General features: G+C 40.5%; 1 protein-coding gene across 5 annotated transcripts; it reads right to left on the bottom strand.

The window, feature by feature from the left end:
• Positions 1-44,671: 44,671 nt before the first annotated feature.
• On the bottom strand, positions 44,672-56,155 carry HS3ST1 (heparan sulfate-glucosamine 3-sulfotransferase 1). Of its 5 annotated transcripts, none has more exons than XM_068149469.1 (2): positions 55,945-56,155; positions 44,672-47,426 (listed from the first exon to the last, which is right to left on the bottom strand). In XM_068149469.1, the coding sequence occupies exon 2, from the start codon at positions 47,296-47,298 to the stop codon at positions 46,351-46,353; it is 948 nt and encodes a 315-aa protein (XP_068005570.1). In that variant the 5' UTR covers positions 47,299-47,426; positions 55,945-56,155; the 3' UTR covers positions 44,672-46,350. The 5 variants fall into 5 exon arrangements, with proteins under 5 accessions (XP_068005570.1, XP_068005572.1, XP_068005569.1 ...); XM_068149471.1 differs by having other exon boundaries at positions 55,979-56,155; XM_068149468.1 differs by having other exon boundaries at positions 55,993-56,155.
• Between the last annotated feature and the right edge of the window lie 15,934 nt (positions 56,156-72,089).

Here is a 72,089-nt window from a genome sequence, read left to right as displayed (position 1 = left end):
CAAATGACTGAAACTGAGAGATGAGAAGGAAGGTGGCTGAGTGGGGGTGGTATCATATTGCTTAAGGCACAAGGCATTCTTACATTTCCAGAGAGTTATATATTGCTTTAAATACTATTCCTTTTCCCTCTTTATCTTTTATTACCCTGCCTTTGTTGATAGGAGGTAAAAGCAAATGTTAGTTCAGTGGACCTGTCAGGCATTTAGCACATTAACCTAGAAAAAGAAGACAAACAGCTCCACTAATCTAGGCAGAACAGAATTTCTTGAGCTTGGTTGCATAAACTTTGCTGTGCAGGAGTGCTGGGCGTAAAGCTGATGGAAAACTGTCTTCCTGGAGATACCCTCCAGGACAGTGCAGAGTGAAGTACTTGGTCACAGTGAATGTTTTAGCCCTGGAAAGTAGCTTTTGTCAGGCATATCTGGGTCCGACCCATCAGTGAGAACTGTGCTGATTCTCAAACCTGGAAATTACAGGCTGGCAGTGAGAACCAGGGGAGAGGAAGGAAAGTGAATTGATTTACTTAGAGATAGAAGAAAAAGCCTAGGAAAGTGGCTGAAGTTCAACATGCTTTGCTTTTCCTGAATCCTGTCTGTGTCTATCTTGTCTCTTTCTTCTTTCTTTCTCTGGATCCTAATTCCTCTTTTTTAATTTCCACCCTGCTTCTTCCACCTCATAATCTATCTTCTAGGCTCCCCTTCAGCCTGCTGTATTTTCTTCCATTCCCAAATTTATCATGTGGAAATCTTGTATGCTCTGCCCCAGATGTTGGCAGCAAAGAAGAATTTACTCAAATGTTGCTCACTAGAGCAGCAACTCGACATAGCTATCAGAATTTGAGTAAACTGATGTCATTAACTCCCTCCTAGTCTAGGTGTACTCTTTATTGGGTAGCAGGGAGAACAATGCTGCTTCAGAAGGGAAGACCAGGCAAGAATGAAAGCAGGGCGGTTTGGCCAGAGACAACATCATCACTAATCAAAGTGAAAAGGAAAAGTCTAAAACCTTCATTTTTCTGCTTAGATGAATGTAGGTCTTCTTAGGGCCAGTTTTTATATTTAATCTGCCCTCAAAGCAGTCAGGCATCACTGCACCTGTGCATCTAAAATACCTGTAAAAAATAGAATCATAGAACCAATAAGTTTGGAAAAAGACCTCAAAGATCATCAAGTCCAACCTGTCACTCAAGACCTCATGACTACTAAACCATGGCACCAAGTGCAAGTACAAATAGATGTACTACTACAATGTTCACTAGAAATGAACTGTATGATGAGGGATTTCCCATGGTTACCTCTAATGGAAGAACACACATGGAGTTAACCCAAATAAGAAAATATAACTGGAGCATCCTACCACCCACCAAGTTCTTGCTCTTTCCAGCTGACAGATGCTACTTTAGCCAGGGCAATACCATGTGCTTTCCAAACACCAAGAGCTTCTGAACCTTCACAAGACTTTTGTAAGCTTAGGCCAAGACTAATTTACAATGTGTTACTTGGCTGACTAATGTATTTTACATGAAGCTGTGGTCTGAGACTACTTCGTGTAGTCTCAATCAGTATACTTGTATTAGTATTCTGATTGCAAAAAACTGGTTGTCTTGCATTTGATGAGTGTTCCACTTAAATTTACATCAGAGATCTTTAGCACCGGGCCTGTGTTGTACAAGATGCTGCTGAAAAGTGTTGATTCAAATTAGGATGTGACTTATTCCACTTTAGCACTGGTTTTCAGCGTGACAGCCGATGGAAATGGTGTGCAGATGCTGATGTCAGAAAAATAAAACTGCTAACCGTGAGCTCTGTGGCAAAATGTACCTGGTGTAGAGTAGTTTTGAGCCATTACTTTCTTGTTTGCAAGCTCATTCTGCACCACTGCTTTGGCAGGGAAAGCATGAAGAGGTGGAAGAGAAAAGGAGGTCAGAGTAAATGTAATTATGAATACCTTGGAGCTCAGTTTTATTGCATTTGTGTTGTCTGTTGAGGTTATGGAGGATCTCATGGTTTGCTGAAGAGCAGCCCAAGCATATGTCTAACATCAGGGTGGGGGGTTGGGGGTGTGTGTGTTCTCTTCTCCCAGGCAACCAGCACCAGAACAAGAAGACACTGCTCCAGGGGAAGTTTAGGCTCAAGGTGAGGAGAAAGTTCTTCCCAGAGAGAGTTGTTAGCCATTGGAATGTGCTGCCCAGGGAGGTGGTGGAGTGACCATCCCTGGAGGTGTTCAAGAGGGGGATTGAATGTGGCACTTGGTGCCATGGTCTAGTCATGAGGTCTTGGGTGACAGGTTGGACTTGATGATCTTTGAGGTCTCTTCCAACCTTATTGATTCTATGGTAGCTCTGTTTTCCCAAGTGGGTATTTTTTGGGTTCATCTTAAATTTTGGGTTAAAAAAATCTACTTCCTGATTTTTTTTCATAGCATTGAGAAGGAGGCTTTTATGAAATACAAAGTCTCTTTGAGCTGTATGTCTGGTTTGGGTGATTTTGTTGTTGTAGGTTAGCTTGTTAGTTTTTATTTTTGGGTTTTTTTGTGTGTGTGTTTGGTTTTGTTGTTGGGGCTTGTTGGTTGGTTTGGGGTTTTGTTTTTCTTTTGTTTCATTTGTTGGTATTTTTATTGTTGGGGTTGGTTTTTTTTCATCCTCCAGTGGAATTGGTAGAGGGAAGATCTTGTGGTTTGGATGGAGCTTCAGTTCTTATCTGTTGGACTCAACTGAAGAAACAATTTAGATTTTGTTAATGCAGAGATACTTAACATACTTAAAGAAATAAGGATTTTGAACATAATTAAAATAGTTCTAAGAAGTTTTTTTTTTGGCAAAGAAAGAGGTTTTCTGTTTCCACATAGCTACAGGAAAAACATCTATAGGAAACTAATCAGCTGTATGAATCATAGAATCAATAAGGTTAGAAAAGACCTCAAAGATCATCAAGGCTACCTCATGAGTACTAAACCGTGGCTTCAGGTGCCATCTCCAATCCCTTTTTGAACAACAGGATGTATCAAGACAATACTAGACATTATGCTATGTGAGCTACATGAGCTATGACTATTTATTATTAGGTTTTTAGTTTTGCACTTTTTTTTTCTCAGCCCAGGGTATCACAGTATCACCAAGGTTGGAAGAGACCTCAAAGATCATTGAGTCCAACCTGTCACCACCGACCTCACATACAGGACACACACAGGATCTAATATCAGCTTCTGATTTAAAACTATAGAGCTGGGGACATCCCACTAAATTTAAGCAGTATTTCAAGGGTCCAAACAGTACCATTTTTCAACTTTTAAAATATTCTGCCTGTTTATTAGATGTCTCAGTGACTTAAGCTGGTAGTGTTAGCTCAGTATGAAAGCAGGAAAAGGGCATTTAGCATGTGGCTGTGTGTACATGCATGGAGTTGCTGAGACTGTAAAAGGGCTAGTGTGGGAGAATGTTGAATAAATTAATTTCTTTTTCTTCAGTACAATCTTTATATTCTTACTAATGAGACCAAAAATTAAAAGCACAGTTAACTACAAAACCTGCAAGATGAGACGGCTAATACTGGAGAGAGGGTCCAAATCCCATCATGCATTTATGTGAATAATAAATAAAAGGTAATGACCCATTATCACAAACACACTTTGAGAACAAAGAATGGTTTATTAGGTTTACCTTGTTCTGTCATTACAGCTTTATTTTGTGAGGACCATTCAAGCATGTAACTATTGGTGGCTTTATAAAAGATGATAAAGTTTATTAGTGTAATAATAGGCAATGAATAATTCTTTAGAAATAGCAAATAGGCTGTAAAAAATGGATAAGGTCAAAACTGTGTTGTCAAAAGCTATTGTGGCTCCTTTAAAAAGAATAGTGAGCTCTGTGGTCCAGTTTTTTTACCTAGCACAGTGCTGAATGGGTGAAGGGCAAAAAAAGGTGAAGAATATGACATTTAGATCATTACTATGTATGGGTTTGCTGGTGACTTTGTTTCAATGTTTGTTTCTTGCGTTCCTGAAAGCGGTCCGGAACTTTCTATGCTTTTATGGAGGCCAGAGAAAGAATGCTTTTGACACATTGAAAGTGTGAGCAGCTTTGATATATTTGCATTATTTCCTCTTGAGGGTTTCACATTATTTCACTTAATTCCTTGCTCATTATGAAGCAAGTCCACTGTACTCAACGAACAGCAAACTGTAAGATTTCATTCCATTATTTTTTTTTCTGTGGTGAGGCGACTTTGAAGTTAGTTTTACATCTATCCAGGGGAGAGTTCCATGCTTTTGGAAGAACTGTCAGGTCTCACAAAGACTGGATTATCTCTCTCTCTTTATTTTTTATTTTTTTCATTCTCCTGGCATGTGGCAGCACATCTGTAGAATGAAAAAGAAATCGACGCTGGCCAGAGTTAGCAAACTCTGTATGAAGGGTGCACATCACAGTTCTCCATCAGCTGCAGCGCGGGCAGCCTGAGATATGCTTTATTTTTATCGCTTATGAAAAAGGCTTTGTGTTTGGCTGAGGTAACACTACAGGCAATATCTGTGAAACATACTTGGGAAGTCACATATTTTCATGAAAATAGTTTTGGCTACCACAGCAGCATCCAAGCCAGATGAGTTACCAAATAGGGGCCAATGGTTAGAGATGTGATTGGAATGGTAATCAAAGAGAGAGAGGGAAAGCAAAGAAAGCAGTTTCTAATGTTAATAGCAAGTTCACATTCTAGTTGAAATGGCTTTCAAAGCCACCACCAACCCCCAAGGTTTTCAAGAAATTGTCTCTTGGTTAAAGGAGATGTTCATAGGAAATAGCAAATCTCACCACTACAGGCAGGTAGCACTAAACATCTTTATTTCTCCTGAAACCTTGCTGTTTTCAATAGCTTGTCTTGCCACATTTCACACATGGACTAACTGTACCTAGCACACTTCCTCTCCTCCCCATCTTTTCTTTCTTTATTTAGAATAAACCAAACCAGGTTGGAATAGACCTTCAAGATCATCGCGTCCAACCCATCAACCAATCCAACCCACCCAAACAGCTAACCCATGGCACCAAGTACCCCATCAAGTCTCCTCCTGAACACCTCCAAATGTCATACCTTGGGCACTTGCCTCTGAGTTCCACTGTAAAATAGGAAGATGCTGTAGTGGAGATTCACAGATTGTATCAGGGTAGAAGGGACCCTCAAATGTCATCTTGTCCAAACCCCTTGCAGCCATCAGGGACATCTCCAATTAGATCAGGCTGCCCAGACCACATTGAGTCTGATCTTGAATGTCTCCAGGGATGGGGCCTCAACCACATGTCTGGGCACCCTGTTTAAGTATGTTCTACTACTCTCATTGGAAAGAACTTCCTCTTGATGTCCAGCCTAAACTTACCCTTCTCCAATTTCAAACCACTGTCCCTCGAAGTATCACTATAAGACCTGTTCAGTCCTTCCCCAGGCTTCCTGTAGGTCCCCTTCAGACACTGAAATGTAGCTATAGGTTCCCTTGCCTAGCTGCCAATAGCAAGATCAGCATCCTCTCTTGGCTCAATTCTTCCCACAGCAGGTATATGACAGTTACCTACAGATGCATATGTGTCCTCAGAGTAGAAGCCTCTTTCCTCCTGTTACCATTGTTCCTGGCAGCATGTTGTCAGTTTGAGTCTTGCTCTTCAATGTTTTTCACCCAAGGTAGCAGGAGCAAAGTGAGAATTGTGTGGCATCTAGGATGTGTTACATTCTTTTAGGATGAAGATATTTAAATGTGTTCCATAACGGTTCAGCTAGGATAAAGGTATAGACACCTGATGGATCCTCTGGCATGAGGTACTGTATAAGACATCATTAGCAATGCAGACAGTTTCAGGGGAATGGCAGAATAGATTAGTGGCAAAACTTTTCTTTTTTTGTCTTCTGAGGAGTTCCTCAGCACCAAAAAAAATGAGCCTGTACTTCAGTTCCCAGCCTGGATAGCAGTATCACATTTCCTCCCCCCTTATCAGGCTATTGTACAGATAGAATAGATATGAGGCACTCAAATACTACTGTGTGATAAATAGGTGGTTGTCTAGAGAACTTTTTTGTTTTCCTTGGCAAAATTAGAAGCTTCCTGAAGTACCATTCTGCAGTGCCTTGAGATAGCATAACCAGCAGTAGAATAAGGTAGCGAGAGAGACAAATTGACATTTCTCTCTGAAGCACCTGGAATTTGTGGTGGAACAGAGACTTGACCTCAATAAAGGTATTTATGTCTTAGAAATAATATACTATGCCCTCATTCTATGAGCTTCATTAACACAAGGAGGGGGAAAAAAAATCAACAAACCCAGAAAGTCTGTGGATATACTGAAGCCAAATTAACTTATTTCTCTATTTTAATCTCATTTTGATGAGTACTTCTCTTGAAAAACAAACAAACCAACCAAGCAACCAAGCCAACAAAAACAACCCACCAAAGTATGCTGCATTTACTACTGGTGATGTGCAAACTGTCATAAAAAATGTATGGAAATGTATAATGAAAGGACAACTGGGTTTCAACCTGTTCCAATAGCAGCCCAGCTCTTGGGAGCATTTGACCTAGATCTGCCTCCTAATAGACTGACCTCATAATAATTCAAGACAAATTTTCATAATGGATGATGTTCACTTTTGCACTGAGGCCTGATTATCACCTATAGCTTTTTAAACTCCTGTCTTTCTAGACTCAAACAGTGGATTGAAACTTCTGGGCTCAACTTGGCTCTTTAATAGGGAGCTGAATTTTCTGGAGGTGAAGAAAATTGTGGGGCTTTATATTGGTTTTTTTGTTTGCTTGTTTTGGGGTTTTGTTGGGATTTTTGTTTGTTTGTTTGTTTGTTGCCTTTTTTCCCCCCTTTCCTATTTGCTAAAGATACAGTAAACTTTCCACAGAGTGTACACAGAATTCTAATAGATGGGGTCTGGGAATGAGAAGAACGTGAACAGATGTTTAGAGATTCATGTGAACAAAGCTTTTTCAATCAAACCATGCTCCAAATTGAAGACAAAAACGTCTGTTGTGTGGGTCTGAATGAATAAGGGAGCCATGGAAATGAATGCAAGGTTGTTTATCACCACTGGAGAGACTCTTGTGCTTCATGGAAATTCACTCTTAGGTAGAATATAAGGTAGGTAGATGCACTCCAGCTATCCTCAGTACCACTTTGGGAAGTAGGTTGAGATGGTAAACACTTTCAAAACAGCTCATTTAAAATTCTTCTTCTGACTTTCTTGTCTGTGGGAGCAGCACGTTGTCTACATGCAGGCTGACTGACTGGCAGTCAAGGCTAGATTTGCTAATAAAAATAAATTATAATGAAAAATGTATGGGAAAGTGGCACAAACCAGAGACCTGGGGGAGGTCTTCTGTTGTGTGTACTGGCACCAGAGTGCTGCATAATTACTGCAATATCTGCAAATGGGGAGTAATTTCAGGACTGGCATCGTAAAAATCATTTTAATGAATGCCCATGAACAACACACTGAATCTGGAGCCAGTGTTTATCTGTCTTTGTGGCTCAAAGACTAGAGTCTGATTTGATGTTGATTTCATGGCAGTGGAGCTAAAGAGTTTCCTGAAAGTAATTCATTCCAAATCAGGACTTTTAAGAGGGGGCTGGAGGAGGACTGGATACCGAGGTTCATTCTATAGATTCTTGGTTTGGGGAAAAGCATCTTACTGGTTCTATTTTTTGGGCAATTGAATGAACCACGGAATCCATGCTTTATTTTAGAGTCTGTGGCAGGGAACAAGTGGGCAAACAAACCCCTGAATCCCAAATATTTGTGAGTGCAGGCAGGGAAAGCAATGAAGATTTAAAGAAAGAAAGATCTCTGATTCTAAATGAGGCTTTGAAATAGCTGAAGAGTTGGTGAGATGGAAAGACATCCAGGCTAGCTTAGAAATGGTGGCAGGTTGGACTTGATGATCTTTGAGGTCTCTTACATCCTTAGTGATACTGTGAAATGAGATGTAAAGGGTGGAGCTCTAATCTCAAAAAGGGGCATAAGAGAGCTCTAACACTTAAAACAAGATAGACTAACCTTATATCCACCTAAATGAAATGTTATGGAAGAAGACAACTAAAGAAGCAAGGGAATAAGCTAAAGAAAAAATAATCATGCTTAGGCTGTATCACAGCTAGTGAGTGGGATTATAGTGGTTGCAGTTTGGTTTGCTCTTCTCTTAGTTGTGTTTTCATGGGAGGAAAAAGCCCCTACCAACCCCAGAAAACTATCCTACCAGCCAAGCCATCTGCTCTGATGGCTGACCCCGCTTTGAACAGGAGATTGGAGTGGAGACCTTCTGAGGTCACCTTCTGTGATTATGATAATTATTAGTTGCATCAAAGCTCACACAAATAGCATAACAAAGGGAAATGACAAATCACTCAGGGGCTGATTTTATGAGCTGTCTTCAAGTGCTAAGTGCTCTTAACTCCTACTGATTTTGACAGGAGCTGAGATAACTCTGCAAGTTGTGGGATAAACATCAAAAAGTTCAATCCAATATGCATTTAAATCACTTCCCCTAACTTTAGAGTGAGTCTTAAATTGCATTAAGCGCAATGAAGAAGCATCGAACAAACTCTCCAGCTAAGGATCTGCCTAAAAGCAGTTTCAGCCATGGACATTCTGATAGGATGGACATTTAATTCTCCATGAATCACCAAACTGGGGAGGCAGAGGGTCAGGGGAGGTGATATAGCTATACAAAATGTTTATAAAATCAACAAGGAGACCACTTCATTACCATGGGCAAACATAAGATTTTTCTGTGCTTTCTAGACCTTGAGACAGAGATTAAGGTAACTGAGGATCAGATTCTTTTTGTTTTACTTCTTCCAGCCTCAGTGGCTGGAGGAATGTCACACAAAGTCTTTCTCACAGAGCCTCTAGGTTGACAATACTTCATTCAGTGGTGTCATGGTCTGCTCTCCTTCTGCAGATTGATTACTCTTGTCATTCTTCCTTCTCTTTCCAGTTTTGCTCCTACCACTTTTTGTGCAGCTGCAGAGTGAACCATATCAGAGAACTGATCAGATTAAAACCATTTTCTTTCTGTGGAGTTATTTTTAACCTGGCCAGTTCTCCGATTCACTGCTCAGCTGCACAAATAGATACTGGTACAACTGAGTGGGCAGTGCTGAGATAAGGTATGAGCAAGTCATCAGAGAGGGAAAAAGGTGAAGCCATTAAAGCTGAAGCACCACAGCAGAAAAAAGCCGGTTTAAACAAAACTAAAGCTGAGTTTACATGGTCCTACCTTTTCCTTAACAGCAGAGTTGTGTGACTTAGCTTGTGGATGAGGTTATTCTGGTGGCTCATGGTGTAGTCACACAAGGGAGGAGGAGGAATGCTTTAGATCAGATGTTATCAGGATAAATTCCTGTGGAACCACAGCTTTTGTCATCAAAGTGACTTTTACTTGTCATTGGGAGGAGGAGTTGTTACCAGCTGGTGAAGTACTGGAGAAATCACTTTTCCTCCTCAGAGTGTTGACACAGTGCTTTGATAGGGGGAGATTCAAAATTATCTCCTGTTTAAGTCTGAGGTAGATTCAGGTCAGTATGAGTTACTTAGACTTCTGAACAAACCACTCATCTCCTCAGCGCCTTGGTCCAGTTTGCCCTCGGGAGAAATGGGAATGAGTACAAACTGCATGTGCAGCTTTAAAAGCTGGTGTCACAGATGTTAGAAAAGAATGAAGTTTCTTTCAGTAATCATCAGTAATCAGTACAGTAGAGATGGCAAACCTGATTCTGCAGGTCAGTAAGCCAAGCTACACACTGCAGGAAAACTTCTGGCACGTAAGGCCAGTTGAAGACCAACTAGTCTGAAAAACATAACAGCCCCATTTCCTTCCAGGAAATGAGACAGACTTCCTGCCTCACTGAGCAGGAAGTGCTGACTGAAATGGGAGCTACAATTCATTTTGCCATTAAGAGATTGCAGAGGTTTGAGGTGGAGGTATCAGAACCACCTAGGTTCTGTTATCAGAACCGCCCAGGTTCTGATCGGTTCTAATTCTGCAGCAGGCAGCAAAACAACCTAGTTGAGGACAAAGCAGACAACTTCTGAAAGGTTTGAGACAGCAAATGCATTACTACAGTTGTTCAATTTCAACAAGCTGGCATTCTTCAAAGGAACATCGTTGATCCAGAACACTCCCAGCTACCACTGATTAATGAAACAGTGTCTTCAAAGCTAATATTTGCACCCTTAAAGGGAGGTTGACAAACCTGAAAGGGGTTAGAAAGCAGCAAGACAAATTACTCAAGGTCTGAAAATTTTTGTTTCTCACAGGAGATTAGAATTCAGTCTGACTTGGGAACAAAGAGTTCAAGAGATGTCTTGCTATAAAAGCACCTACATACAGAAAAAGTCATCTGATAGTAGCTGGTTTGGGGTTTTTTTATTTGTTTGGGTTTGTTTTGCTTTTCTCATTTGCCAGAGTAAATTGCTGGACATGGAAGTGACAAATTCAAACCACAAACGTGATGTGACTTTTCTTTTTTAACAACATGAGCGGTAAATCACTGGGCAGCTTATTTTGAGTCAGGGAGGTTTCTTCATCAGGCGTATCCCATAAAGATTGTCCCTGTTATTCATGTCCTGCACATCCACTAATACATTAAAAATCCCTCCAAGTGCAGGAAGAGCTCTCCTTCCCTCATTTCCCCCTCTCAAATCCATCATCCTTGCTAGAACAGGCTACTTGCTATGACATGACTTTTTTGCTGGGCCTGCTCACATCACAGCTGACAGCTCTGGGCTGGGAACTGAACTGAAGTGCTGCTCTTCACTGGCATGAGAGTCTGAGCTTGTCCCTGCAGTGCTGGTCTGGCAGTGCTGTGTAGCATATGCTGTACCAAACTGAAACCCTTTCCATGTGTATTCACTTTCCAGGATAAAAGTCAAAGGAAGAGTGTGGCTTTGGGCTACTGCTCATCTCAAATGGTGTCATTATATCCTACAGCTGACTCCTAAAAGCTGGTACAAAGGGAAGACATGGGAGGAACAGAGAACTAAATCAGTCCTGACTTTAGTAGGAGACTTGATAGGGTGCTTGGTTGCATGGTTTAGTTGATTAGGTGGTGTTGGATGATAGGTTGGACGTGATGATCTTGAAGGTCTTTTCCAACCTGGTCTGGTCTGGTGCCATGGGTTAGTTGTTTAGGTGGGTTGGATTGGTTGATGGGTTGGATGCGATGATCTTGAAGGTCTCTTGCAACCTGGTTTATTCTATGTATGATTCTATGTATGATTCTATTCTATTCTATTCTATTCTATTCTATTCTATTCTATTCTATTCTATTCTATTCTATTCTATTCTATTCTATTCTATTCTATTCTATTCTTACATCACAAATGAGGTTTTCATGTATAGAAATTTGATAGGTGTTAGGAATAGCCTTATCCATCAATTTCAGTAAGTTTTGCTGATTTACTGTAGATGAGGAGCTGTCCTTTTGTGTCTGTGTTTTTGCTTCTGTGGAGTGCAATCTCACTAGGAAAAGAAAAGAAAACAGAGAAAAGCAGCATTCATGAGAAGCACATTTTCAACAGTGTATCAAATTAGGTGAAAAGATTGAATGGCTGAGACATGAGAGATCAATGGAAGGAAACTAGTCTTATTTAAACCTCTATTAATGTTTGGGGAGCTTGCAGCCTCTTAATGAAACATCCAGGGAATAAATTAAAAGTGATAGGAGAAAGAGCACAAAGAAGTAGCCCTCTTTCCAGCGTAAGATTCATCCTGGACACCGATGAAACTTCTGGGGATGTCTGTGGAATATATTTAGTCAGTGAAAGAAAATGGAAAAAATTTAAGAAACATTGATCCTCAACTAACTTGAAAAGGGAATGAGTTGCAAATTAGATCTGACTTTTCAAATAGGTGAGGATGAAAAGGAAACAATTGAACTGTGTTAATCCACCAGCTGAGTAGAAGCCTACCAGCTGAGTGGTGTTTTGTGCTCTCAGCTTGTCAGATTGAGTTTTTTTATGGATTCTTCTAATAGTTCTATTTTTTAATTGTAATTTTTTTTTTTCCTCCTCCAATTTCATTCTGATTTTGATAAAGGTGGGACATTTCTCAGAGGCTCAAATGTCAGACAGATAATTTTTTTTGCTGGCCATTCTCTCTTCCATTTTGTTTCAACTGCGCTTTCAGGAAAGTATATCTAAATTTGTAATGTGGCATGTGGCGTTCCGTTTGCTGAAGGCAATCATTCTCGTGATGAATTTGTATGTGTGGGATGAAAATATGCACATCAGCTTCATCAAGTATTCCATTAAAGTTGGACCAGAGAACTGAACAACACACAGCAAGGTGGGGTGCTGAATTTATGCTGGATTGCACGACTATTTGGGCTTAGATGCATGTTGAGAAGCAATCAATTAATTTTTTAACTCAAAGCCTCTCCGTACCAAAAGAATAGGAAAGGATCTCTTCTCTCACTATACTAGGAGGGAAAATTATGCAGTGAAGGTGATGAAGTGGAAACAGTTTTACAACTAGCCCAAAGAATGGGAGAGGTGGCTAGTGGGGAAAAAAAAAAAAAAGCTGGTTTGTAGCAGCTCATTACAATTCAAAAGTTTGTTTCATTCCATGTTAGAATCAACTAAAACTCTTCAAAGTTCTTGAGAAGGAAAACAATTTAATAAGTTGGGTTTTCTGGTTGGTTGTTTTGGGGTTGGTTTGTTTGTTGTTTGTTCTTTTTGTTCTTGGTGTTTGGGGTTTTTGTTTTGCTGGGTATGAGGGTTTTTTTCTGGTTGTTTGCTTACCTTTTTTTTCTTTAGAATGAGGCAGGTCAGCTTTCACTTTATTCTCTCTTCACAAACCCTCAACCACAGAAACTTGCAGCTGATAACATAGTTGAAACAAATCTGCGTTTTCTTTAAAGTATTCTAGCAGCTCTGCTACGTAGATGGTCCATTATTAAGTGTGCTTTCCTACATGGATACTCAAAGGAGACTTCAAGAATTCTCCTCTGCTGTATCTTCTTCAGAGGTTGTTGACATGAGAAAAGCAACTGCTGCATGTACAGAAAGAGATAGAAAGGAAATAAGATCCAGTGATGACTCAAGATATCAAATTGAAAGTTTGGATTCCTCACTTCTAAAAATAATTATCCCTTCTCTTCTGTGTTTACAAGACAGATCCTCAGCTAGAGTTGATAGACATGTAACTATATTCTAATGTGCAGGACTGTCCTAATTTGCACTGGTTGAAGTTCACTACACTTCCCCTTTCCTGTGTCCTGTCTGTTTCTGCTTTGTCTCTCTCCTTTCTTTCTCTGGGTTTTGATTTTATTCTTTCCTCTTCCTGCTCTATTCCTTCCTCCTCATAACCCAGCTTTTAGGTTGCCTTTGGCCATCTGTATTTTCTTGCATTCCCAAATGTGGCATTCTCCCTGGAAATCCTGTATGTTCTGCTTTGCTTTGAGTGCTGGCAGCAAAGAAGAATTTACTCAAATTCTGCTCACTGAAGCACCAGCTCTGCGCGACCATCAGGATTTGAGTAAATTTCACTTTGCTGCCAGCACTCAGAGCAAAAAGCTGCATCGAGAGAAAACAACAAAAGCTGTAAGCTCTAAAAGGATTTTCTGAACAAGAATTAGTTCATTTATATGATGTACCTTACATAATATCAAAAGAAACAACATAGCTGCTGGGCTATTAAATTTATGATTTTTCTTATTCTTCATCAGTAATGCAGAAGACACTGTCCTGACTCTACCTCATGCCATCTTACTGGCTTGAAACGATTCAGTTTATAAGACTAAGGCTTTAAAACCTTTTCTACTCTGGTCCTTCTGTGATACTAGATAAGTTAATTACTGCTTCATTTTTCCTCATGCAAATGAACATACATAATGTTGATACTTTTGTAAGATTCAAAATACATTTAAAGGTTCTGCTGCACTGGAGAACATGGTTGCAGATGGTATGGATGTGTCAGATGTGGATTAGCCAGCTCTGGTTGCAGCAAAAAAATCTAGGCTGGGAACACAACATGATCCTGTTTGGAGCTTGGGGAAATATTTGGTTGTGGAAAGCACACAAAGAAAGAATTTTATTCCCTGCAAAATGGTATCTGTGTTTTCTAGCCTAAACATCCAAAAATATTATCTTCAGAGTGTTAAATGGAGTGTGAAAACATTGCATTTTCTTACAGAGATGTGATCGATGGAAAGACTTACTAAGCTGTGTCTAATATTCCCTGTCAAATGCTTAATTTTTATCATCCCATCCTTTACTCAATATCATAAGTAGGAGCACCTTCACCTATGTAGCTGATTAATGAACCTTAATGTGAAAGTTTTCCTTGAGATTTAGCCTAAACTTTCTTTTTACTGTTTCTTCTCTCTCTTCTTATCCCCTAAGACCATCACTTTACATATTTCCTGTGTTATTATGCTAAATAATTCCTGATCATCCTCATTACATACTTTTCATGTTGAAATACCTTCCTAAACTAGACTAGAAATTGTTATTGGGATTGTGTGATGAAAAATTGTAATAATGCTATTCTGCTTTCCCTAAAGTCTGCTCAAGACAACACCAAGAGGGATCAAAAGCACAGAGCGAGTAGCCACAGCAGCAGAGCCTTTCCAAAAGGCCAGCTCAGTGTCAGATATGAACAAGGTGTCTGGAGTGAGGTATTTTGGGGCTTCCACTCTCTTCTCAGATCCCTTTTCCAGCCCCATGCCAACTGCAGCTCTGTGCTTTGACTTTCTCCCAATTCTAATGCTAGAGCCATACTGAACCTGAGACCAAAGTTTCTAGTTTGACATATGAAGAAGTTCCCAAGGATTATTTGCTTTTGCAGTCTGTTGCTTCTTCCACTTCTTTTCTTCTACAACTGCAGTTTTATTCCTTTTCTCCTTCCCAATCTCAGCACTACATATTAATACTGCACCCAGGATGCTACCCTGCCTTATTTCGAGCCCATGTTACTAAACTTCTATCTCATTCTAGCTCCTACTTTTGCTTCTGTCTCTATTAAAACTTCTGAGCTGAGTTAAGGCTATTTTTGTCTTTATTGTTAGGAGAATGAAAAACCTTAGAGCTGTTAACTTGCATGGGGCTGGGAAGCGGCTGCCAAAGCAAGTGCTGGGCTTCAGAGCTCTCTCCTGAGAACTTTTTCATCTTGCCATGGAGAGGGTCTTGCACTAAGTCCAAGTCTGGGTTTAGGATTAATGTTGCAGTTAGGGTTCAGATTAGGATGGGCATTTTGAGAGAAGAAAAGCCCAGAACAGCACCTGAAGCTATAGCATGGAGGCTCTTTCAAAGGAGAGGCATATGGAAGGGTTTCAGGAAATACATGAAAAACACAGAGATGGAAATTTCACTAAAAACTTTATAGTTATTTGTACCCCAGGTATTGGGGCCTGCATTTGGGTATAGTATGAAGAGGTTTTGTAGCTGAATAGGCAGAGTATTTTGACTGAAGGGTGTATCTTACATGTAAAAGGCATCTCTGCTTTATTTTGTCTTTGCAAGGCATTCCTGTCTTTCTTGCAGTCTCTTACTGAAACAAACAGAGTGTATATCAGTACATATGGTCCTGACAGAAAAAATAATCAATGTAATGGAAGCAGTTTATATCCCAGAAGAGGCCTTTCTGTCTGAGAGATTCCAGACCACGGTAATGGACATTTATCATCTTTGAGGAAGATTTGAAATATTTCTTGTTGCAGTCTTTTCCTTATTTTCTTTTTCACTCTCTAGTCATGTCTCCTATCAAATGTGCATCTAATCAGGAAGAGATTTTTTGCAATATAATGAGCTGCAGTGCCACCAATAATTAATGCCATTCAACTTTGCAGCCACGATTTTCTATTTCCTTTCATCTTTGGTAGTTATTTACCCCTGTGCAAAGTGAATGTAACACTAACAAATCTGACTGCTTCTCAATTTACATATATACAATGTCATTGCTTAGGAAAACAGTACTTACACGAGTAAATGAACAGCTAAACATCTCACTTATCATTTGCATTTGCAATCATAATAATGGCTTGCATAAGCTAGCTGCGCAATTGTTCACAGGGTTTTGTGTATGCACCTGCCTTTTGGTTCTCTTCACCTCTGCTACACATGTATTTATGAAAATTTAACACCTCATGCCTTTTGCTCCCCATTTCTGTGTTTTCTTTAAAAGATGGCACCTCTATCAACAGCAGGTTCCCTATTATCCTGGGTCATTTTTTCAATTGTGTATAGTGTGAAACACTGATGTTAACTAACACTTTACTACATCTTTTCTGTCTTTTCTCACAAACCAAACCAACCCAAAACACCCACACCCAACAAGTGTGTTTGGATTTCTTTTATCCAGTTACTGAAAAAGAGATCAATATATGACCATACAGTAAGGCATCACTAGCTGGCAAAATCATACAGGAACTGACAAAGAACAGTGTTAATATACATTAACTCTAAGGACTGATTCTCATTGTTCCATTATCTGCCAGCTACATCATTAAACAGGAGTATCCCATGCAGTCTCTGAATTCTATGCATCACAGGAACAACCACGGGATATTCTGCCCAACAACTTAAGCTGCAGTTAATTGTTCAAGTGTGTTATAGAAAGCTACAGGAGAAAGAGCTCATGCTTTTGTAACCAGCGGTAGGCCTTCATCAAGACTGATGAAACCTAAGGAAAAACTCCCAACAAGTTCAGCATATTTAGGATTTGCTCCTAAATTGTGATTTGCTGTAGTTCTAATGCTGGTAGCTGAGGACTGAAAATTAACTGTAGGATGTGATTAAACTGAATTGGAGCCCAGATAGAAGTCTTAAACTAGTAGTGGTCATATAAACCCCATGAGATATTGTTCTGAGTAATGGAGAAAGGGCTACCTGTGTTCCAGTATGGTCAGAAATGGTTTTGCCCAGTGGAATATATAGGGTGGGTTTTGACCATTGTGCTCATTGCATTTCTTCTGCTTCAAGAGGACAAAGAGGGAAGCAGGGAGCTGTTCAGATGAACAGAGCTCTGTGGGTTAAAGGAAAGAGAGCAACAGGCAGCAAGTATCTTGCTAAACCAAACACAATAACTTGGTCACAAATAACATCCTAGAAAATTGTGGAAATGGCTACAAAATCTTCTGTGAGGTTTCTTATGCAGACTGTGGAGAAGCTATTTTACTGGAAAAAGGTATGAATACAGGTTGCTTAGTGGGGAGCAGGTGGTTCACTAATCATAAGTGCTGGATGCAGTGATTTTCTGCATTTCTGGGGAAGGGTCTGCTCTTTCAGAAACTATAAAGAGCCAGTGGGAAGCAATTGGAGTGAATAATCTTTGAACCCTGGACTGCTACACTCTATCTGTAGCCACCAGACTATTTTGATTGTCTGGCAGGGAGAGGATTGTAACACATCCCACACTATTTCTCCTCTTTAAGGAATCTTGTTCTTGGAATTAAAGGAGTGTGTCTCTATTGTCCTGCCTTGTCCTACCACATAACTGTGGGAAGTCCTTTCCTAACACCTGGACCCTGCACACTGCACAAAACCAACAGACTGCCTAACCTGGGTACTGGGTCAGGAGCTGGATCACAAAGCAGCACTAGCTGGATTTTTGTAAGTTAGGATTTCAGTAGTCAACCCCAGTACTGATGACAAAAGCTTACTCACAGTGGTTTTGAGCAGTCATGATCTTAAGCACACATGTTGTTAACTGTGCAAAGCACAGAGAGAGATGACTAAATGCAGTCTGTTTATTTGGGCTTAAGAAATACAATCAGTGGAAGAAATTGACCTTTTAAGGGGTCTTTTATGTCTCATCTGGGTCTGTTATGCATTGCAAAACAATTGTCAGGATGAATGCTGCGTGCTTTCTCTGAATCTAAGCATGCATGCTAAATCAATTCAAAGATATAAATTATTTGTTCCAAAAGCAGTATCCTTATTTTTTTTTTTTCCTTTTTTTTTCCCCTGACTGAAAAGCAACAGAAATAACACAGATTTTTTTGACTTATGATAGGATTATACGGTACATTAACTTTGTTCTTATCCTCTGCAGCAAGGTGAATTTAATCCTTTTAGGGTGTATACAAGGCATGCTTTTAGATCTAATATATGTTGTTTTATTATTCTTGCTGATAATAATGCTATCTCTAGTAGGTAGATGGTCATTTCACATCTTCTGCATCTTGTCTGTATTTCCCTGTAGAAAAAGAAATGTAAAGCTCTATTGCAGATATTTCCATTCCTACAAGAATCCTTCAAACTCAGTATATTCTAATATTATTGCAATTAAAGCCATGCAAGGCACTTTACTAATTAAGTTTACTTTTGGCCTTAAAGCACAGTTCTTCAAAGAGGAGTCAAATGTAGCACCTGGCAGTCTCTGTTTCAGACATTACTGTCAACTCCAGTCAGTGCTGATGTCCTCATTCCCAGTGACAAAACCCTCTCAGCTCGTAATGAAATTTCCATCATGTGACAGTGTCCTTTTAAACAACATCCCAAATTATGTTAGCTATGGCAACAAGTTGTTAAATGTTTCATAAAAAGATATCAAAACAGAATGCTAATGCAAAATATTTTCTTGATGCAGTTGATCTTGAATGTGAACCTCACTCACATGATATCGTGGAGCACACTTCCTGCAGATGCCCTCCCGCTGAGAAATGAGGCATACTGCATCTACTGTTTGCTGAATGTTCTAGTTTCTAATGAATTGTAAAAGGGGACAAAGAAGTCCATCTACAGCAAAAATAACCCATTGTTATAAAGACTTTCTCCAGTGTAGTGGCAGGTCTATTTGAAAGAGTAATCATGGGTTCCCCTGGGAATATAGTAACTCTTGCCAAGATACATAGCAGGCCTCAAGGAAGCTGAGAGGACAAACTGTGAAATGCAGTGACTGCTTATAAAAATAGAAATGTCCTGGGATCCTTAAGAATTATATGAATGTTAGAGGACTTAATAGAGACATGAGCCATTTTGCATACACCTTAGAACACAGAGTGACCATACCTGTTGTTTTTTGGGGGTTTTAGCATTGCCAAGATACAAACAAAAGACCAAAAAGCTTAGTATTTTACCTACGAAATACATGCAGCTAAGCTGGCATGGTCAGAACATCCTGCCAGGCAACTGTAAGCAGTGTTGCTCAGGGGCTTGGGCAATGGGCTGACATTCAGAGAACCTAGGTCTATGTCCAAAATAAGTTGTTGTCCTGTCAAGCTGGATTTCTTGTTTCAAAGAGGGAAATAATATTGTTTATCTTGTAAAGTTCTTTGGATCCTTGGGAGAAAGCAAGATAGTCACGAGCTTAGTATCGTTATTGAGGTTTTGCATGCAGTTTTTAGTATTTTTGTTATTGTTATCAAACACAGCTTGACAAAATTCTCACTCAGTAAGTTGCTTCTTTTAAAGCAAAGGGATTTCATCCTCCTGGAGTCCCCAGCTATATAAATTGGTTATTAGCATTAGGCTGAAGACTGTTCTTATTTGGCGTCTGATTCTCCAGACCTCAATTTGCGCAGCTTATAAGCAAGGAAATTCTTTCCTCCTAGGAGAAGCTTATTGCTTCCAAGCATGGCTTTGGAGCTTCTTTGCTGTTGGAACTTATGCTCTTGTTTGACTTGTTGATACACTTGAAAACTGTTTCTCCTCAACAATCATTAAACACTTGCAACTTCTCCAAATCCCTAATCTCCACATAGGTAGCTGACTGGCATCAAGTGTGAGGTATGAATCTCTCAGTGTGAAAATGAGAATTCTAGAAGAATATAAGAGAATAAACATAGAAAGTTAGTTCATAGCTATGTAGGGGGGTGGGTTGTTTGTTTTTAATGTTAAAAAGTAGTCCAGCATTTTAGAGGCCTTCATTTTGACCCTATTGTGACAGTGTCTCAGAATATAAGATCCACACAGGTAAGAAGGTGTCCTTTGCCTCTTGTCCTGAGGTAAGAAAGTGTCTATTGCCCCTTATCCTTTCACTGTTCACTTTTGCAATGGGGCTGTGCCTCCATCTTCTTTACATCCTTGCATTAGGTAATTGTGCATGGCCATAAGGTCTCCCTTAAGCTTTCTCTTCCTAATGCTGAACAAGCATGGCTCTTTGAGCTTCTCCTCATAAACCATGGGCTCCAACTCCCTTGCTATCTTATTGGCTTATCTCCTGAGCCTGTTGCAGCATGTCAACAACTTTCTTATCTCAGGGAACCCAAAACTCAATCTCAGTACTGCAGAGGCAGTCTCACAGGTGTCAAGTAAATTGGAGTTGTCAGTTGCCATGATCTGTTGTCTACACTCTTGATAACACAATCTGGTACGCAGTTAGACTTCTCCACAAGGGCAAATTTTTTCTTCCATTTTCATGTTGTGTGTTACAGAACTGACACTTTAAGAGCCTAAATACCTTCCACAACCATAAAATAACCCCCAAACTTTCATAAACTCTAGCCTGCATGGTGGCTACTGTATAGGGATTACATGATGCCTTGCTGTTCGCAGACCATTTGAGATGAGTGGGAAGTAGGTGATGTGCTTTAAAAATGCCATGTGAGATTTGATGTAACTAGGAGGCTCTTTCATCTTTCATGTACTGCTGATCTCAAGACAAAATGTCATCTGTTTGTTTATGTCAACTACTTAAGAAGAGGTGAATCAAAAATCTCTGGGTCAATCAGTCCAACATGTTATTCTGTTCCTGACCACAGCACTAACAAGTTCATTTTTGAGGTGCAACCTGAAACAGAAACCCTGAGATGCTACAACACCACACTTGATGCATTTTTAGCCCTGCATTTTATCATACTGCTGTCCTGGATTTGCTGTGATAAAATTGTAGTCCAGCCATGGGCTGCAGGCTGTTAGCAGTTTCCAGCCAGGACAGCTAAACCAAGTTGTCTGACAGGTGTATCCCAGATTGTAAATGTCACTCATTATAAAAGGAGAAGTTTGCTGAAGTCTGAGGCTCTTCCTCTTGCTTCTCCCCATCCCTAGAAGGGTTTGCTGACCATTCTGCCCCTGAGGACTCTTTTCTTGTTTATTATGGCTGCTGTACATTCACTGGCCTGAGTGTAACTTTGTGTTCTTTATATTTGCCTTGGTGTCTAGCTTTGCTGTTTAATTAGATCCCTTTACATTTCAACCCATGGGTGTCCTCTCCTTTTCCTGATCCCCCCTCTTGGTAGGGAAGGGGTCACTGGATAAAAGAGCAACTTGTAGAGCTTAGACCCAGATATGGGCTAAACATAGACGACTGCTCAAGCAGTTACAACTTGGAAATGTCAAGTGTTTAGTCAAGCATGAAGCTGAGAGTTGGTCTTGGCATAACTCATGGAATTTGGCAACCAGCAATAAATTCCATTTATAGGCTACCTATCTGTAACTAATATATTTAGAGTCAGTATTTTCTAAACCTTGGGATTTCCTGTTCAAATTCCGGTACAAATTACATTTAGAATAGTTCACTGCCTTTTTATCATAGATGCCTGATTGGCATGGCCGCTCTGGTCTCCTCACAGTCTCCTGTGACTACCTGCTTGGCTTCTTTTTGTTTATTATTTAAAATTTGTCCAAATTCCCCTTCTACTTCTGTGGTTAATTCCTATTTATTTTTCCTAGTAAACCCCCCCAAGCTATTCTAAGTATTTGGGTAACAAGCTGCACACTTTCCTTGAACATTACTTTATTATATTTGTAGAGTTACCCTAGAATGTATTCACAGTATCACCAAGGTTGGAAGAGACCTCAAAGATCATCGAGTCCAACCTGTCACCACAGACCTCATAACTAGACCATGGCACCAAGTGCCACATCCAGTCCCCTCTTGAACACCTCCGGTGACGGTGACTCCACCACCTCCCTGGGCAGACCATTCCAATGGCAAACAACTCTCTCAGTGAAGAACTTTCTCCTCACCTCAGACCAGGGCTCCATCTTATCAAGTATCTTTTCTCTGTGTGACTGCATAGTACATTGAGAGGTAGAAGATTAATTACATAAGCTATTGTTCCAGGCAAAGTTTTCTTCTAAATCAGGGCAGGAAACTAAAAGAAAGTTTTTAGGGTAGTGAGGATCCTATATTATACCATCAAATTTTGTGGTAGTTTGACTCTGGATCCCTATTTGATCATTTTTTTTAAAGCCATCTACATTTTCTTCATTTTAAACATTTCTGTAATCCAATTAATGCACATTTTTCTCTTTAGCAAGCTTTGTTATTTACTCCCTTTTTAGATTATTTGTAAATAAATACTTACCACTGAATCTTTCCAACACTCTTAGCACCTGCTGTGCTAACCACTAATGCTTTCTGCACATGATCTGTCATTACAGTCCTACGGGAAAGCTGTATCCATCACTCAAGGCAGTTTAATTTCCTGAATATCTTCTCCTAGACTTTTCAAAAATCCAAGCTAGATTTTTTTTCCCCCCATTTTGTCCTTTCAGCTGACAATTTTTCAACATCTCTAAATAATTAAGAGGGGACATTAGTTTCCACTAGCAAAGCCATCTGACTGCAGAAGTTATTTTATTCTACATATTTAATACTTAGAAACGTGATGTCAAATATTTATACAATACTGAAGTAGCAGCCACAGTTCTGCCACTCTAGAAATTTGCCACGTGTTAGATGTCAGCAAAATGTGACTGTACCTATGTTTGGCACTCAGATGTGGTAACAGATTTTCAAACCATAGCTCTGGCATCAGGTTTGCCTGCATCACTTCTAACCCCGTATCATTTCGAGTTTGTGTATTCACAGTAACAGTTGGTAGGTTGATCTCTTGTTGTAGCAAGGCACATTTGTGTTCTGCCCCGTTTTTTCTGCACTGTGTACAAGTGTCAACATGCCTTCAGCATATGTCCAGTAGAAAAGAATTTTTGCTGTTACTAGTAAAGAGAGACAGGCTTTTTATTGACCTAGGAACATGGGGTCTTAGAATTTGTCTGGGCTTGTCTTTGCCTGAGTTGCTTGTAACTTGTTTTAGAAGTGTGTTGATAACACACACCAGCCTTTTCTATTAACTGGTATAAAGGAAAATGGTTAGTTCCAGTTCTTCTGAGCAGGGTCACCTGCCCCCTACTTGTTACAGAACCCTGAAGTTACTGATTTTAGGACCTAGAGGACCATTCAAAGAGTGTGAGTAACATTGGAGAAAAGGGGTAGGTATGGCAAAGATGGTGTATAGCTTCCTGTGGCATTGAGAAGGTTCTTGTGTAGTACTTAGATTACTTAGGATGTGTGCACTGGTATAATTATATCTGTGGGGAAAGAAACAATAGCCCTGAATATTGTGTTTTGATTGCATGTTAAAATGTTAACTGGACTGGCAGTAAATTCCTAACGAGGTATTTGAGGTGTGTTCTTATTTTTTTTTTTAAACTGATAAAAATATCTTAGCATAAAACATGAACAAGCTTGTCAAAAGCTCAACAGTATGTACATGCCAAGCTTTGACACCCTAAGTGGCTGGTTACAAAGGTGCTCAAGTTTTTTTGTTGTTCTGTTGTTGTTGTTCTCTTTTTTAAACTGAGTCTTAGAAGGATGTATCTTCATTGGTGATGCTAACTCTTAATGGAAAACACCCCTCTACTTTTAGCAAGTGGCAAATGTTATTGTTCAGAAAGCTGCAGTATCCCTAATGAGTAGTATCTGAACTTAATCACTCGATAAGTTGCAAGTGCTATTTTACTTCTAATACCGCAGCAACTGAAGAGGACAGACTGAAGGAGTTGGGGCTGTTCAGTCTGCAGAAGAGAAGGCTCCGAGGTGACCTAATTATGGCCTTCCAGTATCTGAAGGGGGCCTACAGGAAGGCTGGGGAAGGACTTCTCAGGATCTCAGGTAGTGATAGGACTAGGGGGAATGGAATGAAGCTGGAGGTGGGGAGATTCAGGCTAGATGTGAGGAGGAGGTTCTTCACCATGAGAGTGGTGAAGCCCTGGAATGTGTTGTCAAGGGAGGTGGTCGAGGCCCCGTCCCTGGAGGTGTTTAAGGCCAGGCTGGATGAGGCTCTGTCCAGCCTGATCTAGTGTGGGGTGTCCCTGCCCATGGCAGGGGGGTTGGAACTAGATGATCCGTGTGGTCCATTCCAACCCTGAATGAAACTATGAAACTATGAAACTCTGTCAGTGTGGTTGCCTCTTTTTATCTTCATTTCTGTATTCTTCTGTCTTTGTTTCAGTTATTATAGTCTCATTTGTACTCATCTGAAATCCTTTGATATACAGTCATCATATATCATAGGCAGTTTTGTAGAGTTCAGAAGGTTTTGGGTTTTTTCCCTCTCTTTATACTACAGTTAATACCTCATTGCAAATGTGATTTCAGATCCTTTGTATTTGCATAGGATGACCTTATCCAATGCTATGGAATTGGTGGGAGTGGAAGGGACATTCCATCATCAGTCAGAAAGATCCCAAATTGCATCATGTAATTCCATCAGTAAGCAAAGGAGCAAAGGTGCCTTACTGTTGTTATGAATGATTTTTAGTTTGCAGTGTTGATGGAACCCTACTTGAGGATCACAGCAGTTACATGAAGTACCACATGAATGTACAGCAGGTGTTCAGGCATCTCATATGATGGATTGTGTCCCAACAGCCAAATGTGTGCTCTGCTTCCTGTGAAGTCATGGGAAAAGAGGAGCTGCAAACACCACTTCAGCTTTTTTCTGTTCCTTTGTAAAAGTGGCACCTTGCTCTGTAAAGAGGAATTTCAGCAGTGAGTGTTTTTCATCTAAGGATGCTAAGAGTTTTACATGTGCCCAGTTTCTTGCTTGCTTGCAAACTGTGATACTATTTGCCAGGCAGATGTAAATACTCACAGACAAGCAGGAAATGTGATGGTGAAATTGAGGTTGAATTACAAAGACACTGAGTATCTGATTTTTGGACTGAGAATTGTTGCCCGGTGAGCATGCTGTAGTTGTTGCGGAGACCTTCTGAGTAAATTGTTGCTGTTGTAAAAGAATGCAATGACGCTGCTGGATACAATGTCCTCTTTTAATCAATACTGCGTGTGCCTTGTGTTTTGTTTACACTGCCTACACAGATCACATTGAATTTAAACAAAGGAAATACAGCAGCAGACAGAGCTTTGGCTCTGGAAGACTTATGAATGCTGTTACCAAATGAGCCAAGAGCAGCTGCTTGTATTAGTGAACTTTTTGATGTCCAGCTCTTTTAACAAACTGCTACAGTACTGATGATGCACAAGTGCACCTCATAGGACTTTTTTCAGTAAATTCTTCTTGTGGCAATACCTGAAGTTATCAAAAGGCAGTGAAAAATTATTGTATATCTTCAATATTCTGCCCAAAATCTCCATGCAACATCATCGCTACAGGCAATCCTGTGCCTGCTCTTCCACATGGGTGTTACAACCAAGTATCTCTGGCCACATCCAGCCAGCATGGCAGTCTTGGCTTCAGTCAAGTCCCATAACCAAGAGAATTCTAGCTCCCTGTCAGGGAACCCCAAAGTCCTACCACTTGTGGCTTTAATTGTTATTCTGCAGTCGCAAAAATCATGGCTATATTTAGCTTGTCTGAAACACTGCTGAGAGGCTGGGTGACCTGCCAGCAAAGTGTGCTATCCTCTGTAGGAAACTTATCTGCTTCTACAGTAGTGTAACAGTCCAGTGGAAAAATTTTCTAGTTAACTCTACCAGGAATGGGAAGATCACTACCATCTGTGTTATGTGAGTGGGATGAGCAGAGGTTCCAACTCAGCTCACTCGTCGAGTCATTTACAGCGATAGAGAGTTTCTCCTTTGGCCAAACCAAATGGCCAGAATCCCTGATGGATAGTCAGTTTCAGGCTTCAACAGAGTTTAAATCTGGGTATCAGGACCTGCTGCATCAATCACCATTAGTGTTTGTCCAGTGGGAATTAGCTGAGACTTGAATACATTGAAGTGTTGTGCATATGTAAACATTAGGGAGCTGATTAACAGTGGTATTGCTTTTGCAAAGAGAATGAGGAGCTCTTTCTTATAAAATGAACTTCCTCCAAGTACTCTGCAGGACTTGTTTCATCTTCCACTTTGAGAGCTGCAAGAGTCAGAGTTATTTTAGGTTTGTCACAAATTAGCAGGGAATTATGCTCTCCCTTGTTAGTATGGAAACTAATGGATTAGGCCAGGTTCTGTGCTGGTGTTAATTGCTCCATCTCTATTTGAAGTCAATGGCACTAAATTATTTCCTGATAACAGAGGACTCAACCTTTAATTTTTCTTTTGACACAGGCATTGGTTATGCAGAGTTGGAAATCTCATTTGTGAAGTTTTATAGAGTAGGGCTGAGCTGCTTTGTATTCTAACACCAGAGCTCTTATCTTGTATCCTTTTCTGTGGCTCTCACCCCCAAGTACAACCTCCCATTTCTATTCTAGCCTGATACAATTTCTGAAAAATATGAGCAAGTCTTTCAGAACGGAGGGAGTGTCTCTTCCCCTCATCTTTTGTCTCAGCCCTCTCCAGCTTTCTTCATCACATCTCTATTTCTAGTGTGCAATCTTCTGTACTCTTACTCAAATTTTCCATTTTCTTTGTTTTTCCTTTTTTTGTGGTTCTGTTTCAGGAACCTTACCAGCGCCACATTCTCTACTTTTGTTGCTGCATGATTAGAGATTTATTTCTAGTTATTATTTTACTACGTGAATCGTTCCAAGAATATCCATCACCTAGAATTGCATCTAGTCATTTAGGGGATTTCCATCCTGTCCGTTTCCTTCTACCCTTTCTCCATCCATCACAGCCATAGTGATTCAGAATAGCTTGTTGACAGGAATTAAATATTTCCCCTACTTATACATACCCAGATGGAAAAGTCTGCTTTAAATGTTTAAATGTTTGTTCTACAACTACCTGAAGGGAGGTTGTAGACAGGTGGATGATGGTCTCTCCTCCCAGGCAGCCAGTACCAGAACAAGAGGACACAGTCTCAGGCTGCACCAGGGGAGGTTCAGGTTGGATGTTAGGAAGAAGTTCTATACAGAAAGAGTGATTGCCCATTGGAATGGGCTGCCCAAGGAGGTGGTGGAGTTGCCGTCATTGGAGGTGTTCAGGAGGAGACTTGATGGGGTGCTTGGTGCCATGGGTTAGCTGTTTGGGTGGGTTGGATTGGTTGATGGGTTGGACACGATGATCTTGAAGGTCTCTTCCAACCTGATTTGGTTTATTCTAAATAAAGGTCTGGCATCTCACTGATACCTGATTATCAAAGGTGTATTTATTTACTTATTATCTGGCTATAAAGTAATGAAGAATATAATACTTTGTTTGCTATCTACACAGGGACACTTTCTGCCTTAAAAACTTAAGTTTAATTAGGAAATTCCATTTTATCTGCCAAATCCTTGTAGTTCTTTGAGACTTTTTAACAGATTAATAGCTGACTAATTATAATAAGGGTGTTAATATAAGCAGTTTTCTAAAAGTAGTGGAGAACTGAAGCTCTGTAAGGGTTTGGCTGGGACATTCTTATGTAGGGCACTGAACCATTGCCTGCTTAATGAAAATATGTTGAATTTGAGAGGGGAGACAAATTTTAGATCATTTAATGATCCAATTTATAGCAAAGGCCTGTAACCAATTCTATTGACACATGCTATATCAGGATAAAGGAGAAGATGCTGAAGGGAGTATAGTCTGCCGTGCAGAGGGAAGGACAGGAAGTTTAAGTAGGAGGTGGACATAGGTGTGGAAACTTACTTCTTGCTTTACTGGTCTTTCCATTTCTGAAGAGAAATAGGACCTAGTGAAGTGAATTTGGTTAATGGCTGTGGTATATCATCCATTGTTGAATCAACTTTAATACAGAAGTAGAAAAAGGTGGCCAATGGGATTTCAAACTTTCGAATGGAACAGAAAGAATCCTAAGAAACTAAGGGTCAGTGAATCTGGATTTTGTCCTAGACAAAATGTGTAGGTTCATATTTTAGGCTGTTTAGCTGAATCTAAATGCCAATATGTTGGGTTTTTTTAATATTAAATAAATTTTAGGGATTCTCCTAAAGAGATTGTAGAAAGGCAAAGTTCATAACAACCAGATAAATACACTTTATAGAGAATTATATGCATCCTGTATGCTAGAGTTAGTAGAGAAATGGTTACCTGAAAGAATATCACTCTATAGGGGCAACTCCTAGGGTCTTCTAAAGTCAACAGCATATCAGTAGGCATGGTCAAGCTATTATTGAACAAATGAAAGTGTCACAGTAAGAAATGTCCCCTCATAGGTCATCAACTGTTTAAAAGATATGAAACAAAGGGTAGGAGTATACACGTGGTTGTGATAATAGAAGTTACAGGTGAGACCCAAGTACTATGTAGCCTATTTTAAAATGCCTTCATAAGGGATAAACAGGCAAATAGCAAAGTTTGTATGTGATTCAAAATTATTTCACAGAGACAAATCTAAAGCTGATTGCCAGGAGCTGCAGAAAACCCTTATGCTACCTGACTGATAGAGGGACAAAAGTGCAGAGAAATTCAGGCATAAATGCAAAGCAATGTAAATGAGTAAAAGTAGCCCATGATAACGTACAGGTAATTAGGGCTAAAGCCATTATGAATACCCAAGAAAGAGAAAAGTTCTTAATTTTTCAGAAACAGCCTGTAAGATGAAAGTAGAACTTCTCATTAGATCTCAGTGCTCAAGAGAATCTGAAGTGAAACTCGAGTTCTGACTGCATTTCTTTGACTAATCTTAAAGATGAGTATGCAGCATCTTACAGAGATATTGTCAGTTACTCTCCACTGATACAGTCATGAAGCTGGAGAGGAATTTTTTCTCTAATAACAGTTCAGCTCCAAGGACAGAGAAGAAGCTTGTCAAAGCTGCACAAGCAGCAGCTGGGCTTCAAACTTCACTGACTTCCAGTAGAGCTGAAGTGCCATATAAACATATGTGTCTTTATTTATCTCCTCCCCCCAGCCACCTACACACAAACTAGCCTAGTTTCTTATCCACACTGAGTGGGCAGAGAATGGGAAAATAGCTCCTGGGAGCTGCTCCTGTGCTTTCCTTGCAAGAAAGGGGGAAGTCTTGATTGCTCCTAAGGTGCTCTGACTGCACCTGCTGAGTAGCAAAACAAGAGTCTGCCCTGCACATCCTGCTTCTAGCACAAGTGAAAACCTAGGTCAAACACCTGGGTGTCAGCACAGCCACAAATATCACCCTCCCCTGACAATCAGCTAATGGGTATAGCTGGGATTTAGCACTTTTCCTCCTCCCACCTTATCCCCACCCCCAGACCATTGGATTTCAAATGGATGAATTAGCTTCCCCTAGTTAAACAACTTCAAATTTCTAGGGAAGCAATATGGAAGCCTTCTTCAAAGTTACTCACTAGCTTTCTGTACTATGAGAACATGGATTTACCTACCAAAATGTATTTATGCCTACCTAAAACTGTCTAAATAGTAGGGAGTTTATCTGGAATTTCTGGAAAAAAAAGATTTAATTTGAGCTAAACCAATTGTATTCAACACAAAATACTTGAAGTATTCTTTTAAATGATGAAATTATATCAGTGAGATCAAAGGACACTGCAAAATGCAAAATGTTGCATGAAAATCACTGTTTTGATCTGAAAATATTTTGCCATTTCCCCCCAATACTTTCAGAATGTAGAAGCTGGATGATTATCCAATGTTATTAAATATTTTGCTCAGGAAAAGAAAGCAGTGCTTGTAAAACCTCAACGATAATTCAAACAGTATCTCTCATCCTCAGAATCTACCATTAATAGTAATTTTTAGAAGCTGAGACTTTATTCCAAGTTTCCACCTTGGGGGAGTTTTCTTTTTATCTTGGCATTGCAAACCTTTGAAAAGAAGCATTTCGAATGGAAGGCATGACAGATCTTTTAAATGGAATATGCAGCTACTGAGCTCCACATTATAATTACTGTCATGCTGAAGAAGGTTAAATATTTATGAAGAATGTGCTTTTTATCGTTCAGTCTAATTTTTAGACCTGAATTTTGTAATTGCATCGAAATGCCAATAATCAAGGGGGGGGGGGAGGGGGGCGGGGAGAGGGTTCATTCTTGGAAGGCAAAAGAGTTTTGCCAGTCTTGTTTATTTGTGAAGTGTGACCGATGGAAGGATATAAACAAAATCTGTGGAGTTTCTTCATATTATATCAAAAATAAACTGAAAACAGCTTTGCTAAATAACTTCTTAGGCAATGCCTAGCTGATTTTATTTAATTTAATTCTTTTTTTTCCTAGAAATTAGAAATCTGGTTTCCTTCCTGCATGTAGATTGAGTTTTATGTTTGGTCCCTTGGGTTGATTTTTGTTTTCCTTCCCAAGTTTGGTTAGTTAAACAGCACGATGAAAATTAATCTTGCATTCTTCCTAGCCTAGATTGCCACATTGAGATAATACAATAAACACCTGAAAATTTTCATACCAAAATTTGCTGCATGACCTAAATTTGTCTGATGCTTGAATGTAATATTAAGTCTGTTGAAAGTGTGAGCCAGATTCTAGTTGTATCGGTGCTATTACAGATACCTTTCACCTTCTTTTTACTGTTCTATTGCAAAAAAAAACCCATAAGACAAACAAGCAAAAGTGTTTCTGTTTAATAATTTATTGCACATCAAGCCCCACCATTTTCATACAATAGTTTTATTATATAGAAGAAATGTCTGAAGAGATTTACTGGAAAACTTATCCTAAAGGATGCATAGATTTTGATTTTATTGTTAAGCTTTTAACAACTTTTTAATCTATAGTTCCAACCTAACTTCTACTGTGAAATGTTAGTTTGTCACTGGGAAACACAGTGGGTTCTAGGCATCTGACACTCTATCTAACTCATGACCTAAACTCTGCTCACACAGGAACTAAGAGGCATTTAGATGGTTTCTGCATCACACACTAGTTCTTCAAGTGCAATTCATAAAGTGAATTTTGTGCATTTATTCTTTATCCAAGAATAAATGTCTAAGGAATGTCAGATCAGCCAACCCTTCCTAACATTTCATTCATTCCATCGACTAGAAAGGGACTCTGACTTAGTTCACTCAGCCACATTTAAAGTTGTATGAAATTAGTGCAACCCACCCCAGCTTTGTCCCTCAGTTGTGTGAAACATATGCCCTTGCCCTCAGGAGGAGATGCTAGGTCCTGCTTCCAGGAGAGCTGGAAAGACCTACCCTAGAGTCACAGAAGGAAGCACTCCATAGAGCAAGTTTTCCTGGGTGGGTGCTTTAAGCAACTTTCTACTAACAGCATGTGGCAGCTGTTCTGAAAGATCTAAGGTCTCATGCATTAGAGAATGTGTAAGTTACTTTCAGGGAAGTGAGGCAAGCATTTACATCCTAAGTAGGCCTGGATTTCCACAGCTTCCAGAAGAGATCCTAAGGGCTATAAGCATCTTCTTGGTGGCAATAAATTTGGGCCCCCAAGCATTTTGCATTTAAAACAGATGTTCTGCTTTTTCTTGTTACAATTTAAGTAACTGCTTAGAATAAAAACAAAAACAACCAACCATGATGACATTAATTGGCATTTACAGAATGCAATTCCTTCTGTCCAAGCTATAAAGCTGGGAATATGGACTTTGAGAATTTGTTATGAATCTAGTATTGACTATCTATCAGTTATGTTCTGTTGACAACCTGAACACATAGAGTTAAATCAGGGAAAATGACAACAAGGTTGTTAAAGGCCTGAGAAGGTAGAACAATGACACGGAAAAGGCAGCCTAAGGTATACAACTTCAAAGAATTTTAGATATGAGTTGCTGCTGGACTATTGGGAGACAAACTGGCTCTGTGTAGGCTGGAATGGGGTACTCTTCCTAAGGCTATGCCTGGTTCAGCCGAGATCTGAAACTTCAAAGATTAGAAAGTGGGAGGGGGCATGAATAGATTAGGATAGGCTGTAAAGGGCGAATCAGTGGGAAGCTGACAGACTGCAAGAGACAGTGAAACATCTTCTATAGTGACTTGAGTAGGGTGCTGTCTTTTTTTATTGTTGTTTTTGTTTTGCTTTACCTCCAGGACTGAGGTTAGCTCAGTTGAAGGGAAAATCAGTGCTCTCACATAGCTCTCTAGATGTTCCTGCCTTTCAAGATTTTGCTTTGCTTTTTTGTTTTGCAGCTGTGATCACTGTGTCATATAGCTAACAAATCTGTAGATATGTTTGAGAAAATAGTTATGACCAACATTTTATTGGGACTCAGATCAAGCCTGGGAGAGGTTAAGCTGTGGAATCCCACCTAAGATAGACAGGATTAAGGTCTAGGAAGTTTGTATATTTAGGAAGATCCAAAAGAAAAAGAGTTTCAGATAGCTGTTAAGCCGTGAATACTGACAGTCATTATTGTTTCTTTAGCATTAAGTAAAACAAAACAAAACCAACAAAAGCACATCAATCTGGATTCTTCCAGGGATCAGACTTGGAAAGGCAGACTGAGGACCAGCAAGATGATGACAGGCTGTTTAGATTGTGTCTGTTTTGTCCAGGGTGACCTTGCACAGAAGTTAGTGGTGTTGGGTAACACATAATACTGAAGTTTTATGTTGCTTAGCTTTTGTTATCTATTAATTTTATTATTTAACCTATTCTTTATCCAGTAAAAGAAAGTTTCTTGAAAAGATATTCTTCATCCTTTTCTGCTTTGTATTTGCAATACATAAAGGATTAACTTTGAACTCTGTTTACAGTGTTTACTGTATTTATTGCTGATCATCTTCCAGGAGGTGCAAATGCCTTTGTGGCTTTTTGGCTCCCTTAATTTTGAGCAGAGCAAATGTCCATGGGACCATAACGCTGAACTAGGTTGCTACATTCAGAAGAGTGTAGGCAGAATAAAAGAAAACTCTACTGAGCTGATATTCTTTTAGCTTAAAAAGTGCTACCCAAGTTTCTCTGTTCTTCGAAACAATTCCAGTGTCCTAAAATTGTAGGCATTATAGGTGAAGTATAGAATGCTTGAGGAATTCAGAAGAGAGAAAGGTTTAGCATTTGAGTGGAGTCCTTTTTATATCTCTAGCAAGAACCTCATCTGGGCTCTTGAAATCCAGCTACATTGCTTCAAAACCTACTGATTTGAAAGGCACTAGGAGTTGGGGGGAAAGTGGAATAGTGACAGTGTTAGAAAGATATGATTTAAGGGGTCTAATTAACAGGATCCAGAGAAAAGCTGTTTGCTTCCCAAAATGTCTTTGTAGGGATCCTTAGGAGAGAGAATTCCCATAATGTCTCCAGAATCCAAATCCGGTTTCATACTTAAGTCCTCATGCAATTTCAAGGAGAAATGGTGAGTTACCTGCAGATTTTTTTATTCTATTTTGGAATGTTGCCTGCCAACATTAATGCAAGCATGTTCCAAATTACACTTAGAAGAAAGTATAGCACAAAACCTCCTCAGCATTGTATGACTAATTTTGCAAGTAAAGCTATGAAGATTTTTGTTATACATCATCTGAAATAATGTTGTCAAGGGCTTTTAGATGTTGTTTAAATCCTGTAGGTGTTCTTTGCATCCAATCAGGGAGAAAAGCAACGGAATAACGTTGGCAAACAGTACTGTAAAAGGTATGGCACATTGCATTGCTTACTTCTTGAACGAAGACATAGAATCATAGGCATGGAGGGACATCTTCCTAGGAAGTATCTAAGCTTTTAAATGATTTGATGCCAGTTTATTTAGATGAGAAATTAATTTTCATTCTGGTGCTTACCACAAAAGTCAAGAAGAATAAGACTTTGTATATTTTATGGGACCATTAATTATAGAATGGCAACTTACTTTTCCTATATTTAACCTTCAGAACAGCAACCTAGTTACAGCCAGATCTGTTCAATTACTCTCAATGATTTAAAGGAATGCTGTTACCTCCTCCAAATGAAATATCAATACAAGCACTTAAAAAATATTGAAAAGCTTGATCCTTGCAGCAGTTTATTATTTTATTTACAAACATTTTATTTTACTATATTTCATCTATTTGTTTTCTACTTAGTTGGCTTTATCAGAAAAGAATGTAGTTCTATCTTTAGCTTAACTTAGTTAAATCTATAAATCTAATGAAAATACTAGCTGACCTCACTGCTGCAGCACCTGCCTGCTATACTCTTCTCCTCATGATTTCTACAGAAGCAGGCAGAAGCAGGGCAGTATAGTCCCTTTTGTCCTTACATCAAGGTTCACCTAAATCTACATTTTGCTTTCCTGAAACTTTGGTGTTTTTCTTCCAGTCAAGACAAGTGGTCTTTGCATGCACTCAGTAAGAACAGCACCACGATGTCTTAGTGAGACCATAAGTCCATGATTTTGAGAGAAAAACTTAATTGAGGTACACACTAAACTTGAAGGAATGACTTAAAATGTCAGCTTGTTGCGGGATAGCTACTAAAGACTAGTTCTGAAATTTGTGATAACTTCCACCTTTTCCCCTTGAGCTAACTTGCATTTGATGGTAACATCTTTTGTCAGGAGAGATTCCATTTGACGACACCTCCTGATATAGACCAAACTGAGGAAAAGTAGTTAGAGAGTCCACAGTATTCCGCTGGGCATGTTATAGACAGAGCTGGTTCTCTTTCTTCCATGAACATCTATATGAATTACATAGTAAGAAAAAAGAGCAAAAGCTTAGCAGCTCTACTATGTCCTCTGCTACAACTGGCATCTGAGCATATTCATGGCCTTGATCTGCAGTTTCTGGAAGTCTTTGTTCACCGTGTGCATCACGTGAGAGACCTCTTATCAGATCAGCGTGATCTTTCAGATCGATGCTTTTCATCCAATAGAGGGTAGTGACTGTGGTTGCTCCTGATTTTCAAACTAGCATTTTAACCTGCTTTCTCCCAGACATTGTCCAAGAAGTTAAAAAGTTGTTAGGAGACATTTAGTAGCCGTCTTTCAAAGGATTGGTGATGTTCTTATGGTCCATCACTGAAACCTATCTGTGCTTGTCTGCTTTGTCCTATTGCTGTATTGCTTGCCTGCAAATTGGCATTTGAGACAGTAACAACTCCTGCATATTCTTTTAGTTTTGTTTTGAAGTTTGAAATAAAGGAGGAAGCTGGCATTTCTTTTATGTGAGGTTCTCACTTAATACACTAAAAAAAAGGCAAAAGTCCCTGGTAACTTCTTTAATGACAGACGAGCTCCGAGAAAGCCAAAAGAAAGAAATCTGTTTTCATTCATTAGCTGTCTCTCTCTTGAACTTGAGTCACAGGTGTCAAAATATGGATAGCTTAGTAGACTTTTTTAGGGATATGAAAGAAAAATAACTTGACTGATTCTAAATCTTTAGTCTGGCCTGCAGAGCAAACCGTCAGTGAACGGTAACTACTGAGACTTTCTGCGTCCTTCTGCTGCCTTTAACGTCATTGTCTTTTTAGTGATAAATTGTAAAGCAACATACCAAGTTAGCAGATTATTGACTGTCCTGCTGGAAAATCTGTAGAGCAGGCATGGTTTTAAATTAGCTCTGTGAAAGAGTGAACATGTCATATCTGTGCAAGGAAAGTTTGCATAGCATGCATTGGATTGACAGGCAGTAACGAAATACTGAAATGTGCTTTATTTGGGTGGAGGAGATTTTATGAGACACGAGCTGTTCTCACGAACAATTGGAGCCTAGCTAATTTCTGCATGATTGCTTGTTCTTTGAAAGATATCTGGCTCTAGTCAAGACAGATCACAGAATCACCAATGTTGGAAGAGACCTCAAAGATCATCGAGTCCAACCTGTCACCACAGACCTCATCACTAAACCATGGCACCAAGTGCCACCTCCAATCCCCTCTTGAACACTTATTCAAGGGAAGACTTCAGTCTCATTTTTATAAAGTTCTTTACATTATTTCAGAGGGATTATGGAACAACTACAGATACATATTTACTTTTTTCAAGTTCCCTACCCAATGATAAACAAGTATATGATAACAAAATGAGTCAGCTTTAATGAATCTATATTGATTTAACTGAGTTGAGAGCTTGGTTTACCATCTGGAAGAGTCTAGTGTACGTCTTATGCCTGTGTATTTTAAGTAATGATTTGAATGTCTTCCATTATGTCACTTCTTATAAGCCTAAATTTGTATGATAGGATTGCAACTGTTCTGCAGAAAGTAGAGCTTTCTTCTCTGCCCTCTGACTGGTATTCTTTTTAACTTCTGCCTAAGAAGAAATCCAGACTTCAGAAAAGTTTTGGGTATGCTCCAGAGATCTTATCACTGGGGATGGCACAGGGAGAAAACTGATCATCTAGACACTGAAATGATTTTCCTTTAAGCATTAGGTGTCTTGAAAGATTGCAAGGTTTTATTTTCATCCCTTCACTGTATAGAAACTTAAAATCTAGCATTTTTTGCTACAGTTGTGGGCTCCATATTTTCCTTTGGTTATTTTTTTTTCAGAAGATATAGCCCATTTTCTTGTGGCAATATTCACAAAGCCTTCTGGAGGCTAGCAGAGCCACAGTACTCAAGTCCAGTATCTGTAGCAGAAACCAGAATTGTGCAGATACATTTGTCTGTAGAGTTTGTTAGATACATTCCCTTCTTGCCAAGTTAAGAACAAGTTTTCACAGACTGATTTTACAGATAAGAATGGGAAATTTATCAGGGTCATTAATGGTATTTAAAGTAGTCTATGTAGAATTCTCCTGTCAGAGGTACAGAGCAAGCCTGATATTAAATATAGTAGCAACTACATGTTCACCAGCAAGGGGAAAAGGCAGCCTTCCTGCTGTCTCAGTACCTAAGAAGATAGGATTGCATAATGTAGTTATGTCTGTGGTCCTATTGTACTGTCTCCTTTTCTTCAGATGATAGGATAAAGGGCACTAGGCTTAATCAGTGTTACCTCGCTCTGCTCTCAGACACAATCTTGCTTATTAGAAAAAGATTTTCCTGACTATTAGAATTTTGGATAAAGCTGATCAGGAATTGTATATGCTTTTAGATTAGGAAAGAGGGTTGGTTTTTTTTTGGTCATTCTTTTTTTCTGGTTGATTGTACCCACCACTACTGTAAATACTAAGCTGTGTCACAGATCTCTTGTGAATTGGCTGAGGGAGATACTAAAGCTCTCCTTTGAAACAAGAATATTGTCTTAGATCCTCTACCCTTTGTTGGAAGACAAAGATGTTAAGGATTGAATGGAAAAGTGAATGGAACTCACTGAGAGATTAATATTTTGTGTGCTGTGGGGAATTCTGCACTTCTGCTGTGTCCTTACAGGCAGGTTTGGGGGTCATTTATCACCCATTCCTCACCTAGAATGTCTGATGCTATTACATCTAACATCAGTCAAGAGGTAAAAGTTAACTTGGGGAATTAACTTAATTCAAACTGTTTTTATCAAGAGCATTTGTCAGTTTCACAGGTTGGTCTGAAGAAGAATATTCAATGGGTGAAGATAGGTTGTGCTGCAAAACCCAAACCCACAAACAAACAAACTATAAAACCAAACCAAAACCTTGAAAAAAAACCCACCACATCAGTTCCCTCTTCTAGTTCACAGGATAACTGCCCACAAAGTTGTAATAGTCCTAAGGCAGTACAAATAAAAGGCAGGAATATCCCCAGGTGATAAAATACCTGAAAACATCTGTAATTTAATAGGCTAATTTCTGGTTGCAGAGTAGAAGTGAAAGGCTTTCTCACACTCAGGTCTGCCCAGGGTTCCTTGTGTTTGCAGAACTGTATGATGACCTGAACCAGGGACCTGATGCAGCTGAAAAAACAGTTTTTGTTTGGATTCTTTTTCAGCTGAATCCACTCCTGCTCTGGCACAGCTCTGACTAGCTTTGGCCAGATTAAGCAGTACCTCTGAGTATTCAACTGTGACTTGTGTCTGCTGAAATCACACTCTGAATCACTGGCTTGGGGAGAAAGAAATTTAGGGGCATCATCCCCCAGCAAGTAGTTATTACTAGACAATCAAACACAAGAGATAATGGTCTGTCCGTCAAAGAAGTGGACACTGAGGTCCTTCAGTTAGCAGGAACAATGCCAAAGCTTTCTCCTGAATAAAGTAGTGAAGAGTTTAGCAGCAATATCAGTGTAATGTATTCCTGCTGCCTGCACCAGGCACATTGTCCGCCCAGCTGGTTCAGCAGAACTGTTTATAAGGCAAGTAGTTAAGTAGGTGGAGAAGAGAGCTGATTCTACTAAACTGCTTTCTCCTTGATGCTTAAATTGTTATTTCCAGTATACTCACAGCTAAACAGACCAGTTCAAGGCTGGCAACCTGGAGCACAGGACAAGAAAAACTCTCTTCTGGTGACAGATTTGAGGCAGCAAACTCTTGTGCTTGTGATAGGGTGGAGAGAACGCGCCACAACTCCAGAGGTCCCTACAGAGGCTGTGACTCCTGTTTCACCCTTGCTCTGAGAACAGGAAAGGCTTTCCTTTTCACTTTCCTGAGCTGTCAAACCCTATTCAACTTCATGGGCAGTTAATTCACTCGCTAAAATCCATTTTTCATGCATTGCCTTGTTTGTAAGGGATAGCAAATCTTTTCCTTTATTTACCCTGTTTCAAATTTAAGCAGCATCCAGGAGGCTGCAGGGAAAACAAAAATCTTGTATGACTTGGAAAAAAAAAAAAAGGAACATCTGAGGCAGTTCAACTTTTACATTATTTTATTTCTGGTATATGAATGTCTGAGCATTATCTTGTTCAAGTTTATGAAAAAAAAAAAGACACCAGGATTTCAACCTAATTTGATGTTAAATAATTAACTTATAAAACCAATGCCAACATCATATGTGTGATATTCAATACATAGCTACATCCAATAATAAATATCTTATGGAATTTTGTATAATTGAAGCCCACACAAGAATAAGGAAGCTGCCAAAAGTAGTATCATATCCAGTTGGCTTAGTCAACAAGAAACCAACTGGTCCACAGATGCTCTTTTTTTCTATGAGAAAATATCCTCTTTTGCAAGTCTCCTGTCTGCAGAATGTTTAGTATGAACTCTCCTCCTCCTGCAGGCTGTAAATCATTTATTCATCAAGCCCTTTTATTTGAAGCAGATGGAAAAACTTGGTACAAATTTGAAAACAAAAAAGGGGAAGATTAGACACTTAGGTGAATAGTCAGCCTAATTGCATTATACTGCTGTGACTTCTGGAGAAGGCCTTAAGGCACAGGGATCAGCTAACACTCGGATAGACTCGGATGCCTTTTCTCTCTTTGGGTGACACAGGCAGAACTGGGCAAGAAGCTGTTTTTCCTGAGTGCTTATACATAATGTGCAAGGATGTGAACACAGGGAATGAGGCTATGATAAGATGTTCTTCTGTATCCAGTGTTCCCTTACTATCCGCTTCAAGTGTCCTTGTCTATTTGTGCTGCTGTCTAGCCCTGGTCTCAGCCGATGTGACAGTCAAAATAGACTAGGTGTTCTATTTCTGCAGAATGTGTCCTTTTTCTTTTCTCCCTCTCATTCCCCTTGCAGAATAACCCCCATGTTCAGGCAAGAGAAAAAAAAAAAGGATGGGATACTGAAATAAACAAGACATGGTATGATTCCAATTGCTTTTCTGCCAGCATGTGTACACTTCTGTTACCTTTGGTTTAGCTACATTTCAATTATTTATTTATTTTAATCTGACTACATAAGATAATTTGTATCTCTGCTCTTGGTGCTTCACACATGAAGAAGACGCCATTCCTATATGGGTCAAGAGAATGGTTCTTTGACTGTTTCAGCTACTTCAAAAGAAACACTGCTGCCATTCCTAGAATGGGTGAAAGTCTCATAATACTGCCAGTAACATAACTGCTACTCTAATAACAGCAAATATATGTGGCCAGCAGGAGCAGGGAGGTCATTCTCCCCCTGTATGCTGCACTGGTTAGGCCACACCTTAAGTCCTGTGTCCAGTTCTGGGCCCCTCAGTTTAGGAAGGATGTTGACTTGCTGGAACATGTCCAGAGAAGGGCAACAAAGTTGGTGACAGGGTTTGGAATACAAGCCCTATGAGGAGAGACTGAGGGAGCTGGGGTTGCTTAGTCTGGAGAAGAGGAGATTCAGGGGTGCCCATTTTGCTCTCTACAACTACCTGAAGGGAGGTTGTAGACAGGCGGAAGTTGATCTCTTTTCCCAGGCAGCCAGCACTGGAACAAGTGGGTACAGTCTCAGGCTGTGCCAGGGGAGGTTTAGGATGGATGTTAGGAAGAAGTTCTATACAGAGAGAGTGATTGCCCATTGGAATGTGCTGCTTGGGGAGGTGGTGGAGTCACCATCATTGGAGGTGTTCAGGAGGAGACTTGATGGGGTGCTTGGTGCCATGGTTTAGTTGATTAGGTGGGTTGGATTGGTTGATGGGTTGGAAGCGATGATCTTGGTCTCTTCCAACCTGGTCTGGTCTGGTCTATTCTATTCTATTCCTTTGAGTGTATATTTCTATGTACCAAATGCATTAGATAACTACTTGCACGTGACAGTGTGACAATGACGACAGTCTGTATAGTGTAATGCAATGACACAGACCAAATACGCTGAATTTTATTCAAAGTTTAAAATGCATCAGAGCTAACATACACAAAGTATGTGTTAGACCTTGTAATGCTGTGATTTCCCATTCAGTATGAACAGTGTCACTTAAAAATACTATCAGACCATCAATCTATATTCTTATAAAATGTTGATATAATAAATTATAGCACAGATGTGACACAGCAACATACTGAAAAGTAATAAGGAATTTCACAACATTCAGTAATGGCAGCTATCCTGAGAAGTCTGCCTCGTGTGTTTAAAATTCTGCAAGAACTCTCCCTTTGGTAATTGTAATCTGGACTGAACTGTATTGAGCCCAGGAAGATGTCCTGATCCTTTTTGTTGAAATACTGCTGGACTGATTGATTGAAAATCAAAGAGGGGAAAGGAGGGCATGCTAGTTGTTCTTCTGTTATCTTTCAACATGGACAACTTCCAATTTTTCTAGCCCTCATCTAAATTAAGAAGAATTTTGCCATTCACTTCAGAGCAGTCCTTTGCTCAAGCCAAAGTGCCTTTATAATCAAAGCTATGTGTCTGAGTTGTATATATGTATTTTAAAATTTATTTCTATTGAGGGATCCCTCAGGCACCTGGTGCTTGGGGTTTCACTTTTGAACTGTATTTTGGCAGAGCATAATGTCAACAGCAACTAAAAAGATGATGTCATTATGACAGGATTATTGACTTGGAAGGTAATTGAAGACATGGCTCTCACAGACAACACAATGTGATATCCAAGCCAAAAATTTCATGTCCCTTATCATTAAAATAAAAATATTCTCAGACCAGTGAGACCAGCTGTTCCTATGCATCCAGCTGCTCCCCACCCTGACTTGCATATTTTATATATCCCAGAAGGCATTTAAAATCTGCAGCATCACTGTTGAGTTTATTGCACTATTAACTTTAAAACTGCATCAACTGTTGTGTGGTAGTTAAGTATCAAATTTACTATGGATGGGTTATTGTTCAAGAAAAGAGAGTGCTGCTGCTCTCTGCTAATATTCTAGGAGTCATAATTTCCATTGGTTTTGGTAAGGCAAATATTAATATAAAGGGGGTTTGTTTTATTATTTTTTTCACTCAGGCATTTGCATGGCTTCCACCTGCAACTGGTCTTTCCAATGCAATTGCAAAGTGAAGGGATTGGCAGAGAATATGCAATCTTTCCAGCCTAACTAGGCATTCATGCAGTGCCATATGAAAAACACAGGGTTAAGAAGGAGAGAAGAATAATGCCACAGCTGTAGGGGCACATACTTGCAACTGCTTCCAGCTGGTATACACCTAGTAGCAAGGTCAACACACACTGTTGACATATGTTAGTTTACTACTTTTGCCTTATTGTACTTTTTATTACTTTATTAATGTATTGGAGAGCATCTGCTAATATACTTCTGCAAATTTCCATTCATATCACAGTATCACAGTATAACTAAGGTTGGAAGAGACCTCAAGGATCATAGAGTCCAACCTGTCACCACAGACCTCATGACTAGACCATGGCACCAAGTGCCACGTCCAATCTCCTCTTGAACACCTCCAGGGACGGTGACTCCACCACCTCCCTGGGCAGCACATTCCAATGACAAATGACTCGCTCGGTGAAGAACTTTCTCCTCACCTCACCTCCCCTGGTGCAGCTTGAGACTGTGTCACCTTGTTCTGGTGCTGGTTGCCTGGGAGAAGAGACCAACCCCTTCCTGGCTACAACCACCTTTCAGGTAGTTGTGGAGGGCAATGAGGTCACCCCTGAGCCTCCTCTTCTCCAGGCTAAACAATCCCAGCTCCCTCAGCCTCTCCTCACAGGGCTTGTGCTCAAGGCCTCTCCCCAGCCATGTTGCCCTTCTCTGGACACATTCAAGTGTCTCGATGCCCTCCTTATATTGTGAGCTAACTTAGGACTTTCAACTCACAGACTTCAAAAAAGAGAAAGGAGGAAAGATACATTTTTTGATGTACAGCCTCTTAGTTAAGGGGTGTATGTGGGAACCTTCTTAAATGTCTGGCCAGCCATGCTAGATAAAGCAGAGAATAAGTGGAAATATGCCTTACCCCATCTTACTTCTCCCTGCTGCTGATGATAACAGGGAAAAAAGAATCCTGGCCTTCTGCAGAAGCTGGGTCTGAAAATTTGTTGACAAGGAGAGATGAAATGATCAGCTTTAAGCCCCCAAGTAACAAAGTTTTAATCTAAAATATCCTGTGGTGCTAAGTCACACACTCTTCACTGACTGTGTTGATCAGTACTACCACACTCCTAATGCAAATAAGCTCAAGCAAGATTTAAATAAAGGATGGATTTTTTTTTTGTCTGAGATGTTCCAAAACAATGTTGATTTATTCAAGCACAGTGGATGCTATTTCACCTAAGACATTAGGAAAAAGGATCATACAGCACCAGCAGTAGATAGATGCAGCAATATTCTTGATGAAGTAATAACTTCTGTGTTTTTTCCCTTGGAGAAATTATTCCCTTTCTATACTCTTTCAGCAGTGTTCATGGAATAATCATTATAGTTTAAACTTTGTCCTCTGTAGGTGCAGTATTTGGCTTTCAAACACTCAGAGTAATCTGTGTTGTGAAGGCAAAGGGCAAGACTTAGTCGTGCAGTGCCTCCCTGATTAATGACTTGATTGGCATTTCTTGTACTCAAGGGGAGTGGTGGACTTTGCATTGGCCATTGCATTTCCATAAAGTGTATTTATTTTATGTTTGCAAGAGTGATCATAGGCTTGGCTAGCTGCCCTGAGGAACAGACCTCCAGAGCAACACTCGGGTGGTTGTACTTTAAACCTGCGATGGTAGAGTTTTACAGAAATAAACACCTGTATTGCCTAACACTGGAAAGGTATTTCCTGGGACTTTTTGCTTTCATGAACATAAGTTCAAACCTCGCTATCAGTGCTTCTGCAGTCCCAGTCAGCATGTGCTTCAGCCTCTTTCATTTTCTCTTGACTTGCTGCTGTTGGCTTTTGTTGGTGCTTAGCACTTCTTTAGAAATATTCTAGCAAATATGTTTCAATACAGTAATGCATGTGTGGAAAGGGAATGCTGCTCTTGTTAAACACACTTAGAACCCTCATTTTATGTATTGTAACTCTTGAATTTAGGGCATCTATGGCAGGTAAATATTACCATTAGTATTACTGTGGGTGTGATTTATTGCCCATCATCATAGTTGACACATAGCTAGCTGTGCAGCCTCCAGGATAATGTACCTCTCCAGTCACGTCATACCTGCACAAGGCACACACATTTGATACGACAGCCTGTGAGCAACTTTGAACTTAGGACATGAGTCCTGTGAACTCCTAACCCTACAGAGAATCGAGGTCCTTTCCAACCTAAGTTATACTGTGATACTGTAATATGCTATGAGGTCCTAGCACTACCACAGTAATAGTGACCCAAGGGCTCATGCTCTACTTCTCAACCCACATTGGGCAGGGGGGGAACATGTATATGTGTCTTGCTTAGGGACAGAAAAGATACTGGTATCAAGTAGCATTATATATCTGTCTAGAAGTATTGTTGGTACCAACATCAGGTGTCAATATCACCTTGGCACTCGCAATTCAACGCTTACAGCCTGTGCTGCCCTGTATCAACTTCTGCAGGAGAACTTGATGCAGTCCTGCCTTCTTACTGCTCTGGCTCTTGATCACATGCCCTGGCAGTAATTCTCTTTTTCCAGCAACAAAATAGTCAATGTGATGGGCTTAGTCTGGACTGTAGGAAGGCACCAGTGAAGGATGGAGTACAGTATGGTGCAGGAACCTTTTTGTTTGGGACAAAATCCCTTAGGTCCAGATGACTCCTGCAGAGATCACACTAGCAAGGTGTAGAAAGAAAAAGGGAAAAAGAGTGTCCCACTCCACACAAGCCTTCTGATTTTCCCTTCTCTAAAACTTTAACAGGAGCATGCCTGTACTAGGGTCCTGTTGGGTTTGGCATCTGCCTCATGCAAGACTTGACATTATTGCCACCAGCAACTTTACCTCTTTGTTGTATATTCTTGGTCAGCAAGGGACTCTGCAGGCACAACCCAGTAACGAATGTTTTCCAATCAACTCAATAGGCTACAGCTCAATTCTTAAGTAACACTGGAATCTAAACTGGAGTTCAATCCTAAATTCTGGTCTTGGAAACTAGAAACTGACGAAGAAAAGAGAAAGGAAAGATGCAATTCGGAAAATATTTTATTGAGTACAATACCATTTCATTGTAGGCTTTTGTCAAAGGTCTGCTTTATAAAACACCACCAACCTCTCTGAGGCTGAATACAGCTTGGGCAGGTACACAAGGAGTAGGAGAGAGAGGGACAGCATCTGAAAATTTTCATGCAAACAGCATAATACAGGAGATTTGCATCCAGCTGGACCCTTGTGGTAGTGCCCAAGTTTGCACCATCTCACCAGAAAAAAAAAAGGAATCTACATTTAAATTTTATAAAGGACTGTAACAATCAGTTACAAATTCAGTTTTACAGGGTGCTGCCCACTGCCCATTTAACAGCTAAACTTAAGATTGTAAAATAAAAGTAGGAGCTCACAATGAAAGTACCATAGTAAGCCTTGTGTGGCGACAGGATAAACTCTTACCTCCAGAAACTGATGGCTAATAAGACATCATAACTACTGCAGACAAGGAGAGCTGTAACTGTTACCAACATACTAATATCTAACTTCCATTTTTAGCAGATGGAAGACCATAAAAGTTCCTGGACCTGGGGTTAATCCCACAACACATGTCTAATCAAGACTTGGCATCATGGTTCTTGGAAGGAGATTAAATGAGTAGCAGTCCATGGGCAATTTTCAGTTGCATGAAGCATCTGCTCAGTTCATAGGAAACGGCATTAGATGGGGTACAAGTGTGATAATATTTATATGATTGAAGTTGTTGCTAATTGGAATGCAGACCAACTAATTTTTCTGATGCAAGTGCTCGTTTTCAGTGATGGCAAAGCATAAATGTGCCATAAAATGTAGGAACAGTCGTAAGCAACCTTGAAAATGAGCCTATATTGCTTAAATTCTTCTCTCAACCCTCCTCCTTTATGAAGCATATATACATTCAAAGACTGTAGGAAGTTTCCAGGTTGACCATATTTCTGCACCTAGCTGGATTTTATGAGTTGCTCCCCACAGAATCTTTAAAAATCTGCCGTGAAACCTGCGCTGTACTGCCAAAGAATTTGAGGAGCACTTGTTGTAACAGCAAATATGAAGGTAACTACAGCAATTAATGTGCCATATTCCACACAGATTTCCATTGTCCTTTGGGTGAGCATGTCCCAACATGTATAAGTACCACCACGTTACCAGGAAATAACTTTTGTAGTGTGGGATGGAACAATGTGCTAACTATAACAGTATTTTCAAGTGAAAAAGAAATGATTAAACCTCATTTTAAAGCAAGAGAAAAAAAAGGGGGGGAGGGGGGAAATGTATAGCTTAGAATAATCATTAGCAATTAGAGAGGAGCAAAATCCAAAACAGTACAGGAAGGCCAAAGTATTCAAATAATTCTGAAGGGCTCTGCTGAAATGAATTTTCACTCATTAAAAAGACAATGCATTCTCAAGACAGCCTCTTCTGCAGTGAAATAATTTAGTCTCTTTTCATATAGACACGTCATCCACAATGTTAACAACCATGAAAAACAATACAAAATGCTTTCAAATTTAACAAGTAGAAAAATATAACTAGTATATATGGCAATTGTGACTCTAATACTGTACAGAAGTATTTATGGGTTTGGTTCTGTTTGTCTTTTTCTTTACAAATAAATTATAGCTTAAATGCCCTTTTGTAAAATTTCTAACTGTACACCGGAACGAAGGTTCTGAGTCTCCCCGCTAGTGCCAGTCAAATGTTCTGCCCACGAGCTCAAAAAACTTCTTGTTGGGCTCGTGGAAATATTCGTGCAGTTTCTGGAGTAACCAGGTGTCTACCCGCGGGTGTGCTCGTCCTTTCGACTCGTGCAAACAGCGCTCTCTGCCACTGTCCCGTAGGCAGTAGAAGCCTTTAGTCTTATTGAAATAAAAGTTTGAGGCGTTTATCTGCGGCGACAACTTCAAAAACCTCTCTACCTTCTCTATTTCTGGGAAGGGGTCTTTGATTAGTTTATCCCCGTCTACAATGTGGATGTGATCAAGAGGAAAATACTTCAGCCAGTTTTGCATGTGAATGTAGTACAAGCTTCTGTTTATTGCCTTGTAGTCCACATTGAGTTCACCATCTTTAATCAGGAATTGTTCAATGGATGGGTAGGGCTTGTGCTTCTGCATGTGATTGTAGAACACTTGGGTGTAATCTGATAGTACTCTCTCGCTCGGGTCTCTTAAAATGAGGAGTAGTCTCATTGATTGGTTCATGTTATAAAGTCTTTCAGGCACTTTAGGTGATGTGAAATACGCTGGAGTTTTTTCCACGGTGATCTGATGGGGATAAGAGAACGGCATTTGATTAATATACCACTGCAATCCATTTCTGTAATGATCTTCCCAGTCAAAGAAGTGAACTTCACTTTCTGCTGCCGCAATATCTGGATGGAGACTCAACATCTCTAACAAAGCTCTTGTTCCACCTTTTCTCACTCCAATGATGATAGTCTGTGGCAGCTGCTGGCATGATCCATTAGAATGAATGTTTTCCTTGAAGTCATTTTTTGGAGAAGTTTTCTTTAAAAGCTCTCTCTGAACAGGCTGAGAAGTCGTCTCAGCCTTCGAATTTATAGCCGGTCTGGAAGGCACTATCTGAGGTTGAACAATAAGCAACACAGCTCCCAGCAGAAAAGCTGCCATGACAGAAGTTCTTAGTCTGGTTTCACTCAAGCAGGTAATGGGGCATAGAGTGATTTCCACCGAGAACAACCTTTAAAAGTTGCTTTTGTTTTGCTGAGTGGATGTGTATTTCTCAAAGAGAAACTTTGCTGAAAGAGGGAAAAGAAAAAGCAGCATGTTATTTCATACTTAGGACTTGCCACTGCTAAAGCCACACTGCAAGAATCTTTTGCTTTTCACAACTGAACAAATTTCTTTAGCTTTCCCAACTCTAGGCTCATAGATCATTTGGTATCATTAAATTCCATAACAGACAGGCACATACAATGATGCCATGAGAAAATGATTTCCAATCATCTGAAGCTTTCTGTTGCACCCAAGATTCATCCAGTGTTGTGGTTTTATTATTTTTTAAAATGTGATTTTATTGGAGTTGAGCCACAATCACAAGAGAATTAAGTGGGTTTTTTATCTTCAAGGGCAGGCTTATCTTAGAAACAAGACATAAAAAGGAAAAGGTATGGACTGGACCAAAAGAGCATTCCTAAAAGCAGAGGATCTTGTGGGAGTTACAGCCTCCTAAAGGACCATATGACAGCAACCTTTGAAGTAAAGCCTCCTGTGAAAGAGGCTGATGCAATTCAGATAGAGTTGCCCAACTGTGGGAAGGTAGAAGTCCCAACTGGGATTCCTAGGAATAAGTTAGGAAGAGCTCTGAGTGAGTAGCAGATCAAGAAATAGTTGAGGTTTTTTTATCATTTTAAAATGAAGTTAACATTTACTTTGTGCTTAGAATTTCGAAGCATTGAGTCAGGCAGTACATGCTCTGGCCCTGCAGAAAGGTATGGTGATGAAACCACAAACTACAGCATTGCTGCATCAACAATATGCTGAAAGAGCAATGGTTCCAGTCATGATACTCAGGAAAGAAAATACAAAATGGACACTTGTGAAGGTCATTTGGAGTTAGCCAGCAAGTTGCTGTGATGCAAACTAACTTTACACTTTACCAGAAGACTACTAAACAGCACCACTGAACTCCATCTAAAGGTCAGGATGTTTTTAATGCAGTGTCTGAAGTGAAATCTTAATGGACTCACACATGGCATAGCTGTTAGGTTGTCATGTAGGCTGTGTATAAAAGCTCCTTATATTAAGGTGCCTTCTAAAGACTTTATAATCTCAGTGGAGGGCTGGGGTTTAAGTATGATTTTTGGTATTGTCTAACTCCCTTTAGAAGGGGAAGCCATGATGGCAGAACACCTGAGCGCTGTGCTTTAGAAGGCTACTGTAATTATGAATGTAAGCTTGGAACAGTGTGTACTGTACTGGCTAACAAGGGCTCAAATATGAAATTACATATGAGCAACCTAAGGAAATGCAAGTCTAGGTTTTGGAAAGTCTCCAGAGCACCTAAAAAGAAACTACTGACTTTTCCACAATAAGCTAAGCCCCAGTGTGACAAGGACTAATGATGTGTTTCTAAATGATCTAGAAAGTTCTATTTGATAGCTTTGCAGTTACAGAGGTCATGACTCCATCCTGAATGGTACAGTTCTGCTTCCTGATGTTTGCTACTGATGATTACTTTTATGCTTTCCTATTTTTTTTAATCACTTTTAAAGTGCTAGAAGGCAGCGATAGTGTTAGGAAGCAGAAATCAAGGTTGGGAGGAAACTGTCATGATAAATGTGAAGTCAGTGTGTGCTTCCCTGTATGCCTGACAGGCTTTGAGCCCATGGACAGACCTTGCCTTAGATAGAAGGTCATGCTCGGGGCTGTCCTGTGACATCTGATGTGAGGCAACTTTGCAGTAGAATTTATTGTTCTTCCGTTTTGGTGACTGTGAAGTTTTATCTGGGTGAAAGAGCTCCAGTTTGGCTGTTGTCACTAATTTTCTCTCTCCCTGTCCTTACCATTCCTGTTAATCTTTTGAAGCTTAATCTACTTTAGTTTTAACAAGAAATAATCTTAACTATTAGCTCCAAACTGAGTGATGGGGTGTCATTGGGTGACAGACAATTCAATATAGGTAAATTCATAGTGGATGTCCCCACTGATCTCTTCTGTCACCATATCCAGCAGCAATGGGAGAAAATGGTATAGCACCAGCCAGACTGGATCAGGGACTGATGGGCAGCTCAGTACGTAAGAGTAACAAGATATCAACTCTTGCTGAATTTTAAGGTCACAGATTAAAGGAAGAGCTACTTACTTCACAGTATATTTTAAGAATCACAAGCTCCAGAAATAGTTAGCCTGAGGAGTTGTCTTAACACCTTACTGGAAAAGCATAATAGGATTCCAGTGAGGAACAGGTTGAACTGTTGTTGCAAGGAATTAGGTTAAAGCCAATGGTAGGAACTCTCTTTCTTAGCAGTTAGACTGAATTACGCTGCGCTCATTGCCCCATTCTGCAACAGGCTGTCTCTGGCAAGATTAACTTCTAGCTGCTGGTCTCAAACACTAGCAACACCACACTGCTGGGATTTGTTGTGTATTTTAAAAGGAGCTATACATGCCAGTTCATTGGGACTGCTTGGTTTTGATTTACACTTTGCATATTACTCAGTTGCTAACTTTTTTTTATCCAAGCCTTCCTGTGGCTGTGCAGCATGAGCATATTTAGAGGAAATGAAAGACACAGCAAGGTCCCTTCACTTTAGCTCTACTCTTGTTTTGGCTGGCATTGCCCTTTCCAAACAGACTTGTGGCATATTACAGGTATAGTACCGAGGTCCTCTAATTTAACTTTTTGAGCCTTAGTGTTGCTCTTCCTCAGTCTCTTCCCATTCTTAACTCATATTTTGATTGCTGTTCCTAAGTAAACAAAACCAACTACCTTCTGTTGCAACCTAAGATCTCAGAATATCATGGGAGTATCTACTGTTTCAGATAGAGAATTTCATTGCTCCTCCCCAACTATTTGTTCAGGTGTGTGTCAGGTGTTCTTGCGCTGCAGAACACTGCTGCGCTATCTGTAGCATTTACTGGCTTCACACACACCCAATGAACCATATTGGCAATTATGCCCATCAAACTACCTAGATACACTGGTGTTCTGCTTGCCTTTTATTACCATTCTCTTGTTTCTCTCAAGCTGTACAGGTTTGATATCTGGATAATTTTGTTGTTGTTGTGTTAGACTAAGACAACACAATAGACATGAGTGTGCTTCTAAATTCAGCACAAAACATATGTTGTGTGGGCAAAGCGGTGTCCAGGAATAAACCAGCATATAAACTGGTTGTCATTCAGCTTTCTTATGTCCTCTTTAACACTTTAGGCAGATCTGCAGTTTGGTGGATAGAACTGTAATGATACAAATGTGTATTCCATAGCTTTGCAATTCCTGAGTCTGAAAACCTGTTTCAACAATAATAAGCATTCACTGAAGAGTTTATAGCAGCCACTCTGCCAAATTACTTTTGTGCCTTAAGAATTCTCTTCAATGCCTCCGCAAGTCATGCAGAGCATACATGACTTCACTCAATGGCTTTGTATTCCAGATTAGTACAAAAATTCAACTGACAGTCATTACTATTGTATTTGCTACAAATAAATGAGCAGGTTGGTAAAAGAAACACAGTTTATGTTAAATGGTGCTTTGAAGATTACACCAAGACTTTTCAAAAAGTCTGATTGCCTTTGCTTAATCTTTTCTTCAGCTTTCTCCAATTAATTAGGAAAATGTGTTATCCCATTTATTCAACAAGATTTAACATGGACAGTGCCAATCAAATCAGCTTTCACAAGAAAAATCTCTGCCAAAGTAATAGAAACTTGGAAATAAGTGGAAGCCTTGCTCAGTGAATGCAGCATGAGGGCCACAAATGCTGTTTCATAGGGTTTTGAGCACATCACAGCGCTCTTTGAAACATGTCACTGTTTTACAACTTCTGACTGTCTCTTACCCCATTATTTTAATGCTTTGGTATGTTTATCTTCACTCAGTGTCAAGTCCTGAGCTCCCTAGATTATATAATTGTTAGTTTAATTGTCATTAACAAAATAAGGCAGCTTTTGCATGGACTGATGACTTCATTTTTGCTGACGGTGGGATAGAGCTGGATTTAGATCTGAACTTTCATAAGAACTTCTGAGTCAGCTGTCAAAGTAGGTAGTAGGGAACATAAGGAGTGTCTGCAGGGCAGTCAGCAAGCATCAGGTAGAGTCTGCTGGCAAAGCTGACTGGGGGATACTTCACAAAAAAATCCCTCAGAAACACATTGAGAGGTTTAGCAGAGCTAATGGAAAAATTACTGCCAGGACAGTGACAGGGAGAGGGAAGACCACATCTTTCCCATTAATGTGCAGGTGACTTCATTAAAGAGAAGCTGTGTTTTTATGATTCTCGAGGGATTGAGGATAATCTGGTTAAGCTTCAGGGGTCCTCACTTTCTCTCCTTGGAGAACTGAAGCACTTAACTGGAGAGATCTTTTCTGAGACATCTCAAAAAACAGTCTGGCCTGAATGAGAACCACAGATCAGTTGCTAAAGTCCGACTCTAGAGGGAGATTAGAGCTGAAAATCTGAGGGAGGCATTCTGCTTTCCTCAGGTACATTTATCTTTGCAGATGTGATAGTACCTCAGGAGTGTTTGTGGACTGTAACTTCCTTTGCACCTATTTGGGCAGTCAGTACTGCAAAGTATAAGACTAACACTGCTGGCTCATGCACAATCACAATGCAACCCACAAACCCACTATGCTGGCCTCGTATTACAGTTAAAAAAAGATTAATATATGTATATATATATAAAATCTCATACCTGAGCTAACCAACTCCACAAACAACTTTCTAAAGGGATGAAAAGTCTGTGATCTGAGCACTTGTATTCCGTGATGTGCTTAATAAAACTGAACGAGATCAATGTAGCATACTTGTAACTCTTCAAGAACTCATTGATATGAACAGTGTGTGTTCCCATCCTCCAAGAACAGATTGTGCCTGCCATAGGATACACTCCTTAGTTGTTTATATGAGCTCCTTTGAGTGACACTTTGTACCCAGTTAGTGTGAAACTCTCTAGTACAGCTAGCACTTAAGGCAGAGTCAAGAGCAGGAAAAGGAACAATTTTTGTTGTTGCTGTTAAATATCTGACCTAGTTGATGAAAATTTTTTCCTTGGAAATGTATTCTGCATTTTGGGTTTTTTTTTCCTCTATTAAACTGTCTCACAATGCCCTTTTCATGAGGAAATTCTCCCCCCCCTTCCTACCCTCCCCCCCCCCCTTTTTTTTTAAATCATATTTTAACAAAAGTTTTTGACAACATGTGCCAATGGAATGCTTAAATTCTAGTTTCCAGTAATCAACTACAAGTGATTGCCTGCTTTAGTGAGTGCTACAGAGAAAATGTATCAAATTAAATAGAACTACATACTACTGAAGCCATAATTCTCTAAGGGTATAAACTATTGATCACCTCATGATATATATATAAAAGTCATCTGTGCATTAAAAGGGGAGGTAAAAAGATAAGTAGCTGTATGAATTTGTATTACAGTGCCTAAATGATATTGTCTGGGTACATTTCCTTAATTAGATTAAAAAAATGCTGCCCAACCAATAGATATTAAACCCTGGCTTTAAGTTTTATAGTTAGCATGTTAAGAAATCCAATCGTAATTGCAGTGCTGTTGGAGCTGATAGACAGTATATCATCTTAAGACTTCAGAAACATACTCTAAAAAGTCTCCCAATTGTGTTTAGGTAAACTTAACAAGCTGAGGAAGGCTGACTTGGTAGGAAGTATTTTTGGCTGAAACCTGCTATGCTTCTGCACATGCTGTGATAAATACAGTTTATACAAATTAGCTAGGTCACCAGTTCATGACTTTTAAAGAAGCAGTTCAGCTCCAGTGTGAGCAATAAAGCAGCAAATTTATAATGGGCTGTAGTTATATATAACATGCCCCTTTTTTTCTTAAGGTCAGAAGGGAGCATTGCCATCTTTCATGCCATGAGATCATAAAAATTTTTAGAAGAGAGAATACCCTAGATTTCAGAGGACCTCATGCAGGTAAAAATAAAATGGGACATTAAAGTAGAATAAAAATAAACTTGAAAAGCTCAGGATGTACAGAAATTTTTGTACTGAATGCTACTATGGAATCTCCCTACCACCTTCTAGCAATCTTTTAGTACCTGTCAAAACTCTTTCTTTTTTCCCCAGAAGAGAAAGGACACACCGTGTCACTGTCTTCTCTATCCTCCCATAAACCCAAATGTTCAGCTAAAAATCCAGGAATTACATCCCACCCCAAGTAAAATGGGTCACATTCTAATTAAGAAGCAGAAATCTATTGCACAGTTAATAGAGTTGCTTCCTAATTCATCTAAGCTGTCCCCAAGAAAACAACCTGTGTGAAAGGATGGCTTTGTCCTGTCTTGCTCCCTTTCTGTACAAAGGCTCACCTTAACTAGATGTATTGAAACAGAGAACACAGCAGATGAAGCAGCCTCATTCTTCTTTCCTCTGCCAAGCAATTCCTTACCACTCTGTGTAGCTGTGGGCCCCAATTCAAATACTAGTAAGATATTTAAAACAACAAAAATCAAAGAAACAAAACCCCCAGACCTCCAAATAATCTTTTGGTTCATATTCCAAGCTGATTTGTGTCTTCTAGTCTCCTGCCCTCAGTATAATACTGGAGCAGAGTGCACACTGGTGAGGTCATCACTGTATTAGACTTAGCTAAACCAATCAATTTACTAAGTGAAGCACTACATGGTGACCTGGAGGGAACCCTTATGCTCTAGAGTAAGAAGTGAGGTGACCCAGCAGGATCTTCCATTTTGGACTACCCAGGCATACTCTCAGTTTTCTTTTTTCTAATTGTCAAAACTTTTCATGAAAATCTACCAGCTTGACATATTTTTGGTCTGACAGCTTCTTGGCTCTGAGCAGCATTATAGAAGAGGGCAGGGGGAGATCCCATGCTAGTCAGGCTATTAAAAACATTTCTGGTTTCCTCTAATGAAAAGCAGAAGAGTTATATGCATCCATACATGCATTTATATTGGAATACATATGAATTGGAAAACTGTTTTCCACCCACTTGTTTCTTATGTGATGTCTGTGGAAGCATATGGCTATTCAGAATAACTGAAGTAGTACCCTGACAAACAGGGAACATGGACTAGAATGTGGCAATGCTGGGGTCAGAATTTGCTCTGTCAAATTAGTGCCTCTCCATTGCAGCAGCTCTCTTTGCTTCAGATGCATAATCTTGCTGCTGACCTGCTGGAGGCATTCCTTCAGCTTTCCAAAAAGGAAAAAAAAACAACACACCAAAACTAAAACAAAACAGGGTGGATACTAAAAGGGTGGATATGCAGGAGATAGCTAAAGCTGATGTCAGTAACTATGCTCTTACTGATAGGTGCTCATGTCTGAGCAATACGGGAAATGCACTTGTTCAAGAGTGCAAGAAATGCTGGCAGGTGGAAATCATAATAGTTATTATAAATATATATATTTACATAGTAAGTTTGATAGCCAGACAACATACACTGAATTGAACCTGTTCTCCTAAATGATCCGTTTGCCATGTATACTGCAGAGGCTCTCAGTGGGAGTTGGCAGTGAATGGGTGTCTCGTGCCAGAAGGATGATGCCTGCAGACACTCCATACCCATGCCATTCAAGCCTGGTATTCATACAACTTCCCAGATGAATATTTCCCTCCCCAGCACCCAGAGAGGTACAATCTCAGCACAGGGTAAGCCCCCAGCCTAACACAGAGAGGAAAGAGACTTTTATTTTTCAATTCCCAGTCCACCTGCCTGTGCTCTTTCCTGATCTTTCCAATGGCTGGCAGACAAGTCCAAAGCAGAACTCTTCCAGCTGAGGTCTGCCATTCCTCCCTCTTGGCACCTTTTTGCCCCCTAAATATTTGAACCTCTTACACTGTAATTCATGGAAAACACTCTGAGAGAGGCAGAAACCAAGCTTTCCTGTACTGTTCTAAGGAGCCAGTCCTTCAAAACAGAAGCAAGCTCGAGTTAGGGTTTGCGCTCTTCTGCCAGCCTCCAGATCGCTCTGCCCTCTAGCTCTGCGCCGCTTGCCAGGCTCCAGCTCCGCACGCTGCGTCCAGCCGGCTCCAGCGCCCAGCGTGGGAACGGACCAGGGATGCTCAGCGGAGCTTTTGCAAGTTGCTCCGCTGGCAGGCGGGAGCCCTGAGCTCTGCCACCCCCTTCCACTGGCGTTGCATCCCCTTGTATTTAGCCACACGGGAAACAAGGAGGCAAAGTGCCCAGAGGACAAACCTGAACACACCTACAGTGCAGGTGCTGCCGACCGCTTCTTTCCCCCTTCTCCCTTCTTTTATCTCCCGACAGAGATGCCTCCGAGAGTCCGACTCGGAGAGCGAAGCGGGTGCGAGGTCACTGCCCCGTGTCCCTGCCGGGGCCGTGCCAGGTCTGTCCCCTATGACAGGTCAGTCCCCTATGACAGGTCTGTCCCGGGCAGCCGGACACGCTGCTCAGCCCCGCAACGCCGCTCGCCTCCCGCAGATGAGGGGCTCCTACCTGCTGGCAGCAGGTGCCTGGCGCGGAGGCGGGCGGCAGCACCGGGTGCCAGCACCCCTGTACCCCTGGTGAGGCGGGTGGCAGTGCACCGGCACCGGCTTCCACCCCAAACTTCCTGCGAGCAGCACCCACCGCTTCCCTGCCGGCACCCGAAGCACCTCCGCACCTCGCAGCACTCACCGCCGGGACGCGGAGCCGTGGGGCAGCGCCCGCCCCGCTGTTCCATGGGCGCCCGCGGCAGCGGAGCCGGGGGAAGCGCTCCCGGCGGCGGTGTGCGGGGAGCGGGAAGCAAGCGAGCGAGCGCCCGCTGCCGCCCGCCTCTCACCCGCTCCTCGCCCGCCTGGACGAGACGCAGGCGGCGCCCGGCGCCAGCTTGTTTGTGCGGCCCCTCCCCGCGTCGCGTCACGGACAGGCCCCGCCCGGCCGCGGCGTGAGGTGAGGGAGGCGGCCCGGGGCCGGGCGGCGAGGCCTCGGTGAGCACGGGGGTGTGTACCGCAGTAATTCACGCAAATAACGTTACAGGCGTCGGGGAATAAATTGCTAACTACTGAAGAGGACGCTCCTCTCCCCGCCTGGTTTATTGCCTCCTTCCTGTACCTCCAAAAATAACACCTAGGCGAGGTCGAGCGAGTGAAAGACTTGATAGCACTTGTGTTTACTTTTGTTTGTGTTGGCTGGACTTTACAAGGTGGTCTGCTCTGACAGGGGAGTTGGGCTAGAAGATCTCTCGAGGTCCCTTCCAACCCCTAACATTCTGTGATTCTGTGATTTTTCTCCCCCTGAAAAGCTTTTTGTTCAGCTACAAGAATTTAAAGCAGGATGGATGTCTGTAGAGTGACAAATACTGAGTCCAGGAGGGAGCCACTAAGAGCGTGAGGGAACACGTACCTTACGAGGAGAGGCTGAGACCTCTAGTCTGTAGAAGAGGAGACTGAAAGAATCTCATTAATGCTTATAAATATCTGAAGGATGGATGTAAGGATGGATTCAGACTCTTCTCAGCAGTGCCCAGTGACAGGACAAGGGACACTAGACACAAACTGCAAGACTGGGGAAAAAACATCTCCATTTCAAGAGTGGCAGAACTTTGGAGCAGGCAGCTTGGAGGGGTGGTGGAATCTGCATCTCTGGAGGCATTCAAAACCTGCCAGGATGTGATCATTGGTGGTATGCTCTAAGTGATGGAGCTTTAGCCAGGATTTGGTCTAGGTGATCTTCAGAGGTCTCTTCCAAGACCCACCATTCTGTCATTCAGTGAAATTCTAAGAGCAGCAGGGAAAAGGCTTTCTGGGGATTTATTGTAAGTGATTTATTGAAATAAAACCTGATCCATGGGTGGGTTGGTTGGTTTGTTTCATTTTGTCATTGGTTGTTTTTTTTGTTTTCAAGATAAAATGCATTAAAAGCAACATTAACAATACTCCATCTTCATCCATTATTTCAACAGCCAAACTCTGGAAATTTACTGGGAGTAAAAAGCAAGCTCAAACACAACAACAACAACCAAAGTCAACCAAATCAAAGCAAAACAACCCTTCTTTAAAAGAGATTGGTTTGATTTTGATCAGTTTAGCTCCACCACAGCCTGAGCACTTCACAAACATCTGAAAGAAGAGGAGTGTTCCCAAAGAAGGTGGATTAGCACTGTTTGTACACAGATTTTAGTACCCGTTGCCTGAAGAGGTGACTTAGTTAATCATAGCTCAGCACTTCCCTGACTGGAGCTGGGCAGCAGCCAGGAACCTTTTCTGCAGCTGAGGGTTGGTTTAAGACTTCCTGATTTTTTTTCTATTTATTTTTTTTCCCTGTGTGCCAAGCTTTTACTTATTTTCTTTAGTTTTGTAGCTTTGCTTGGAAAGAATAATAGCTTGTTCATAGCTTGCTTTGAGAGCTGCAGTTCTCCAGTGGAACGTGATTATATTGATTTAGGGTTTGATGTTTAAATTTCCATCCACATTGGTGGAGCTGTTTGCACAAGCACTGCAGGACCAGGTTCTCACTGTACACATGCACCAGCCAGGTTTTTTTTCCATCTTTCAGCTAGAAACTATTGCTGCTGTGGTTGCTGTATGTGGACTAGGAAGTTGGCACGATCTGGATCGAAGTATCTGAGAGGGGTCTTTTAAAATAATCAGCGTTTGAGAAAGTCTTCAATCACTTTTTCAGCCTTTTACAGGATGTTGATTAATATTCCTGCTGAAGGTGGGCTAATGAGAAGTTTGCAGGATACTATCACCATTGCTGCAGCTTACTCACTGTTCATTCACTCCTTGAGTGCAGGTCAGTGGGGATGTCAGGTCACGCTTCCTGTACCAAAAACCAGCTTACTGCACTAATGCTATGCAAAAATTCTCACGTATTAGATATTTTTTAATCCTTTCCCTTCAGCCTTGGTCTGTACCGATAAAACAGGAGCCATAGCCATCAGATACAGATGGAATTCTTGCCTCTAACCATGACTTCTATTGAAGGATGCAGAACAAATAGGCTGTGTTTATTTAAGTATCACCAGCAATTTCAAATGGATTACAGGAAGTAGGGATGCGTGTGGAGTTATTTTGTTTACAACTGTTTGTCTGCCTCCAGCCTTCAATAGGCATCCTTTTGTAGGGCTAAATTAATTAGTAAAATAAATACATAATAGAAAATGTAAAGAATGAAAAGCATCCAGTTATGTTTTCAAAGCAGTTTAACTCAATAGAATCTTGTCAAAGATTTTCCAGAAACAAATGCAAGTCCTTAGGGAAAAATAGGATGCTATAACTATAAATACCTTTTATTTTATGTTTTTGCATATTTAATATTTAGGTTGTTTCCCATATTTAAGTTTACTAAATCATTTCAGTGCAATTTCTTTAGCACCAGTAGACAAGCGCAAGTACTTTAATTTTCTTAAGATTAAAAGTCAATACTTTGCAAGTGTGTTTACTAAAAAAATAACGCTGCCTTTTTACTTGTATTGTGCTGTGGTTTATTTTATAAGCCTGAGTGTGTAGGAGAGAAATACTTCCACTTGATTAGCCTTGCTGTTTAACCCTGCTGTTTATGGCATGACAGTGGGTTTTGATTTTCTTGCAGACAGGTCATAACCAAAGAGCTTAGATGCAGTTCAGTTGCTACAGACCCAAGCAATGCAGTCATAAGGGATCACTGTGTCTTCTATGTGATCTCTAGATCAGATACCATAATATCCATTTCACGTTTAATATCCAGTCTTGATACAAAAGAACTGAAAGATGAAAAACTCACAATTTCTTTAGGTAGTTTGTTCCAATCATGAACCATCTTTGGTGTCCAAATAATAACAGCAAGCGTCAGTACACCTTTTAATCTGGAAGTATCTATCTGTAGCTTCAAGCCATTGCTTTATATTATTATCTTCTCTGGTAGATTATAGATAAGTTTTGCCCCAAATTTCTAATTAAACCTTTTTCTCTCTCTCTCTCCCTGCTCCCCCCTCCTATATATACACAAAATCAAGTGATCTCTTTCAGTGTCTTCTCAAGGAAGTTTAAATTTGTTTTTTTCTTAACTTTCCACAAATTTTAATCAGTGAGTGCAATGCTGCTGCTTAAGGTCCACAACGGAAACATTTTCACAGTGCTTTGATAATGAATCCCAATTGCCAATAAGAGTTCAGGATCTATTGGTTACTCAGTTCTTAAACTATTTCAAGTACTTTTCATGGATATAGAATCCTTATTTTTCAATTAAAACCTTCTGAGCTATTCAATCTGATGTCTTATGAAAGTCTAGGCCTATTCTGCCTGTGTGCTTCTCTTTATCAAGCAAATTTGTCATTTACTCAAAACAGATTTGGTTGATGTGATGGTGGCAATGTCTCTTCAACTGTGGGAAAACTGATAAGAGATAGTACACTGAATGTGCACGTGCTGCATTGTTATTTGGTTAATTGAGTAATGTCTAAGTAAGTAAAAGGAAATGAGAATTCTTAAAGCCAGAAGAATAAGAGAGGAAATTGAAATTACCAGTGCAGTCTTACCTATATTCGTTTACACTTCCGTCATTAGTCTGAAAGGGAGGATGTGAAAAATGGGATGACTGATTTTACCAAGACTTTAGCATATCCTGGATGAATGGTGTGTGTCGTACATTCTGAAGGAAGGAATGTTCTGCCCATGCAGTAAATGAAGTGAGAACCTGCCTAGAGGAAACAGTTCTGTTGGAGGAGGTGTCAACTGATTCAGAGCCAGGGTTAGATAATTTAAGGACAAGGCTGGGCTCAGGAGACAGGAAGGCAGCAGAGATGGGATGTCTGCACAGTGGGAAGGGAGGAGGTCACACCCTACCAGAAGCAATGCGGCTCCTGGGATGGACCCCAGAGCAGCGCTGCCAGTGCTGGAGGTGGTCTTTACTGCTGGCTCATCTCAGGGATTGTTTGAAGCTGTTTCCAGCACAGCCTGGAGAGCACTAGTTTCATTCTGCCATAAGCATCAAGGAGGGAACTGCTTCCCAGCAGGATTTGAGAACTTTCTTTCAAACCCTGTGCCATCACTCCACTGTTTCTCACAGCAGCTGTTTTGGAAATGCAGAGGTGGAAGATAGCTGAAAGAGCAAAGACATGAAAATTAGCTAACTGTGGAAATACTTAGAGCTTTCTCTGTATGGTCTGTGCTGGAGCTGTCTGTTACACAACAGAGTTTACATTTGTCAGGTTGAAGTAACACAGTTATGACTTAAGCAATTCAGGACAATTTAAGCTCATAGATTTCTAGATTTGTCACTAGGAAATACTCAAGGGAAAACAGGGAGGAAGTGGTAGTGTAATCCAACCAGCTAAGGGATTTCAGGGGTTGAGTTATAAAAGACATTTAAATGGATGTTATTTTAAATTCAGGAAATAACAAGTATGTTACTTCAGGTCTAAAATGTAAAGAAGACAGGTGTGATTCAGGACTAGAAAGTGAAGGCTTGAGAAAATCACCATTCTTATGTGATAAAGCAAAGGAAATAAAAAGGAAGGGAAAGTATGGAAAGATGTACGTGGTCCAGAGTGTGAGGTTACAAACTGGCCTTTGCTCAGGTGAAATGCATTTAAAGTTTTACCCTTTCCTACACATTCTGTTTTTCTTTTATCCCCAGTGACCAACACTTAGGAGCTGTTTGAGTTGGATATGATGGCATGGCTTCTGATGGAATTAACAAGTCAATATAAATCCACCTTCACTTTCTAAGCACTTTGGTGCCACACTTGCTGAGAAAGGCAGAGCTGCTTGTTGTGCCTGCTATCATTGTTGATGGAGCTGTGGCTTAACAGAAATGCCCCCAAATGTCTTGAGTGGTAAGATCTTGTAGTGTACAAGATAGAACTGTCAGACGTGAAAGAAGCCCAGAGGTAGAATTTGATTAGTGTTGGCAGAAGAGACTGCGTGTCTTTGGTCTGAGAAAGGTCCTTCTCTGGAAGAAAAGGCTGTTTGTGTTGTCCAGAGAGGAGCTGTCTCTCAGATGGAAGAGGAGTGGCTTGGTTGTTTATGGTAGAAGGTACAACTGAAATAGGGAAACAAACTGTGGGAATGAGACAATAATTCTAAATGTTTAGCAGATATGAGCAAATATACAAAAGACCAAACTCTAAACCTTTTGAAAGGTGAGTTTGCTTCTGTCAAATGCCCAGTGCTGCTGATAACAAGCTTTACTATTAAAGCTTCTCAGTAGCAGCATCTAGTTACGGCAATACTGAGGAGATGCAATATTATGGTCATGGTTGGGAGCCACCTTTATTCTCTCTGTGGTCCACATCTTAAAATTAAATGCACATCGTAGATTAAGCGATAAAACACAGGGAAAACAAACAAAACAAAGCAGATGGAAAGGAACTGTGTGCGAGGGAGCAGACTGCTGGTAGGAACAATACTGAAGGAGGTGCAAGGAAAATCTAAAAAGCCCAGTCTCATAAAAAATATTTCCAGGGAAGACTTATTTACAGAGAATAAGTGAGGGCTTGCTCTGTAGGTGAGTTGATGAAAGCTAGGTGGAAGTGGGCCATGCAGGAGGGAACACTGCAGTGAAAAGGGAGGATGAATTATAATTATGAGATAATATTGAACCTTCCTGGGGGAATAAATAATGATTAATCTGAAGGTTCTCCACAGCTTGGCCTCATAGCACAGTTTAGATTTTTATTTAAAATGATCTTTTTGAAGCATGTGGTGCTGCCATGGCCTTCAAATATGTTTTCTTTAGGCAAACATTCTCAGGTTGGCACTTTAAGCTGCAGGAGTTGAGCATTGAGGAGCACTGAGGTTTATACTGCTCTAAGTAAGAAGCCTGTCAAAATCCTGCAGTTCAGTATAAACATTTAAGACTTTTTCTTTCTCTAACTGAAGTGCTGTTTGCAGTAAGAAACAGAGATTATTAGCTAGTGATGCAAGGCTCAAGATGATGGCTTTTACCTGATCTGAAGAATGTTTGGTTTAACAAAGTAAAGGGGGGAAAAAAAGATTAGTAGTAAATTGACAATGGGTGAGATCCAAGTTCCAGGAGGTGTGTCGGGCTCATTACAGCTTTGCAAGTAATTAAGCTTTTTCCTTTGAGAATGTAGAGTACCCCTTTCAGGTAAGGTATTGCTATATGAAGAGAAGGGGATAGTTGTTGCAGTGTAATCTTCCTGAAAGCTGTATGGGTGACAAGAGCTCTGGGCAAGGGGCAGAGGTGGGTCCAGAGTACTTGCTGCTGCGCAGGTTTGCCCACCCTTCTGTTCAGGGTGACATCCTAAGGCTAGCAGAGCTTTGTATGGACAGCAGAGCTTGCAGGTACTGAAAAGGCAGGTCTGCCTTTCCCCTTCCCCAGCACCCTGCTTCTAGACTCGTTCACTGGGCAACTGAGTTTGCTAAAACAGCAGAAAGCCACCAGTGCCACCAGCAAAGTGAATCGTTTTCTATTGGTTTCATGTGAGCTTCTTTACTGAAGCCATGCCCCAGGACAAGAGTGTGTGGCTGAGAACTGGTGAGAAAAGGTTAGGATCCCTATTTTTAGCCACTGAAAATGGGAGGGGAAAAAAGTTAATGCGATTACATCCCTTGGGAGCTGCTTGCAGTACACAGGCCCTTTCACTCAGGGTAGGTGACAGCAGTCTGTGCATGTGAGCCCTGTTGTGCAGTTTCAAATCCAGAAAAAGCCCTGAAGGTGGTGAGAGGAGGCAGGGTAAGGAACTGACTGGAGTTGCCTTCCCGTTCAAGCATTATTATGCTTCCAGACTTGTAATTTCAGACATCTTTCAACGTCAAGAAGCCTCTTGTGTTATTTAGGTTTATTACACATTTAGCCTGAGAGATAGCAGATATTTTTTTCTACTCACAGCCATGTACAAATATAAGGAAATAGCCAGGAGGTCTCCATAAAGCAAGTTAATTCTTTTCTCAATCTTCTGGCTACTCTAAATTAAGAATGCCTGGCCTCAGATTCTTATAGGAGAAAGATATTCATACTCTTGAGAATGGCAGTTTCCATCTCAGTTTTTAGTGGGAATTGCTGTGATTGAGATCACTGTTCTGCATTTCTTCTGCCCCCACTCTTTGTTGTCCTCTACCTGCCACTTGATGGAATATATTATACTAGATTTTTTGGTGTGTCTGCATGTACTTACTGCCCTCTTTATAGGCAAATCCCTGTCATGCTAATGCTGTGTGGTCTGTGAGAACTTAATAATGAGAGGCAAGAGCTAATCTGCATACTCGAAGTGTACTCTACTGCCTTTCTTGCTTAGGTGAAGGAAAGACTTTCTGTTGAATTTATACTTTGCAACTCAAATACAAACCTGCATGAGGTAATAGGTACAGACATATTTCTTCTAGTACTGCAGTATATTGTTGAGGACTAGACTTCACCCAGCCTTTAGTGTGTGACAGTGGCAGGGGATAGAGAATCGAAATGTGTGCGTACACAACACACTCCCAGACAGAGCCTGACAGCACTGCAGTGAGAGGCACTTTGCTCGCAGTCGAATCGTCTGGGATGTCTGCTGGCTTTAAAGGGATTAAAAGTAGGTAAGGCTGTGGCCCACTTTCACACAATCAGCAGGAGGTGAAACACACTGTTTTCAGAAGCACTGGGGAGTGATGGGACACTTTTAAGCCATCCTTCCCGTAGACAGTGTGATGTGTTTACCAGCTCAGGGCCAAGACTAGGACCCACTGTGTGGTCATCTATCCCCTGGGTTTACGCAACAGGAAAAATTCCTTTTGATTGTGGGGTCTTTGCTTATTTCAAGTAGAATGTAACATCATTAAATGAACTGGGAGCCTTAAACAAGCTGTTATTGCTCTTAACTCTAAATAAAAAAGGCTTAAGGTATTTGTGATAGCTACAGTAGAACTATGGTTACCTTAGATGAAAAGAACATGTCCAGACACACAGATGCTTTGTAGTCTTATTAGACATGGTGCTCAAGGTGAATGCTTTCACCTACCAGATGATATCCAGTATAACTGTGTTCCTTTAAGGACACTGTTGCTTTTAAAAGATTTCTTATTTCTTAATCCTGTGATGGCTTCTGACCCTTAAGGCTCAACTCTGCTACTCCGATTCAGAGCATTACCTAAGTTTGCAAGTGATTCCATGGAAATCTACTGACCTTGCAGAGAAAGGTACATTTAACAAAGAAAAAGAAAGCTTGATCCACGCTCTCATTAAATACCACTCATGTGTGACATGGGCTGGTCTGTGTTTGTCTTTGTTGCATGTAACTAGCTGCCACTAACATCATTAAGATTTCCAGGCACAGACCAACTGGATTATGAAAACTGAGTTCCAGATACAGAGTGAAGTCCGAGGAAATTAGATGACCTGTGTTACAGACATAATACCAGTTCAGTGCAAAATATTTATTGCTCCAAATTATCGTTGTAAGAGTAATAAAATGAAGCCATATTTGTAGGCTTCACAGTGATATATTTTTACGAGCTTAGAGCTACTGTTTGTATAAATTCAATAGAGAAGCTGTTTGGACTTGTTTCAAATTTCTTTAGCTACAGGGGAAGAACATTTATTCCCTATTTCACTTGTTAGAAAGAATGAAAAGCAAATCTTTTATCTGTTTACTGGAAAATACAGCTTTAATGAAACTCATTACCTTTCTGAATCTGGCTGTGCAAGTTGTATAAGGGTGGAATCAGGTTTCCTAGACATTGAGGAACAGTACTGACACCAGTTCTCTATGGACCTTTGAAGAAGGTACAATGAAAACTGGTTGGATAGATTCAGCTGAAATACCCAAATCATATAATCAAGTCAGAATATTTAAAATGAGAATGAGTTTTGCTGGAGATGAAGGAAATAAGTTTATTTGTGAAAGCCTGCCTAGACCTTTGTGCTATCTGGACTTGATTCCCCTCCCCCAGTTACTCAGCATCCTGGGGCTGGCTGAATTTGTGGGCTCTCCAGATCATCCTGGCTTGCTGATTGCAAGAGAGTCCTTTAGCCGGGAATCCAGCCCTCAGCATCGTTAAATGTTGAACTGCAGTTTATACAAACCTCAGTGGCAGAGCTCCTCTATGGAGTGGAAGAGGAACCCGAACCTGATACTGTTTCATGCTCACTCTAGGAGTAACACTGGACCATTCTGGTCTAATTCAGCTCTTGATCTGAATCCCTCTTGGACCAATTTCAACGTGGTTTGGATTTTTAGAGGTGGTAGTGCCCTTGGGGTGTGCACTGATGTGTTCCTGGGATCTGAAGTGGAGATGTCCATAAATTCTTGGAGAAGCCATATCATCTGGGCTGGTTCAGTTCTTTCAGTGACAGAAAAGAAAGTCGATCCTTACTTCATCCTGAAAGAAAAAATGTTTGGCTTTCCTCTTAATGGAATTAGACATTTCAATTGGTGTCTTATTGATTGCAAAGCAAAATGTGAAAAAAAAATATGATAATTCCTTTAGTGCAAGAATACCCTGCAACATTTCTTGTAAGCTGTCTTTCTGCCCTGCAGTTGTTATCCTTCCTTCTCTGATGTCTCAATGTGATGATCAGCACAGAAAAAGGGTGAAAGTGCATTGTAATTAAAGGATTGGAATGTTTATATGGACGACATTTTTTCACAGGAAAAGTAGTTTGTTTTGTGTCTCCTATCTTTTCTTTCTCTCCTTCAGAGAAAGAGACACAAGATATGTTGCATTTCTTGTAAGACAGGCTGCTCAAATAGCTGTGTGTATATGAACAGTAACCAGTTTACCCCGAGACAATGTTCCAGAAGAACTGGCAGGTTTAAAATTCAGCCCCCTTTTTGGCTCTTGTGTCTCTGTGTAAACACCTTGAAACCTTTCCTTCCACCTGCTGTTTCTCCATTACAGATAAGAAAGCATCATTCCTAGTTCAGGGATAGCGACCGGTGGCATAGACTCATCAAGAGCCTTGCATTAGCAGCTACCAGCAGTTAAAGATATCTATGGCTGACTAATATGAAGCTTTATACCTCTCAACACAGTTATAGACCTACAGTTTGAATAATTATCTGTTGAATGACTGTTTCATCTGCTTTTCAGTTCCAATTTTGCAGACAAAAGGAATTAATTTTGTCCTTACATTGCAGCCATAGTGAGGGAACAGTGACAAATCAGGTAAATATACCTAAATATTGTGAATTGCTACTTCTGCTCCAAAGAGGAGGGGGATGAGTCTCAGAGCTGTGGAGTGAGCAGGAGGTACAGCTCAGAGGTGCTGGAAGGAGACAGCATAAGCATGTGGGCATCAGGGATGATGAGGGACCAGCCCTTTTAGCAGAGATCTGCCATGAGTTATCCAGATTTTACTACTGTTGAGGGTACAAGCTTCTACCTCCTTGTAATTCATCCTCCTAATCACAAAATGGGTTGGTGAAAGGGACTATAAAATAAAAAGAACTGCAATTTTATTAACTACCATCTTTTTACCAATTCTTTGCTTTATAGGGTGTCATCATTAACATGATTTTCTATCTAGATCCTAGGATACTTCAGGTTGGGGAGAATCTCAGGTCATCTTCTCCAGCTTGACTAAAGTCAGAGCATATTTACCTGCCATATTCTTTCACTAATTCTTACATGTTTCATTACTGCTTACAATTTACAGCTATGAAGTCAGTGCAAATGTCTTGGGCAGAGTGAGCTGCATCTATCTTGAATAGGATAGGATAGGATAGGATAGGGTAGGATAGGATAGGATAGGATAGGATAGGATAGGATAGAATAGAATAGAATAGAATAGAATAGAATAGAATAGAATAGAATAGAATAGAATAGACCAGACCAGGTTGGAAGAGACCTATCATCCAACACCACCTAATCAACTAACCCATGCAACCAAGCACCCTGTCAAGTCTTCTCCTGAACACCTCCAGTGATGGTGACTCCACCACCTCCCCAGGCAGCCCATTCCAATGGGCAATCACTCTCTCTGTGTAAAACTTCCTCCTGACCTCCAGCCTGAACCTCCCCTGGCACAGCCTGAGACTGTGTCCTCTTGTTCTGGTGCTGACTGCCTGGGAGAAGAGACCAACCTCTGCCTGTTTACAACCCCCCTTCAGGTAGTTGTAGAGAGCAATAAGGTCACCCCTGAGCCTCCTCTTCTCCAGGCTAAGCAGCCCCAGCTCCCTCATTCTCTCCTCATAGGGCTTGTGTTCCAAGCCCCTCACCAGCTTTGTTGCCCTTCTCTGGACACGCTCCAGCAAGTCAATCTCCTTCCCAAACTGAGGGGCCCAGAACTGGACACAGGACTCTTAACTCATTTGGCATTTTGTTACCTCTTTGTTTTCTGTGATTTCCTCTTCACTGAAATATTTTCAGGTGTAATAAGTTCTCAGCCCTGGCTTCATATATTGCTAGCCTTTATTGAAGCATCCTCCTTTATGACAGGAAACACTTCTGGCATGTTAGTCTACCATCTTTCTTTCTTAAAACCCTCTTTAGGCATTTTTCATCAAAAAAGTCTTTTATGCTTAAAATGTTCATCATTAGGACTGGTAAATCTTTAGCCACAGAGCTAAAATCTGCTTCCATTTATCACTCAGAATGTCTGAGATTTTGTAAAAATATTAGATGTAATTACTTACTTCTAATTTCTAACAAGGATATATTCTGTGATTTACATTTTCTAGGCTGATGTTTCTGTCCACGTGTGCTGGAATGTACTGGAGTGTAGTTCATTAGTAAAATATGCCCAGCCAATACATCTCTATATAAATAATTGTACATATAAATATTTAGATTTGATGTAAATAGCCACCTAGTGAATCATATGACTAAAAGACATGGGCTTTGAATTAAAAAAGATTCAATCTCACTTGTTTAAAAACTTTTCAAGGAAGAATTTTTCCTGTTTGTGAGCATCAGCTCACAGAGTCTTTGTTCTAAATCAAGTTAAGAGAAAAAATAAGCAAAAATGATCTGGAGTTAGTTAAAGTGTATTTTTAAGCAGTCTCACTATAAAAAGCTGTTTTAAAAAGCCTCCATTAATGAGGTGCAGCTTGATTAGAAAGTTGCTTTAAACTCCTTTCCTCTTTTCAATTCTCTGGGAGAAGAGCAGAAAGAACTGTTCAGTTACATTGTGTAGAACTCATTAATAAAAGAGTGCTAATGCACATTGGCTACCCCAGTAAGCTATGTCTTATATAAGTCTGATTCAACTAGACAAATGACCTGTTTTTAAAAGGAGATGGAAACATTTGCAGTAAACCTCTGGGCTGTCAGATGTGCAGAGGGGATATAGCTACTACAGAAAAGATGTTTATTCAAATTCTTCAGACACAGAAGGTCAAACAAGCCTAGTTAAAAGCCAGGAAAAGAAAATCAGCCTTTGGGACTAAATCCTTGTCTCAGTGCATAGGCTAAATGCCCCACCTGTCCTCTTGAGATGTCAGTGGTCTCTGGGCAGGATTGGTCAATCACTCCTGGTGTGGAGCAGAAGTAATCTGTAATGACTGCACACCTGCTGTGCAGAAGGGGTTGATCTGTTCCCTCAGATCTGTACCTTTTCTAGTTCTAGTGGAAATCAGCTCCTTCTGATGGAAATAAGCTCCTTTGTTATGCAATACACACAGGAGAGGTGCAGCAGCAGAGAAGATTCTGTATTTCTTGGAGAGATGGAAGACTCCCAGTACACTTATTTCAACAGTCACTAATTATAGAGGAAGAAACCAATTTTATGCATTAGTGATATCTGTAGACTCCATGACATGCAAATATCTTTCAGATATAATTGGTCATGTACTCAAGCAATTGCTTTACAATATTTTTTTTCAACTTGGCTAGCAGTCCAGAACAAAGGAACAAAAACCTACAAAACCCTAAAACTCAGTTCTGATTCCTTTTGCCTACACCCATTTTGACCATGTCTAGATAGCTTTTGAGTATCTCCAAGCAAGGAGATTTCATAACCTCTCTGAGCAACTTGTTCACTCTCACAATAAAAGAGTGTTTCCCAAGGGAACCTCCTGTGTATCAGTTTGTGCCTGTTGCCTTTGGTCCTGTCACTTGGCACCACTAAAAAGAATCTTCTTTGCACCCTTCCTCCAGGTATTTATATATCTTGATAAGGTTCTATCTCTTCTCCAGTCCCTTCGTTATCTTAGCAGTCTGTTTTAGGACTTTCTCCAGTCTGTCCATATTCTCTTTTGTACTGGGGAGCCCAGAACCAGCTGCAGCACTCCAGGTGTGGCATTACCAGTGCTGAGTAGAGGGTAGGAATCACCTTGACTTGCTGGCAATACTTTGACCTGCTGACACCCCATGATAGGTGCCTAGTAAGCAGTTCCTAGCTTACCTGTGGGAAGAGGGATAGGAAAATGCTGTTTTCAGTCTTTTTATGCTCATGTTATGCTCTGCATCTACTGTTTCCCTCATGCTGACATGTTCCTCGCATTTCTCATCTTTAAACAATGCTGAAGATAGCAGAGTTTCAGGTTTTGTTGAGTCATCTCATATCTAAGGAAAAGCAGAGGAAGCATTTTTCTTAGGCCTTTCTAGAGAACAGGAGAATAACTAAGTGGAATCCTTCCATTCCTTTCTTCTACAAATACCTGCCAATGCTCCCATCTTCCAAGGTGCAGTCACATTGCAGAGTGGAGGCCTAATATCTGATCTTCATGTTTATGTGGTTCTCCTTCAACTCCAGGCTTGTAAATACACTCCTACACTTAGGTGAGGTCATGGCTAAATGAAGTCAATATATTTCATATACTTCCCTGGTTAGCTGCTTGGGATGCAGAAGATCAGCATTCCATAGATTTGCTGTTAAGGTCAACGGGCTTTTCTAGTGGTCGGAGAGATTTGTGTGGAAAAAGGCCCTGTGTCATCTTTGTACTCCCTAGAACCATTCCAGGGCTTCTGGAGGTCTAGAGGGACCTTACAGGATGGCTAAGAGAAGTCTCACCTGAACTTCAGTATTTAAAAATCAAGTACTTAGTAGAAGCCAGTAATAGTCAATGCAAAAATAGACACTTCTGGAGAAGAGGTCCTGTCTTCTGCACCATAGGCACGAAGTTGTAGACAGGAATTGCCCTTTCCTTGCGGAAGGAACCTATAGAAGGAGTCTATAACACTGTCTTTCTCTGCCTAACCTTCAGAAATTATGCTTAGAGAAACTGTATCCTAACAGAAGATGTTCCTTTTTTTTCCAGTCATAGTATTCCTTATGGTGGATCAATTGAGCTGATTGCATACCAGAGGATGGAGATTGCTCCACCTATATGTGACTGTAGGTAGGTCACACAAAGAAGACAAAGTGGATTTTTCCTGTACCCAGAGAGATCTCAGCTGCCTGAAAGATGCAGGGAATACAGCTTTGGGTGTGCAGCACAGAAGAAAGGGAGTAGTTCAGATCTAGTGCCCAAAGCAAGATTAAATGAATGTGAATCTTTACTTGTACCTCCTTAGTAATAATCAAGGAATTACCATGCCCAACACTTAAATTTGTATTTCTGAATTGATATGATTGATTGGCGAAGAAATTGAGGTCCTTCTTTTTCACCTGACTCTATTTGTCTTAGAGCTCTCCATCCCTATTTTCCCAGCTGACATTTCCTGCAGACTACCTTGAATACCAGTGGTAAAGCTATCTGCAGTTTCTACCAGTAGCTGTATGACTGTGTGCTACTGTTGTGTGAATATGAATTTGACCCAAAGGCATTTGTCATTCCTTGGTGGCTTTTTAGGAATGCAGCATAGAAATGCAAGTATGTGAAGAGTTGCAGTAAACAGTGCAATTTACTCTCCTAAGAGGAGGTACCAACAAAGTGTTATGAAATCCTCCTAGCCTAGTTTAATCTTTCTCCTGTGTTCTCCCACACACTCTTCAGAACCAGTTAAGTGACATGAAGAATATCACACATTTTTTATAACAGATGGGGGACATCACTTTTATGGATTTGAACAATTCATTAGAAGTCAAGTTCTGTTAAGATTCATCATGCTGTCATTTTTTTCACATCTTGTCCAGGCTGATCCTAGTCTAAGTAAGGGGTCCAAGAAAGTCTCACTGGTCCATCAGGTGATGTATGGAAAGGATCTTTACCATCCAGGATTATTTCTGTCCTTGGGAGAGGAAGCTTTGTTCAGGGTAAATGTAAATTTTGCTCCTTCTCTGGCTAGTTCTGGTGCCAATGCATGAAGGAGGAGACAGGCCACATCCTTTCAGGTGTTGCAGAGATGTGTTTTAATCCTCAGTATTCCCCACATTATTAGACAGATACGGGCAAAATGAATCAGTGCATGTGCTCTTCAGACAGTGAGAACTGTCTCTGGAAGAACTAAGGTTTGGTCAGGGCTAGGAAGGATTGTCAGGTTGATTAAGGGATGGGGCATCACAGGCTGTATGTGTCCTATCCTATCCTATCCTATCCTATCCTATCCTATCCTATCCTATCCTATCCTATCCTATCCTATCCTATCCTATCCTATCCTATCCTATCCTATCCTATCCTATCCTATTCCATTCCATTCCATTCCATTCCGGTTGTTTCTGTCTGTCCTCTTCTATGACACCATTTCTCTCCAGAGACCCTTCATCCTTTTTGGTATAACCAGTTCCTTTCCACTGTAAGCAGCAGGGTATCCATAGCATGATCAGAATGTTATGACACATATTTGACAAGGCATGTCTTCTTTGTGTTCATGTATGTAGTTTGGGTGTCCCAAGGCTGCTGTATTATCGGGGGCATGCCTGTCTCATGAGGAAAGTGACAGATATATATATATATATATATAAAAGTAGACACTGTTCATGTGACTTGGCACATGCTTGCAAGCAGATGTGGATGATGGCAGGCATCTGCAGTTTGATTACAGGAT

This window comes from Melanerpes formicivorus, unplaced genomic scaffold (genome assembly GCF_026170545.1).
Source record: "Melanerpes formicivorus ecotype bairdi unplaced genomic scaffold, bMelFor1.0.p_v2 SCAF_18, whole genome shotgun sequence".
Classification (NCBI taxonomy): domain Eukaryota; kingdom Metazoa; phylum Chordata; class Aves; order Piciformes; family Picidae; genus Melanerpes; species Melanerpes formicivorus.
Note: the sequence above shows the minus strand (reverse complement) of the source record. Positions and strands in the feature narration are given on the sequence as shown.

What these genes read in the sequence shown, in the direction of transcription:
- HS3ST1 (XM_068149469.1), bottom strand. Translation starts at nt 47,298, where the DNA reads ATGGCAGCTTTTCTGCTGGGAGCTGTGTTGCTTATTGTTCAACCTCAG.